General features: G+C 37.2%; 2 protein-coding genes across 3 annotated transcripts; both read right to left on the reverse strand.

Moving 5' to 3' along the window:
- Positions 1 to 42,569: 42,569 nt before the first annotated feature.
- Positions 42,570 to 49,515, reverse strand: LOC306867954 (insulin-like growth factor 2). The gene is made up of 4 exons (XM_079413911.1): positions 49,347 to 49,515; positions 46,835 to 46,985; positions 44,772 to 44,953; positions 42,570 to 43,871 (listed from the first exon to the last, which is right to left on the reverse strand). The coding sequence occupies exons 1-4, from the start codon at positions 49,413 to 49,415 to the stop codon at positions 43,635 to 43,637; spliced, it is 639 nt and encodes a 212-aa protein (XP_079270037.1). The 5' UTR covers positions 49,416 to 49,515; the 3' UTR covers positions 42,570 to 43,634.
- Positions 49,516 to 52,210: 2,695 nt separating this feature from the next.
- On the reverse strand, positions 52,211 to 60,415 carry LOC306867961 (tyrosine 3-monooxygenase; the record flags this gene model as incomplete). 2 transcript variants are annotated; one of them, XM_079413920.1, is made up of 13 exons in its annotated part: positions 52,211 to 53,140; positions 53,665 to 53,798; positions 53,889 to 53,984; positions 54,068 to 54,124; positions 54,203 to 54,272; positions 54,439 to 54,574; positions 56,187 to 56,332; positions 56,440 to 56,490; positions 56,579 to 56,646; positions 57,928 to 58,016; positions 58,112 to 58,286; positions 59,218 to 59,421; positions 60,276 to 60,415. In XM_079413920.1, 13 exons carry the CDS (start codon positions 60,357 to 60,359, stop codon positions 52,981 to 52,983), a joined length of 1,470 nt encoding a protein of 489 aa, XP_079270046.1. In that variant the 3' UTR covers positions 52,211 to 52,980. The 2 variants fall into 2 exon arrangements, with proteins under 2 accessions (XP_079270046.1, XP_079270045.1); XM_079413919.1 differs by having other exon boundaries at positions 52,365 to 53,140; positions 54,068 to 54,272; positions 60,276 to 60,359.
- Between the last annotated feature and the right edge of the window lie 533 nt (positions 60,416 to 60,948).

Raw genomic sequence — 60,948 nt, forward strand, 5'->3', positions numbered from 1 at the left:
ACCAATGGAGGAACTCCTGGAGCACCTCATCCATGAAGTCCCGGAATATGGAGGGTATGCTTACAAGGCCATATGGTATGACTAAATATTCATAATGGCCAGAAGGTGTCTTCCACCCCCACCCCCCACACCATGTGTCCGGATGAGGGACCAGGCCCTGCAGAGGTCCAACTTGTTAAACACAGTGTCTTCTCAGAGATGTTCAAGGTATACTGGGTCGAGGAGAAGAGGGTATCAAAACTTCACAGTGATTTTGTTGGGGGCCTCTATCCTTTTTTTGCCACACAGATTAAGCTTGAAGCAGCAGGGGAAGTTAAAGGGTGGATGTAACCTTGTTCTAATGCTTCCTAATTGTACTCCTCATCATCCAGTTCAACTTTCTTACTTTTTCTTTTTTACTTTGTCATTTAGCAGACGCTTTTATCCAAAGCGACTTACAAATAAGAAAAAGTAACTAAAACTAAAAGTTAAAACTCTGTAAATACTATCTACACACACATTTAAGAAAATACAGAAATTAAATAAAATTGAATAAATAAAATAAATAAATAGAATCTCCCAATAGAGTCTGAGCAATCAGTCAAGCGTCCCCATATAATCAAGCAAAAGGTGACAGTTGCAAGGATCCAAGACTCCTTTGGTGACAGAAATGGAGAAACTTTGGGAGAAACCAGGCTCAGTCAGGGGGCAAGTTCTCTTCTGGCCAGATGAAACCAATATGGCGTGGTTTAATTCTAGGCTGCAACACAGGTCAGATTGTGCAGAGGACTTGCCTGGTTCCCATTGTCTTGTCCCAGTGGCTGTCTAGTTGAGTCTTTGCAGTATGCAGTCCTCGCAGGGACTGATCTGTCTCTGGAGCGCATCTAGTTGACATGGTCTCCGCTGACATTCAGGGCTGTCGAGGGTGTCTGATCAACCATCTGGACTGGAAAACGGACTGGATCTGGGTGGCTATGGTGACCTCAGAATAAGAATGAAAGAGAGTAATATGAATGTAGATGCCATTCTTCTTCTGATGTAGCGAGTACATCGGGTGTTATGGGAAGTGCTCCCAGTTCTGGTTGACCTAATTAATGGTGCCTAACAATCCCGTAACGGATTAGAAATGTGATAGTGTGTTATGTGTATGCCAGGTTAAAGAGATGGGTCTTTAACCCTCTGAGCCCGACAAACGCGAATACGCGTTTTGGGGCAGATTTTCCTGATAAGGCAGAAATGAGCTTGAATTACTCTGCCATTTTTGATCGTTCAGATAAGAGCAATACACCATTCGAATCTGTAAGGGGTCTACTTTTATTTGGATACACTCAAAATAACAACTAAACTTTGTGCTTTTGAAGAATAAAGAAAACAAACAGGGTGCGCTCTCTGTCTTCTCCGTCTCCGCGATCTGTTTTCAGAAATGCGTCACTAAAATGAAGTGTAACTCAGCGAATACTCAACATAGAGACATGTATTCTGTGATGAAGTAATCCGTATGAAACCAACACCATGTTCAGTCTGTCCAGTCTAACTCATTATTTTTAATGAGATCCCGCCCCCTCGTGTTCACATGTAAATAACCACGTGACCCGCGCGCGCGTGGAGACACACAACAAACAAAGTGTCAGTGAAGAGATCAGCGCTGCTATACTGTTAGTGTCTGGAAGAAGACACGCTGAGTAAAGGCTGGATTTCGATCTGATGAGTAAGTAATGTTTATGTTTTGCATTAGTTAACGTGTTATTGTGACATAAACTTGAACACATTACTAGTTGTTTTTTTCTCAAACTACAATACCATGAATGCTACGCATCTAAGAATGTTTAGACCATGTTTATTATTAATAATCTGTTCACAAATATATTTTAATAGCGTGCTAAACGATAACAATTAGTTCTCAGATATAAAATATATTTTTTATAGTGCAAAGTTCATCCTTTTATAGTACAAAGCATGCGTGAGTCTATGACTGCAGAATCATATCTTCTATACTATAAAATCATACATGATGTTCAGGGTGGCTATATGACTACAAAATCATAGTTGGGTTTTAACTATAATTCCTGACTAAAATGTTTGAAATCCAGTAAAACATTTTGAATATGATGGGCAATTCATTGTATTTAAATTTCTTATGGCGCGAGTATGTTTTCATGCTCTTTATAAAACAATAAAAGTAATATGAGAGTACATTGTAACATGATGAATGCTACGAGTCTAAGTATGTTTAGAACATGTTTATGATTAATAGTCTACTCTGTTCAAAAATAGAGTATAATTGCATGCTAAACAATAATAATTAGTTTCTCAAAAATAAAATGTATTTTTTTACGATAATACAAAGCATGCATGAGTCTATGACTACAAAACCTATATAAATAAATATATATAGATGCTCCTGATATAAACATGCTCACAAATGTTTTTTCTCTTTTTTTGGTTGTTTGTATTTTATTGAATCAGACACCTGCACCACTGATGATGAATCCTGCTGACTTTCAGTCTCTTCCAACTGTTTTCCTCTGAGAGTGCTGCACCAACATCAGAAGTTCAACCGTTTCTTCTTGAATCCATGGAAAGTAGACACTTAAATAACACGTAAATATCAGGTATGATTTATTTGTTTCACTTGTTGAACAGAATCTGTTGCAGGAATGAGTCAAAGTCTCTTCACATCTCTGTGGTTAGATCAGTGTGCACAATAATGTGTCTTTGACCTTCATTATGTATGTTTTGATTATACTGTGTTGTAAATAAAATATAAATAATTTAAAAACCCCATTTTTTCAGTCTCCTCACACTATTTACCTGCCTCAGTCACAGTCACACTGATGGCCCATTAGCAGCTTTAGGGGAGGGTCCTTTGTCTCTCAGGTGAGAATCACTTAATATTAATGGCTATTACCACTCCCTCGCATATTGGCTTTCAATCACAAAACATGTCTTTAAAAATTTAAATCAATATATTGTTTTCTGTGAATGAGTAAGCTGAATGATTTTCACATAATTGTGAAGTAAATATTCTAGCCTACAACATCTGGTTCTCAAAAGTCTTGTAAACAATTGTTCTGTATGTGTTTTATGGTTTTATTTCAGTGACTTCAACATTTTTGTTTTTCACTAACCACGCATAAACGTTGTTTTCTCAAAAACACAATCATGTACATAAATGCTGCTAACATAACATTGTAGCCCTGTTTGTGCTGTTTACAGTGTTATTAGACTTTAGCCATTTATATTTTTATAAGCAACTGAAAAAAGCACAAATGTCAGGGCATGTCGAAAGTTCTCCAGGCCCCCAAAACACCCTCAGGGCCCAGAGGGTTAATCTGAATTTAAATTGAAAGTGTGTCTGCCTCCAGAGCAATGCTAGGTAGATTTTTCCAGAGCACTAAATGTGGGCGCTAAATAGGAAAAGGATCTGCCACCCGCAGTTGATTTCGGATCGATCAGATCGATGGCACAGTCCCATAGCCAGCATGGAGGAAACTCTGAAGTCTTCCTGGGGAAGAACATGTCACTGAAGGGGGCATAGCAAGCTGGAATATGAATATGAATATGGATTATGGATTATGACTGATGAGAATATCAATGAGCACGGACAATGAGGAGAGATATGGTGTTTGCTATGACTAGGAGAAAGCATTTATATCAATATCCTCACTAACTCAATCTCTTTTAAGAATACATTGGTACAAAATCTTGGATGATCTACATACTCAAAATGAGTGGTTTATTGATTATTCCTTAATATTGTAGTGAAAAATGCCTGGCTTATCTTCACTTAAGGAGAACTTTATGTGTCTTCCCTAAAGAATGACTCCTGAAAAACTGTCTTAAAATCAGCATATTTCTGGCTTTTTATTTTTTAATTTCAACAACTTTTATTATATCGATTTAATAAAAAATCATGTCTTATAAAATGGCAACACTGTATTGAAGTGAGTTCGACAGCTATCATTTTTATACAGTTGTGTGTGTGTGTGTTTGTGTGTTTGTGTGTGTGTGTGTGTGTGTGCCCTCGTTATAATTGATTCCACATTAACAGCCTGTCTATAAAATTGAGAATGTCAATCTTCAGATGTCAAAATACTCCATAAACAAAGGACTTTTATTTAAATTAACGTTTGGTCAAGGGGAAATTGTTATTTCAGCTGCTGAAAATTTGACCACAGGTCTGGACTAAAAACTAACAAAGAATAAAGATGGAAATTTATGATCCTACAAAAGTTTATGTGTCCCACATTTACCAAGCTGGACATGATGACTGCTCTGAAAACAAGACACTGTCAAACATGCTTTTGCATGGATCACATTTTAATAAAAGACAAAGCAATTAGGTATGGTCAACTAAATGCAAAGCGTAAACAAGTCACAGACATGTGGCATGTGATCCATTTGTACTGGATACAAATAAACAATTATTTTACTGGCATTCTTGAGGATTTGAACATGGTTCAACAGCCTGGAGTAGCCCAGATTTACTGTGAACTGATCCATAAACTGGGAAACCACAGCATTTGTCTATTGTCCTCCATATTATATTTTAGAGATGCCTTTTTATCTCTAGACGATCATTAGGTAAAGAGGACATTAAATTTGGTTCAGTTCTTTATTGTATACATTTTTAATAAATCCTTGAATGTGTGTCACAAGGCTCGATGTTAGGCCCCTTTTGTTTCTCATTTGTTTTTATTCACAGTTTATCAGTTTCCTGAGTTGCATGTCTATGTTTCTTTTTGAAAGCACATTCTCCTAAAAATGTTGTCCTCACCACAGGATGACAACTGATGAAATGCTTCAATTTCAGTAACTGCAGGTGGCAGCACATTGCTCAATTTAGACAGCAGTGGGTTAAAGCTCAACTAACAAGGATTCCAACTAGCACACATTCAGAAAAGATAAGTTTTGATTTATTTTTACTTACCTTATAGCACTTTAATCTGTTTAATCAACTTTATTTTGAACAAAATGTGCATTTCATATTTATTTATTTATTTATTGTGTGTTTAGTTTAATAAATCTATCAATTCCTATTTTATGGTTTGTTTATTTTTGATTCATACATAGAGTATTGTGAATATTTTTTTTCTTTTATTAGCATAACAATTCCAATATATATTGGCCTTTCCATACAGTCTCTAAAAGCTATTTACCCTGCAGAGTTCAACATTAAACATTGTGTTCAACATTAAAAATAATTTCAGTGCAATTAAGGTTAAATTGTAATGCCCTTTATAGCTGCTACTCATGAGTATATTGCACATCATCGTTAGGGCAGAAGAAGCATAAATCTGAAAATGTCTTGTAAAACTTCGATTGAGATTTCAAAGATCAATTTTCTCTAATTCAGTTTGAACTTATTGACTTTGCCAGATGAAATATACTCATGTTCCTCATTCAGTTTGGTTCAATGAGTTTATGAATGGCTGTGTGATGTTGGACCAATCACAGTCAAGGACGGTTTTGGTTACTTGTTAATAATCAGTAGAAATCTGAGGTTTGTGTTTCTGAATAAATATATTTCACTGTTTAATCAAACATCTTATAAATAATCACTTCTTTTGAATAGATGATTCAGAAAAAATATTATTATTAGCAAACAATATACACTGTTTTATAGCAGCATATCTTTATTAAAAATTTAAAGTATCCATTGATAAAAACGGTAAGGCAACATGAATGACTGTCAGTTCAGCTTTAGTTTAATCTGTCTGCCAAAAACTGCCATAATTGGCCTACTTTATTACTTGAAAGATCAATGAAATCCAGGCTGGATAGATACATTGTTATGACTGCGTTTGGACTTCAACTAAAAAAAAAAAAAACAACAACCTTGTATTGCAGCAAGAACTATCTATACTTGCTAAACATCGGGGATAAATCCATAACATTTTATTTAAATGCTGCAAAGTCACAAACATAACTGCTACAAAACACAATGTATATATTTTATATTGATATTTTTGAATATAATTTATTTTGTAAATAATTTTTTTTTGACCATACCTTTTATGTGCAGAATACTGCATTGTTATTTAGTATGAAGAATGAATAATATTAAATAAACTCATTTACATTTTATTTTAAAATGTTATTCAAAAATATTTGATCTAAGTAGAATTATTTAATTAGAATTAGGAATTCAAATACATGTTTAATATTAAATACCTTTTATATTAAATGTGTTCATATATATTATCTATTTATTCTGGATAAATTTCCTATTGATATGATTTTTATACATTTATCTTAAACTGATTTAGATTTTTATTTAGATTTGTTCAATTAAATACACAAATATATTGCATATTGATATATTCTTTACATTTATATTAAATATGTTTGTTAAACAATTTATTTATTACTTTAAATTATTATTTATTTTTATTAATGTATTATACAATTATGAATAAATATTTCATAATTATATAAACATTATTATAAATAATTCAAATTAAATTAATTAAAAATAACTAATTAAAATCTATTCACTTATTTTAAAATGAATTTAAAATGAATACATTTATTCTAAAATTAATACATTTTATATTTTTTAATTAGTAATGTATGAATTTTTTATTATTATTTGTTATTTTTTTCTGTTATTAATTTTAAGCTGGTTACAATTACAATGGAGGATATACTTTTATATTCATAGAGTGTGATGTATGTGATATGTATAGTATCATATCAGTTGTTAATATGCATGCACCAAGCATAGATCAGGGAAAAGTGTACTCAAACATGAAGAAGATGGGATGTGAATGACGGCACGCTGCTGCCTGCTGCTTCTAACTAGAAAGACTATTTCATAATGTCACGCTGGTGTCAATGCTCTGCTCTGGTGTTTGAGTTGAGGCCTTATCTGTGTTCTTTCTCTTAAAGTTATCTCCACCAAGTTAAAATGTTACAGATCCATTCGGCTGAAACATTGACTGACCAAATGTCAGCCTCCATTAAGTCCTTTTTCATCGCCAGTAATGAACAGAATCAACAGCAGTTTGAAGAGTCAATGTCAAAGTTTACAAATCCTTGTCAGTTTCAGTGAAACAGGAGGAGCGTATGCTGTGAGGAAACGTTTGGCATCGAAACGCTGAATGATGAAGAGAACATCACGCTTCACAATCACTCAGAATATTATGAAATCAATTCAACAATCAGGAAATGACTTACATGATATATACATATATATATATATATGCGTTGAATCACAAGTTCTAGTATAGAAAGGAGTCAGTGAGAAGCTGACATTTTAAACTATATACAAGAAAAAAACAAACAATCACATTTGAACCCTTAATCAAAGAAAATAAAATTATGAAAATAAATGTTTTAAAATGTAAAGTGTTTTTTTTATTTCTTCCTTTTTTTTAGAAATGTACTTTCATTTGTTTGTTGTTGAAAAATAATTTGCTTTTCCAAATTTTTAAACCATATTCGACCTTTTTTAATGTCTCTAATATATCAAGTGATATAAAAAATACACAAAAAAATGTACTTGCACACAAATGTTGTTATTATTATTATTATTATTGTATGTCAAATATAATTTCCAAGTTTAAAATAAACAAGCAAACACATTATAACTATAATTTCATATAATTTCAGGTAATGTCATGATAATGTTTAGTGTTATTTCATTTCACATCTAAAAACTTGCAGTAAGCTTCCCATCTCAGTTAAACAAACAAATAAATAAATACATTCATACATACATACATGTGTTTTATTTTGTTTTGTTTTGTTTTTCTTTTTGTAATATGACAATGTGTTTTCCTGAATGTTGGTTACACCACACTGACTTTTATTTGGCAATTCTTAAAAACTTTAAAACTATTTTAAAACAAAACTTGTTCAATGTTTATTTCAAGAAGTGATCATACATTTTTTCCCTGAAGTGATGATTTTTCAGCATGTTTGATCAATATGGACTACAAATTTTTAACAATTAACTAGAAAAAGATCTGGCATTAAAACATTTTGAACTATGAACCTGTGTATTAAGATGTAGTTTGATTTCAGTTTACAGCAGGAAGAAAAATGGTACAAAGGGATGAACAAGTCAAATGACAATTATAACTTGACGTAAACTAGACAGTAACACCCAGTTTTCAATGAGCAGATTCAATGAGTTTTTGCACACGATGCTCTTTATGATAAAATATCAAGGGCATGTGATTTGATTTTCAAAGGGTCATCAGAGGTGGCGTTGACTTCCTGTGCCGTAATCTACTCAGGACATCTCTTTATGTACAACATTATGCAAAGTATTTGATCTCTGTGCCTTTCTGCCCAACCTACTATACGTCAACAGGATGTGGGTCTCCCTGGGGCAAAGCAGGAGAGAACCAGAGTGGTTTTGCCCACCGTTGCTTTTCCTATGAATTATCTGGAGTGTAAACTGGAAATTCAGAGGTTAGACTGCATTTTGGATGCCAAAAAAGTGTGAAAGCGATGGTAGGATTTGCAAAGAGCGCTGGACGTGAATGAAAGCACTGGCATGCTGGTGTTTAAGGACACAGTGTGTAAACGCGGGAGCCCGGCTGGCCAGGCGGGAATTTTGTGGAGATGTGTTCAGAACCACGGACAGCTCACAGCTGAAGGATACACTAGAGCTGTCCGTCAGGAGCACCACTGCTGCCATGGGAATAATGTAATGGGAAAATCCCAAAATCCCTCACAGTCTGCAGATCAGGTCTGTTAGAGCCCTGGAAAAGCCTGACGCTGGGAGTGTTGATGGAGTTTAAAACTTCTTTTTTTGTATGTCTCTCTTCAGCTCTCTCCTGATGATATGAGAACCACTGCTTTAATTCAGTAACATCGAACTGGCAAATATGGGAAAATGTAACATTTAACATTATATTGAGTTTATTTATATACATTAAAACAACTATTGAAAACAGTTATATTCATAATCTGCATTTCATTTTAACATGTTAACATATCAGACTTATCAGAAATCAAATTTTTATAGAACAGAATTTTGATATCTCCTTGTTTTAATAAAAATATCAAAATGTGTATGTTTTTAATATAAAATAGCATACATCAGTTCTGTACACACTTTATTGAATTTTTATAACTATTATTATCTCTGTAGAGGTCTGTGTGTCTATTTATATATGTCAGTCAGTCATATTTATTCATAAAGCACATTTAAAAACAAAGTGCTGTACAAAGTTTAAGAAAATAGCCTAATAAGTAAACATACTGTACAGTTTACGGTTTATTATATTATATTATATTAACTATTATATTAACATGAGCTAACAAATGAGGTTCCTTGAGTGAACTTGACTGTTTGAAAGCAAGTGAAAGGAGAGAACAGGAACAAACAGGATAGTGTGAGGGACACAGAGCAGAGCCGTGCTGACATTTGACATACATCTTCCTCTGCTCTGCCGTCACACCATTCCTTTAATATTCACCCTCCACCAACACTGACAGACAGGTCAAGGTGAGAGAGGACGGCTGTTTGATAAGACTGAAGTCTAACACAACGTTTGCCCAAAGCGATAAGGCATTTGGATTTCCAGCCAGAATTCTCCTATATTCATCTGGCTTTTAACTATGATTTATGGCGTAGATTTCTAAGCTCGAAACATAAATATTACAGTTTTTATGAAAAAAAGAAGTGCACTTAAGTACATTAAATATGCACTTGTAGTGTACTTCAAATCGTAAGAGTATATTATTTAAAAACTGTACTTGCAGGTAATATTTTAATGAAATATATGGAGACTTAAGTGCAATTGAAGAGAGTTCACTTTAAATGAAGTGTTTAACATGTGAGTATGTTTGCAATAATGTCAAATTAAAAAAGTTTAGTACATTTTAAATCATGTTTTCAAAATCTTTTTTAATCTTTATTTTCATTTAATGATGCGCTTAAATCTTACTTAAGGGTCAAACACACTTAATATACATTTATTTTTAAATGCAAGTACTGTCCACACTTAAGTATGTCCTTTTAAATATTTGATTTCTTTATTAAAGTAAGCTAAAGTCTACTTCTTTTACCAAAGTTGCATGTCGCGTTCTTGTCAGATCAAGATCACATCACAAACAACTTCTGTCATTCTACACAACTTTTCAAAAAGCGCCTAAGCTGAACTTCAGCACACTTTGATTTAGACTAAATTAAGCCTCTGAAGGGGAAATGAAAGTGTAGGCTCATGTTTAAAGAAGGGTGGATTTCTATTGCCCAACTTGGCAAAAGAATAATTTATGTTACTTGGAGTTCACCCAAATCCTTGACGAATGAAGAAATAAATTCATCTACATATTGGGTGGGCTGAGGATCAGTACATTTTCATAAAGTTTTCCTTTTAGTCCTTTAATTGAATTTTTATTTTGCACTTTTAGTCAATAAACTAAAACATCTAATTTATTTATCCAAAAGCATGAATACAGACAAACTAGTGATTATTTCCCACTCTTTTTATATAAAAAACAGCTATGTATTTAAATTTAATCAGCGAGGCCAGGAAAGAACTGATAAATTATATTTTTATAATTCATTTGTTTCCCCTTATTTATCATGTACATTTATTTCATTAAAAGTTTAAGCTAAAAGCTAAAATAAAAATAAAAAATTCAGCCAAAATGCTAATTACATTATTATTTATTAATCACCATTTCACTCCAAACCCATATGGCTTTCTTTGTTCCAGCTTAATTTTTGATGAATTTCCTGGAATAATGAATGCAAATGAGGGCTGGGGCTGTCATGCTCCAAAACAACAACAACAACAAAACATTAAAAAAGCATAAAATACTCAAAGATCCAGTTGTAATAATAATTATTTCCTTTTCTTTTTTTCTGGGTGGCATGTTGGCTGTTGTCTTTACAGCAAGAAGATTCTTAATTTGAGGTGAGGAGTCTGTATGTTCTCCATATGACTTCAAAAGTTAAAATTACTTGAAATATATGTCTTGTGCACAATTTTATGGTGATTTTCGGACCTTTTTGAAGGTTCAAATGCCTGATCACCAGCACATTCAAAAAAACTCTCATTTCATGTTTCACAAAAGAAAGAAAGTCAATCAGCTTTGGACCGAGGGTGAGTAAATGATAAAAGATCGGTCGTTTTCATATGAACCATCCTTTAATTAAAGAAAAAAAACATAATATCTGGCACTTTTTCCAATCTCGCCCCCTCTTTATTTCAAGGTTTCCCAACGTGTCCTTGTGCGAACCTTAAATATACACAGTTCATCTATTTTATAGATGGCACAGGCAGCTACTGTAACCTCACAGGTGGCGCTTCTCCAGCAAAACCGCACCTGCATTATTTTCTCAAACATTTTACTGGTTCACAGAGCACAATTTACTCATTTTATCCAACTGCGGAAGGCACATTGTAGCTCTTTGTGAGCAGAAACTGGCGCTGGATTCATTACGGCCGAACATCTGCACTCAATAACACGCTGGCTGCTGCATGAATTATGACAGTGTTGTTGAACCGAACGGCACGTCAGCGTCCGTCTTTATTAGTTCAGAAGATGTAGATGATACGTCGCATGTCAACACCAAATCTATAACATCAGAGCCACGCTATGGATCAAAACACAAGAGCCTCTGTCACGGGAATCCACAATCCCTCTGTCTGATCACTACAAAGTCAACGAGGTAACAAATCACAAACAATCCAGGAGATGTTTTCAAGAAGTGCTCTGTTGACGTTTGAAAAGGATACCGCAAATTCTCGCATCTCGCACACCTGGGAGTGTTTACCTACACTGCGTGCTAACATGTTCTCTTGTTGTCTTAACTAACAGGGCCAAATAACCACTACTCGACTAACAAAGCAGGGTTTTAAACCGTATTTGAATTCTCCCGTACAGCCAAGCACGTCTGTTTACCTTCCCTGGAAAAATCTTCAATACCGTCTGTCACGTTTACAACAGAAATATGCACGAACAATGGAGAACGGCCAAAGAGATGCTGGGAAGTGACCCGCATTCCATCGGGACAGTCAGAAAGAGAGAACTTTCCCGTTTCGCTCCTGATAAGCTTGGGTCAGGCCCCTGTGATCTGGTGTTTACACTGTGGCAAACACTTGAACCATTTCCCTCTCATTTCCCCTTTCGCTGCCCTCTGGAGAGGGAGAGAAAACATTCCTTCATGTTTCCAACTCCAGCTGAGGTGGGTTCAAACTCGGGAAAAGTGATGTAATTTGTAGAAAAATAATGAGGTTACTTATGCGGACAAACGTTTAACTATGCCACCTGATGGAAAAGACGTGTCTCGGTCGGTAGGGTTTGATAACCTTCAAAGGGTGAATAAAAAATGTATGAGATCAACACTCACCTCGTAAATCACCCGAAAACAATACTTAATACGAAAAGTATTTATAATGGCACAAAGGGCACGCAACTCAAAAACAATATTTTGTGATGGTTTTTAAAGGAAACCCTACATGGTTACATGAAACTTCAGTTCCTCTGCATAACCACAGAGAGAACAGAGAGATTTATTACCATTCATTAACTACGGGTTGTATTCATCGACTAAAACATGAAAGGCACAGCATGTACTACAACAATATTTTTGTTTTCCGTTCCTAAAGTGGAATTTAGGCCACAAAGGCCAGTTCTCTAAACTTTTGGATGGCTTCCTGAGTGTATTTGAAACAGGATTTGCAACTAGAGATGCACAGATTATATAAAACAAAAAAAAAAACACTTGACACTCACTTAGGGATTTAACGAGAGGCAAATAATCTGTATCCCAAGCAAAGTTTGGGATAGATTGTTAAATCTTATCTCATGCACCGCCACCTGTTGCATGCTTGCAGTAATTGATACCATACTCTTTTTATATTTGAGGACATAAAAAACTTTAATCTTACCATAAATAGTCTATGTCACGTATCTATGAAAGCTTTTTGATGGATGGATATATAGTCATGATTGTGTGATATAAAGTCAAAATTAGGAGAAATAAAGTTGCAATGCTGAAATATAATCAAAATTATAAGAGCTAAATGTTCAATTGTGAAAAAGTCATAAATGTGTGATATGAAGTCACAATTGTAAGATATAATTATGAGAAATAAAGTTGCAATTAAGATATAATAAACTCAAAATTATGAGAAAAGTGCAATTGTGAAAAATAAAATGTGTGATATTAAGTCACAATTGTAAGATATAAAATCAAAATTAAGAGAAATAAAGTTCTAATTACGAGATATAAAGTTAAAATTACAAGAAAATTACAGTTGTGGAGAATTAGACAATTTTGTGATATAAGGTTGCAATTTTAAGATATAGAGTCAAAATTATGAGAAATAAAGTTGCAGTTATGAGACATAAAGTGAAAATCACAAGAAAATTACAATTGTAAAAAACTTTTTAATTCACTTTTTTTTTTATTATTAATTGTGCGATATGATGATTCAGTTGTAAGATAGAAAGTCAAAATGACAAATAAATGAATTAGCAACTGTCACATTTATGAGCAGTCATAATTATGTGACATGAAGTTGCAATTTTAAGATGTAAAGTCTACATTACAAGAAATAAATTCACAAATATGTCAATTAAACCTTTACATTTTTTTCTCAGAGGTAGCAATGTGCTTCCATATTGTAGGTTTCACCACAATATGAACAGAAAAAAAGACAATTGCAGACTTTTTTAATATTACAGATAATATTTTATCTTTATTGACTTTAGGATGAAATGTGTATGAGTTCTTAACAGGTGTTGTGAGATACACCCAAAAAAAGATTGCCGTTAATAATGAAAATGTCATGTGAACAGTCCCCTCAGAAAAGGGTGGGCTTCTAAGCCCGGTCTAAAAGAAACCAGGACCAAAGACAGGATTATTTATTCTCTGCTCTGCTCTGTTCTCACGTTTTCTGTTTTTCTGCATTTTTCTCTTTCCTCCAGCTTTTGTCTCCTTTTCAGCCGCTTGGATTGTGTGTCAGACAATGAAACGAGGAAGAAAAAAAGGGTCAAAGGTCACTCATTTAGGAAACTCAAGTCTTCAAAGCATGCCTTCCCATTTAAAGGGCCGAATGGAGATTTAGAGAGCTCAAAGCAGACTTTGCCCCTCTCTGAAGCAGACTGACTGACTGATGTCATAGGTCACATTCCAGCGTAGATCTAGGCCAGTGGCTTGTATGATAGCAGGTTGCTGATTCATCATTGAGGATTGGATGGGGGAGGGGAATTTGAAAAGAGCTACTTTATATCATTACCTCATTATTTTCCACAGTGCAGTTTGCATTTCTTTCACTGGGCCAGGGCACTTTCAGTCTATCCCTTCTTTAATCTCCTCTCTTGATTTGGCGTGGCACAGAGCTGTCTTTGTTGGCTGAAATATCCAAGCCCTGGCATGCTTGCCAAGAGGCAAGACTGGCAAGGTTGTGCAATAACAGCGTGAGTGAATTATGACCTCTTACCGGGGTAATGGACCTTCAGTTGTCAGCACAAGGGGGCAAGAAAGTTCTCTGTCAAGACCAGCAACAGGAAAATGAGTGGTTTTGTCACTGGAATAATGGAACGGAAAGGCAGAATGACATAATCCCTTTAGGGAACTTTTTCGAAAAATATGTTAAAGGGGTCATATGATGCGATTTCAAGTTTTCCTTTCTCTGTTACATGTTTACGTCACGGTGTGGGGAGATTTTCATAACACTGCCCAAATGTTTACGCATAGAAAGGGGGCATGATTTTTATTCTTGTAGTGCTGTTGCTGCCGCCGGCACCATGTCGTGGAGACGCTGTGTTTCATTGTGAAAGCTACTTTGTTTAGGTTTCCAAAAGAGGACACAACTAGAAATCAGTGATTAAGTTGTGTTTACAACACTATTCCAGAAGAGTTCAACTCAAATATTAGAGTGTGTGCAGCGCAATTTACGGAGGACTATTTCCTGAACCTGGCAGGAGAGTAGCCTTGCTTGCAGGCTGGCACAAAGGCTGTTTCTATAGAGTGGGGCAATTACAACTGAAAGGACAGTCTGACGCTTCTGACTCACAGCCTCACGTTTCTGCTAGAGCAGTGCTTGTTGTTTGTCGTTTCTCCTATCACAAATGCAGGCATGGTAAGTCATTATAATCAGTAATTATGTCCCCACTGGATGCAGCAAATGCCTCGTTTATAATGGGTTTTATTGTTTTAGTCCCGTCTCGCCGGGAAATGTAATCACAATACGGTGAGGGGCGTAACATTTCCATCTCACGCTTGAGGTATTCAGCCAATCACAACGCACCGGATAGCTGGCAAATCAGAGCACGCCTCGCTTCTCAGAACGATGAGCTTTGTAAAAATGTACGCGTTTCAGAACGGCGGTGCATAGAGGAGCAACACTAATGTACAGTATGTGGAAACTCATTTTTTTTTTAACCACGAACCACGTAAACACATTGCATTACACAAAATAATGTTATTTTTAGCAACGTCATATGACCCCTTTAAAAACGTTTTTGACATCAATTGCACAGCCTCACATCATTTCAAATCTATTTCTTCCATACTGTCCTATTAAAAAAGGTAACAAAATCTCCCAACTCCAATAATGAAAGAAATTAGGATAATGTCCTGGCTGCTAAATTCCATTTAATGAAACCAAATTGAGACAGACACTATTCAGCTATAACCATGTCAATAGTTAAATTAATTTTATTAAATTTAAATTGAATTATCTAATTGTAACATGTCCAATAATTTAATTTGTCCCCTATGTACTATGTGCTGAAACTGCTTGGAAGCACATTTCTACTTTAATAAAAAAAAAAAAAATTAAGGTATTTAACATATAACTGTGACTTATTAAACTGACTTATTAAAATTAAGGTATTTAACATATAACTGGAAAAGGAAGGAAGATGGCGGCGCGATCGATCGCTGCGGCTGCTCCGAGTCCCAAAGATGGTGCTTTTATGTCGTCTGTTCGTCTCCAAATAGTGTAAGTTTACCGCTAACTCTTAAGGAAATCACCCCAGAATTCATCTATGATCGCCAAAGTCTTCTGAATATCAGCAACGCATACGAGCATCAACTCTCGCCGGCGGCTACTGAGAAGCTACGAGGCCTTTGTTTACTGCTGGAGCCGGACCTCGAGACCGCGGCCTCGCCTACTGACGCTACCCGCACAAGGCAGCGTCGCAAGCGGTGTGAGAGAGGACGGAAGCGCGGTAAGCGCGGAGGTATACGAGCTAGGCTAAGAGCTAACCCCTCAAGACCGGCTCTTCCAACACACATGCTCTCAAACGCTCGGTCTCTGGAAAACAAACTGGACTTAATTCAACTCAGTCGATCTACACAGCATGAGGCAAGGGACTGTTACGTGTTTGTTTTCACCGAAACATGGCTAAACGACAACATCCCGGACTCCGCCATTCAACTGCATGGGCTATCCAACTTCCGAGCGGACAGAGATTCATCACTGTCTGGTAAGACACGCGGAGGTGGCTTGTGTGTGTATATCAACAAAGACTGGTGTAACAATGCTGCGGTATTATCAAAACACTGTTCATCGCTGGTGGAGTTTATGGTTGTGAAGTGTCGACCGTTCTATCTGCCGCGGGAGTTCACGGCCATTGTTATCGTTGCGGTTTACATCCCCCCGTGTGCAAACGCTAAGGACGCGCTTCGTGAACTGTATAGCGCCATCAGTGAACAACAAACAAAAAACCCAGACGGCTTTTTCATCATAGCCGGTGACTTCAACCACGCAAACTTAAAGACAGTTTTGCCAAAGTTCTACCAACATGTGAACTTTGCAACAAGGGGAAACAACACACTGGACTTTGTTTACACAACAGTTAAGAACTCTTACAAGGCTGAACCCCGCCCCCACCTCGGGTACTCCGACCACATCACTGTTATGCTAATCCCAGCATATAGACCACTTCTCAAACTCACCAAACCGGTTGAAAAGCAGATCACAGTATGGCCAGACAATGCCACCTCAGCACTGCAGGACTGCTTCCAGGACACAGACTGGAACATGTTTAAAGAGGCAGCCACCTACAACAACCACACAGACCTGAATGAGTACATTGAAACTGTGACTGCCTACATCAAAAAGTGCACTGATGATGTGACAGTCACCAAGACCATCACCACACGTGCAAACCAGAAGCCATGGATGACAGCAGAGGTTCGTGGGCTGCTAAAGACCAGAGATGAAGCATTCAGATCAGGAGATAAAGCAGCCCTCAAAACAGCAAGAGCCAATCTGTCCTGTGGCATCAAAAAAGCAAAACGGTCATATGCCCAAAAAAATCAACAACCACTTCACAGACAGCAGAGACACACGGAGCCTGTGGCAAGCCATTCAGACCATCACTGACTACAAGCCCCCGCCACAGCCCTGTGATGAGGACACATCCCTCCCCGATGCACTCAACCACTTTTATTCACGGTTTGAAATGCAGAATGACACACCTGCACAAAAACTGCCCACACCTCCCAACGACCGGGCGCTCTGTCTGTCTCCAGCCGACGTAAGGAAGACCCTATCTAGGATTAACCCACGCAAGGCTGCGCAGGCAGTCGTCCCCACGTGTTTCAAATCCACAACAATCATACCGGTACCAAAGAAATCACCTGTGTCCTGCCTCAATGACTACCGTCCCATAGCACTGACTCCAATCATGATGAAGTGCTTTGAGAGGCTAGTCATGCATAACATCAAAACCAGCCTCCCCAACACACTCGACCCACTCCAGTTTGCATACCGTCCAAACCGCTCTACGGACGATGCAATTTCCTCCACCCTCCACCTGGCTCTTACCCACCTAGAAAATAAAGACTCCTATGTTAGAATGCTGTTCATTGACTTCAGCTCGGCATTCAACACAATAATCCCACAACAGCTCATAAATAAGCTAAACCTGCTGGGCCTTAACAATTCCCTTTGTAACTGGATCCTGGACTTTCTAACTGGAAGACCTCAGTCAGTCCGTGTCGGCAACAACACCTCGAGCACTACAACACTAAGCACAGGTGCCCCACAAGGCTGTGTGCTTAGCCCGCTGCTCTTCACACTGCTGACCCACGACTGCACTGCCAAGTTCAGCTCCAACCACATCATCAAGTTTGCTGATGACACAACAGTGGTAGGTCTCATCAGCAACAACGATGAAACTACAGAGAGGAAGTGGCACAGCTGGCTGAATGGTGTGGCACAAACAATCTGTCCCTCAATGTGGAGAAGACAAAGGAGGTTGTGATGGACTTCAGGAGAAACTCCGTTGACCACCCCCCACTGACCATCGACAGCTCGACTGTGGAGAGAGTCAGCAGCACTAAATTCCTGGGGGTGCACATCACAGAGGATCTCACCTGGACCACCAACACCATGTCACTCTCCAAAAAGGCACAACAGCGCCTACACTTTCTCCGCCGGCTGAAAAGAGCAAGTCTCCCTCCACCCATCCTCACCACATTCTACAGAGGCACCATTGAGAGTGTGCTGACCAGCTGCATCACTGTTTGGTACGGGAACTGCAGTGCTGCTGACCGCAAGACCCTCCAGCGGACAGTGAACACAGCTGCAAAGATCATCGGTGCCCCTCTCCCCTCCATCCTGGACATCTTTCTTACACGATGCTCCAGCAAAACCAACAGCATTGTGAAGGACTCCACCCATCCCTCCCACAGTCTCTTCCAGCTCCTACCATCAGGAAGACGGTACCGGAGCATCAGAGCCCGCTCCGCCAGACTGCTCAACAGCTTTTTCCCCCAGGCTGTGAGAGCCCTGAACTCAAACCACCCCACCCCCCTCTGAAACCCCATGCAAACCCCTACCTCCTGAACATGGACCACCCCCCACCCCAAACCTTACCACACCAAAGAAAAAAACTGTATGGAACTTAATTTTTTTTTTTTTTTTTTTTTTTTTTTTTTTTTTGTGCAATTCAAGTGTGCTACACACAGGTGAGTGGGCCTGTACAAACCACCTGTAGTAACACACTCTCCTCTATGTGCACTATGGACACTTTACACTATGGACACTCTCCTCTATGTGCATTATGGACACTTTACACTATGGACACTTACACGTTACACTATGTGCACTATGGACACTTACACACACTGCTGCGTGTGCACAATCTCACAAAAGACTCAGCAATATATGTATGTTTACATGCTCATGCACTACAAATCATCCTGCACTGTTCCCCAACCAGCTGCTGACTCAAATGTCTCTCTTTGCACATGTACAGTATTTGTGAAGCATTCGTATAGTTGTATTTTTTATCTTCTATTTTTTAGTTTGTATAGGGTAATATTTATGTGAAGCATTCGTATAGTTGTATTTTTTATCCTTTATTCTTTTAGTTTGTATAGGGTAAATACTTATAGTATACTTATAGTTAAATCTGTCAGTAGGTTAGTAGTGTATAGGTTTATAGTGTTTTTTACTTCATTGTTGTATGTCTGTATTTATGTAGCACCGTGGTCCTGCGAGACACGACATTTCGTTCCACTGTATGTCCCCATGAACTTGAACTTATTTCACAATTATGACTTTATTCTTCACAACTGTAATTTTCTTATAAGTGTGACTTTATATCTCACAATTGCAACTTTTTTTATTTTGCAAAAACATCATATCACATAATTATGACTTTTAATTTTTCACAGTTGTAATTTTCTCATAATTGTAATAAAGGGGGAAAATGCACATTATGGATGGATGGATGGATGGATGGATGGATGGATGGATGGATGGATTGAGAAATAACCAAATTTTATTATGTTAGGGAGTTTCAGCAAGCATTTAGTACAGAGGTGCTCTGACTTGTCAGGGTGCTCACTTCTAATATCTGAACATGAATACATTTCTTTGCTTGTATCAAGTGGTGTTAAAAGGTCCTACACTTCAGATAATAACTTTTTTATATATGTTTCAGAGTACAAAGTGCCACAAGGCTCTTTGTTAAGTCCTTTGTTGTTTGATTGTACAAACTCACCTTAGGTGTTGAAATATTGTAAATATAGTAATATTGTATAGTAAAATATTACTATAAATATTGTAATATTTGTTGTTATGCTGATGACTATTAATGAGACTCAGAAGCCTTTTGAAGCAAGCGCTGTTTGCCCACTATTCACATGAATTCACAAAGTTAGTTTAAGATACCTATCCTGAGTTCAACACAACTCTACATGCATCTCTAGTTTGAGATCAGCAGGTCATCCCTGGTAAAACTGATCGTATTTGTAAAACAAAAAACAGGAAAAACTAACAAAAACAGTACAAACACTGAAGAGCAACGCACAATAGCTGCCATCATCGGCGCCATCTTGGTCTTTCTAATCCACACATACTACTGTATATTTGTCATGTTGACATTGTCATGCAACCCACCAGTGTCAGCTGCATTACTTCACTGCTGTTCACAAATCCTGTCCTGTAGCCTCATGGGACAGTAAAGTGTCCATTAGATGCACACTTCAAAATCTCACCTGAAGTAGTAGGTCATCTGGGTACTTATTACCTACTGTTTAACATAGGACCTATAGAATGAATTTGCACATTTATGCACACTCATTTCATATACTGTTATTTGCCTACTATATAGTAGGGGAGTATGCATCTTTGGATACAACCAAAGAAGAGTTTATTCTAATGCCCACATTAGTGCCCCTTATGACAACACTGAAAATGAATACTTGGGTATTTATTTATCTTTAATTATTCTGTTCTAATTTGACAATATGATAAAATCATTGCACAAATGATAACCTCCTAAACAAACAAATCAATCAATTCAACTTAAAAACAACAAAATGCTAAATTGCAATGCAGAGAAAGAACGAATTTGACCTGTAGATGCCATAGTCCTTCAGACCATCTGAAATCGTTTCCTCATTTGAACTGTACATACGTACAACTTACAACTAAGCTCAACATGTTTCTGAGAACACTGTGGAAACCTCAAATATTTACTTAAAGCATCTGATAACAGCCAAACACTGCGAATATGAATAATGAATAGTACTAAATCCTAGAGTTGACTTTAATGCTGTGTTTGTGCCAGTTAGAGATATGCTAGAACGGTTTGTAGCACATCTGCTCCACCCACGACCTTAACGTGTTTCTCTTAGCACTTGTCAGAAATGACATTTACGAAACACACACTATTAATAAAACGAGAATTCTCCTCATGTTTCTCTGATCCACCATGCTATCCCCAGTTGTTTTCCCTCATTTCCTTCACATTCTTTAAGTGTTGAAATCTGCAGGGATCATGGATGATGCTCCGAATTCCAGATTTCTAAACGGTGCCTGACGCTAGCATTACTGGAACTCTTGGCCGCTCAGGAATGTGGAGCCGAGCATTTTGAGAAAGTGATGTGCAAAAGCAAGTCACCCTTATCCGTGCGCTTTTGGAAAGAAAAACACGGAAAACTGATAGGACTCCTGAGAATGTGAGGATATTCGCTGAGTAATATGTTTTTGTTCTTGGCTACCACTGATTGTTTTCACAGAAGGGCCAACATTTTTTCAACATGCCTGATGTTATTTATTTATTTTTTTGGCTAAAGTTAAAATGTAATGTTTTTATAGAAATAGTTGCATATTATGGATGGCTTTTGCTTGTTTTGAACATCACAATTTGTGGGGGACAAACGTTCTAAATGCACAAAATCATTCTTTTTTTCTGGCTCTGTTACTGGAATCCAAGTCAAAACTAAACAACATTTTCAAAACAAATTAAAATAAGAATAAAACACACAAAAATATATTTGTAATAATGTTAATTCTTTATGAAGCTAACCTGAAAGTTGTCCTTTGCAGCGGTTCCATTTTAATAACCTTGCTCTAATGGGTTTTAAAGATACAATCTCTAATGGCTATAACAGCAAAACTTGCACACTGTTATAGATCAGCCAGGCGCTGTCACCAGCCACTCACAGCGCACTCCCTCACCCGAGTTCTAATCACACGCACCTGCACATCGTTTGGACACTAATCATCTCAGTCATAAAAGCACACACCTCACAGCAACTCACTGTCCGGTCTTGTTTCTACAAAGTGGACTGTTCTTGATATCACAACGAGTTATCTGCTACTTACCTCCTGTGTTCCACAGTCTGTCTGCTTCAATGATCTGTTCCGATATTCTGCTACTCAGCCTGTGTGTGTTCTGATCCTAGTTCCAAGTCATCCTGTCTAGACAAAGATCTAATATCTTATTTATACCAACTGGTCAACTGGATATCATACTCACCTTTTTCAGTCACCAATGCTCTGCTGTTCCTAAAATATGTTGTTAATCTGATTCTCTGTCTGAGTCTACTACTGTAACACACCAGGACTTGGATTCAAGTTGTGAATTTTGACAGGCCCACATATAAGATTAATGCTATTTTTGAGGTTATACATCATTGTAATACTAGTAGTGACCTGTCACGTTACGCATTTATGGATCGGTCTTTTAAAAATATGGCCTCATTTAGTGTTTAAATGTTACCAATATGCACAGTTAGAGTTTTAAAACCAAGATGTTTAACACCAGATGTAAAAGTGTGTAATATAAACAGATGTCCTCAGATAAGCATGATAAGATTCTGATCTGGAACCTAAAATATTTCCAAAGTGCTTTTTAACATGTGCTACCACCCATGGCTCTGACCACCATTTTCTAAATCGCTCCATTCTTCTGTTTTTGTGGAAACCATTATTGTGATACCATCACATTTACATCATAAATCTAGAGATTTACAATGTAAAAATGTGTAATACACCTTAAATGTCATCAGATAGGCCATACAGGCTTTGATTTGAAATGCAATCTAGTCACCGTACTTGCTGCCTTGTTATTGTTGCATTAATGTGATCATAATAAAACACAGATAATGTAATTATGAATGGCAAGGAAGCGCTGAAAAGTAACAAACGGGGATAAACTGTGCAAGGCGATGCAAAAACAAATTGATGTCACATGACCTCATTGCATTTCGTGTCAGTGTGTTCTGCTATCATGTGTTGAGATCAGACAATGGCTTGATCAAGATATATTGTAGATGAGTTTTACAGCTGATAAAAACATCACAATAATCCACAAGTAATACACCACTCCAGTCCATCAATTAACGTCTTGTGAAGCGAAAAGCTGCGTGTTTGTAACAAAAACGCCATTCCAATCCAATTCATTATTAAATATGTTTTTAACTTAAAACTGTTGCTTCCAGCTAAAATATGAATCATCTATCCATAATACTAATTTCTCTTGTAAAAGGTCATTTTGTCTGAATCAGCAGCGAAATATGCACAGATCAAGCACCGTTTACAAGCAAAAACAGTCCAAAACAGTTCTGAACAAATATGTGGGTGATATATTGATTAGGGTGATATTTATGTGGGTGATATATGTTGATTATATTGATGTGAGAGAACAACAGGAGATGGACTTTTTCGCTGGAGCAAATGCTACTATGGATTATGGAATGGTATTTTCACCAGAAGCAGCATTTTAAAGTTAAAACAGCTTAATCATGGATTTGTTTCAGGCACAGAAATTTTTACTTTAATTGATGGACTGTTGTGGATGGTTATGTTTTTATCAGCTGTTTGGAATCTCATTCTGATGGCACCCATTCACTGCAGAGGATCCACCGGTGAGCAAGTGATGTAATGCAATTTTTTTCATATCTCTTTTAGTGACGAAACAAAGTCATTTACATGTTGGATATCCTGAGGGTGCATACATTTTCAGCACATTTTCATTTTTGGGTGAACCAAGAACCTTTCATCGACTGGTTCTTTGAGGATCAAAAAATGCCTTATGTCAGTGTACAGCCTACTAGGCTATACAGCCGACAGCATGATTTTATTTTTTCAAACAGGGATTATAAAAAGCTTATATAATGAACAGTCCAGCAAAGTATTTATAATGGGATAAATACTTAAGCAAACTTGATTTTAACATGTTATGTTTTACAATTAAGCAATGCTATGGTTCAAAACAACATACTTTGCAAAAAAGAAGGAAATGACCACTGTGGTTTGGCTGTCCTTTGTCCCTCAGAGTTAAACTGCCTGACTGTAGCATGCTGAGACTGATGTGTAAGAATCAGCAGCTTTTGACTGTCTGGTTTTCATTCACATTTATTACCATCTACGACAGCACTGGCTGACCTACTCTAACATAAATAACACAGCGTAGGTTTGGTGGAGACGAGTAAATGTTCACTTAAGGCCAAAAATTATATGCCACATGAACTGTACACACGCACAGTCTGTCTGCTATGCAGGAAATAATACATGTTTACCTGTCCTGAAAATCCAGTCACATTTTGGATTGATTGGCCTAATAACATAACTGCTTATGGGTATTTTTACAATTATTGGGTGAATGTGGTTTGCGAGAAAGTAAAATAGCATTGTTTATTAGTTGCAGAAAAGTTGAATGGTTTTAATGCTTCTTTATAATAGGTTTGCTAGTAGCACGGCAAATAAAAGAGGTATTGCCTATAATTTTAAACCCTTACTTACTTTAATAATGATAATTCATCATTTAAAGTGCCAGTTTCTGATACAGAAAGAAATTTAAAAAGAAACCAAATTGTGATGCTGGTAAAATGGCTAACTACCCTGTTGAAAAGAACAAGTTATGTCAATATGAATTTTCATGCTTATTCAGGCTGGACTGGTGCTGTTCTAGCTGGTGAACCATAGTAATTCTGGTAAAGGTGGTCAGCTTACCCAGAAGGACCATGCTGTCTGACCACCTTTACCAGCATTACTATGCTGGTCTACCTGGAACTGGAACACTTTCTGGTTAAGCTAGTTAAGAAGCCCCTGTTGAGGACACCAGCATCCTTGAAGGCTGGGGAGTTTCAGCCAGGGTTTACTACAGCACTTGTCAGGGTGCTCACTTTTCATATCTGACAATGGATACATTTCTTTGTTTGTATCAAGAGTTGTTAGAAAGTCCTATACTTCAGATAATAACCTTTTTGTTTCGTTTCAGAGTTTGTAGTACCACAAGGCTTTGTCTTAGGTCCTTTTTTGTTATTTGTACAATCTCCCTATGTAACACTTCAAGAAACATGACATTTCTTTTGTTATGCAGATGACTTTACGTCTTTATGCTGTGTGCTTTTATCTGTTCTGACCCTGGCATCTTAAAGTGGCCATCCGTTGCAAAGTTCACTTTTACATGTTGTTTGAACATAAGTGTGTCTTGGCACATCCACCCTATAATGATAAAAACCCCCCAGTGGTTTTTTTTTTTTTTTAAAACTTGCCAATAATAATGCTCACTTTCTCAGCTTAGGCTGATCTGAGTTTCTTGGAAAAGTGAAGTAGTTCTGCACAGGCCCCTCCCATGACTATTGACTGACACGGCCGTTTTAACGTAGACCCGCCTTGAGTGAGCTGCAAACAGTCCGCCATTGTTTCGACGCCAGAGCAGGGGTAGACAAGAATGGCTCCTAAGTGATTGAGGTGTTTTTTTGTTAGATATGATAATTGGATTGGATTCAATTTATTGTCATTGCACATGTAGGTACAAGGCAACGAAATGCAATAAAGAAGAGAATACAGCACAACATGAGGAAAGAGGGGAGAAAAAAAATAGTCCTCACACTACGCTCCTGAACGAGAGTGCAGTGTGAGAACAGACAAAAACCTCAGCATAGAGCACAGTCAACACAGGAACATAACTTGCATAGAAAATCCAATTCAGACGAAACAGCCATCCGGCCTGCAGCCATTACAGCGCGAACACAGACCCGTTATCAACTGACGGGATGAAGCGACGAAGGCGTGGGATGGGGGTAGGGAGGTGGATGACAATCTGTATATATGAGCGTATGAGTGTGTGTATGTGTAAGTTCGTGTGAGTTCGTATGCCTTGAAATCCGTTGCGCCAGTACTCCAAACCAGATGTCTCAGTTCGCAGGTTGTGGTGCGACATAGCAATTGCCATGGAAACGACCTTGGCCAGAGCCCAAGCACCCGACAATAACAAGGTGTTTGATGGGGGAGGGAAGAAAGAGCGTCTCCCTGCAATATTCACAGGAGAGTTGATACCAGAGCGGCCTTGCCAAGCCGTTCTGTTTTGGGAAGCCGGAAAGAGATAAGATTGTTTTGACTTTGGGCGAACAGCTGTCTTCTGGTTTCACAGCTATTCTCATTGTCCATTCTGATCTCCTTGTCCATCAATTTTCCTTTCCAAAGCCGAGAGCTTAGCCGTGATCGAATCCATAATGCGGTTAATCGTCTCTGTTTCAGAGGCGACCGCTCTGCCAACAGCCTCAATCATGACGGGCAGCCTTGAGAGGTTTTGGATAGCCAGTCCCGTCTCCTTAATTTTCCGATAGTTTAGGGCAACACCTAATCCAAACAGCAGAAACCCAGTTATCATGGTTCCGAATAAGAAGATGTCTTCAATGTCCTCCACGGAGAGAGCCGCCAGACACACGACCCGCCATCTCTCCCATGCGTCCATCGTGTAGCCAGCAGCGAACGTCCCAGCAGGACATTCCGGTTCTCCAGATCCCGATCTTCTAGTCGAGAAGATGGTGTCAGTTGCGTTAAGAGACCAGTTGATCAGATCCATAATTTCGGTTTTGTAAATAGTGCAGCGAGAGTCTCTTAAGAAGGACAAGACAATACGAGAGAGCAAGCAGGGAAGTTCAGGATAGGGAGGGTAGAAAAATGCGACCGCCTTCGAACAGAGCCAAACGAGAATGAGCATAGCAGTCGTCATTTACTCCCATCGTCTGAGCTGCTGAAGACGCAGTGGTTTGTTTTTGAAGGGAATGCGCTCCCCAATCTACCTAAATGTATCTATAGCCCTATTCAGATGATAATTGTTTCTCATGAGGACGTAAGGGATTTTCACCATTTACAGGGGGTAGTTAGTGATTTTAATGCCGTCCAAATCCAGGATGTCTGTGTTTTACTTTCACCATCCACGTAAAAATCCCCGGCCGAATTACCTACTGTTTTTTGACAAACACCAAGTTCATGTAGTAATTTAATTTCCTTAAGAGTCCACACCTCTGAGTTACAAGAAGAAATCGATTCATTGTTTAAACCCTTTTTGAGCACTCCCGAACACCGTACGGTAACTGTTGTACTTTGCTGTAATTTGCATATTTATTTATGAAATGCTGGAAAGTATTTACAAGAACAATTACAACAGTGAGTGGGAGCAAAAAGAGAAGAAAAGCACGTAAACATTCGAAATTGGTCTTTATTATGGCAGCAGCTGGTATGCAGTACAATTTAAAAATGTATATTATATACAGTTATATACATAACTATATCACATATAATTTAAATAATCAAATAATAAATAGGATTATATATTACAACGTATGCTTGGAATAATAAAAATACATTTTACATAATACGTATTTTTTAAATGCATTTTACACAATAATACGAATAAATTTGTAAATAAAATTCATTTTATTTATAGCAGGCAATCATGTGACTGGCCACATGAGCAGCACGTTCCTGGGTTCGCAGGATCACAGAACTCACTTTTCCACTGTGAATAATGCATACTTTGTCAATAATGTCGATAATGTTGTTTTTTTTTTTTTTTTTTTCAATGAAAAAGCTTTTCAAATACTTTTCTAGGGTTGATTATTTACTTTTGGAGGCTTTAAGCATTGTTTTCATGTCTATGTTTTATATAAACAGTGCATGTAATTCTTTTCAGCAAATTAGAAAAGTGTACAGTGATGTCATAGACCCATTTGGTTTCCAGCAAATATGACATCATCCAATGAAACTGTAAATAGCTTTTTCAGCTGCAGAAACTTTCTGCAGATTTGTTTTATGTCTCATTTTATGACTTAAGTTTCATTTTCCATTTTCTTTTCTATGTACTATATGTGTTCTGTATTAAATCCAGTACAATGTACAAATATAACAAATCTGAGATGATTATTATGAGGATGTTTTTTTTTTCAAACGTGATTTCAGTTCAAATGTAAAAAATCAATGACACACTTTAATGTGGGCTTAAGTCAGATCATTATGTCAACTGTATATAGTTGGCTCATCTCTTTTTGTTAATAGCCTCTCTTGCGGTTGGTTGCTGATTTCCCCATGCTAATAATGCCAATTGCTCTGGAACAAACAGATACCATGCTCATCATTAGTCACAAAGTCTTATGTACAGCTCACAAACAGAAAAGACATTGTAATTTGTGGTGTGAAAGTGTACTGGCCGGCCCTGTACAGGAGCAGTTCTGGATGCTGTCCCATCTGCATTAATGGAGCATTAAAGTGAAACTGACAGTTTTCAGAGAAAGGGGTGGTGCAGAAAAAAAACTCTAATCCAGAAATGTCACGTCAGCCAGCACCGTGAACTGAACCAATAAACAAGCTGTTTTGGTTTAGGGCCACAATGATATTATTGCAATGTTTTCTATAAATCTTCTAAAAAATTTACCACCATGTGTAACCCCTTCGGCTCTACTCGCTTTGCTTGCTCCTAGCGGGATTCTGATGGGCAATTCCGTCATAGAAGTCGGGAATGCTAACAAGGATGCTAAAGACCAATGTCAGTAGCATCAGTTGCTAGTGCACCTCTTGAGATAAGAAGAGTGAGGTCTACCTGCACATCTCTTACTAGCTGCCCTCTATTACACTCACCCCCATTAATCCTTACTCCCATCCGTGTCACGGAAACAATGTAACCCCTCCAGTTCTACTCTTTTCATTCACTCTGAGCAGGATTCAAACTGGCATTTCCAGCATGGGAGGTGAGTGCACTAATGAGGATGTTAAAGACCACAGTCTCTAGTGTCCCTCCTTGAAATAAGGGGAGTGAGGTTTACCTGCACAGCTCATACTAGCTGGCCACCGTTACACTCATCCCAAATAAATCTCACTCCCATCTGGGTCACGGCACCAGTGTAACCTCTGGTTCTACTCCCCTTACTCACTCCAAGCGGGATTCAAAGTCCCTGTGTCAATTGATTTAAAGTGACAAAATTTCTGCAGATATCTAAACATATATTGACTGTTATTTCTATTCAACTATTAACTTCATTATTAAGCAGTTATGGGGGATGACCTGGTGAATTCATGAATCATATTATTCTACTATTATTAGGCCTAGACCTTCATTATAAAATAAGCAGCCATAATTGTTTAAACTGATTATTTTCATCTTTTTATTGAAAAAAAAAGTCAGTCACAAAGATTTAAATGCCAAGAGCCGAATATCTAAATGATTATTAATATATCAATAAGACATCTCATAATATCAGATTTTCATTCCATGACTATTGCGTCCAAAAGAATTAATGATAACAATATTACAGCAATATTTATAGTAATTTAGTTTATTTTGTATTTTCTCTCTCTTGTTTTTTTAACTAATGAATTACAATTATGAAATATGAAAGCAGGGAGGCAAAGAAATATGTTATAACCATAACTGTACAAATGTACAAAAAGTACTTACCTTTCACCTTTAAAAGTTGTAGTGTGTCAACCAGATTATTTATTACAAATTAACATGATTTTAATATTTTATTCAGCTGGATAGATAATTTATGTATTTATTTATTTGAAGTACTAGACAAACTGTCTGTAAGCAACATGCCTATATCCGCTGGACGTCAATCATCTTGAACTGAACAGCACTACTTTTAAAAATCCATTGCCCATATGGATTTTTCATTTCATACCATAGATCCTTAATTCTTAAAATGGTTATTAAAGTAGTTTGAATGTCAAGAGACCCTGAAAAAAATGGGAACTGAAGAAAACCACAGACATGGTACAATAAAAGAGATGTGTGAGGTCTTGCACAAGTTTTTGGTTGCACTGAATATTATTAATGACTCATCCAGTGACCACATGAGTTTTGGTCTGACAATTTAAACTGAGCTGAAACATTTTCAAATACCATTATACTACTCATTGCTATGGTGGGAAAGTAGAGGAAACATCCATAATATCTCTTACAGTTTTGTTTTAAACATTAGCTGACCTTATACAGAATACGTAACTTTTGGCATTTCTTTTCTATTTATCTAAATGCTGTAACACTGGCAAGAGAAAAAAAAATGCATTTAGAAAGTTATTAGATACTCCAAGGTTCTGTACAGTGATAAAAGATTGACTACCTTATCAACTTTATTATGTCCACTCAATGAGTCAGTATGCTGCCAACTGGCTGAGGTTAAGCACACATTCAGAACAGATATCCATCACTATGGTACCCTTCACTGCTCAAGAGGCATGTGATATTCAATCCAGTTTAATCTAGATTCATTTTAAACTAAGTGCATACAGTAATACTAGACCTTCAAACTGATGAACTCACATCAGCATCTTCCATAAGAAATGACTTTAATATCTCAGAATACGAAGAAACCAAATGGTGCTTTGCTTTCGATTTTTCTCCAGAAAAAGAAATACCCCAAAAAATACCACATTATCTCATGGATTCTGTCTGCGACTATTATTAATGTTTTGAGACAAGGAGCTATTTTGATGATATTAAGAAACATTTTGTGATTTTTGTTTTATATTATTATTAACAAACAAGCAAAATAAATAAATAAGGCATACATTCTGTTGTTGTAATGTTTTCTCTGGTCTTTATTTATCATTTCACAAGTATAGCTGAAATCACAACTCGGCCATTGTCTTTAACTTATGTGTATGATGATTTTGTCAGATGATGACTTGTTCATTCATCCAGATTTTAGCAGTGCAGAGCAGCAGAATGGAAGTGACTGCATTTAGTCTTAATGGGTCCCATTGTGTGACAGAAACAGAAATATGTAAATGAGAATAGTTTCATTGGGAATTTGGCTGTATTAAAATAGGAATAGGCTGCATAAAAAGGAAATGAACATAAAGGGCTGATACAACGTGATAACGTACATGATGTAATCTAGTGACATTTAGGGACTTTTCAATCAGGCTTTAGCTATACTTTCCATTGAAGGCATTCTGCAATACTGCTCATTGAGCAACATAAGAGATCTCAACTTCTCAAATTATATCCAAATTTGCCAAAAGTCTGCAAACAAAAGCCAACGAATTCAAAACAAACTCCAAAATGTATCATCATCTTCTCACAAGAAAAATAAGCTTTATGTTCTTACTGTATGTCAACAAATGTCCTCCTGTTTTAGGAGAAACATCTGGACCAAAGTTCATACCTAAACATAACAGAGTTCCATTAAGTCTCTGGAACTATAAAAGAGCAAACTCTAAACAATACAATGTCCTTCTTGGGTCAGTTTGTGGGCACCAAAATGCAATTCATCAAACAGTCCAAGCCAACTATGTGTCCAACCAAATTAAAATGAATGCCTTTTTAATCAGGCGGTATCTAGTTCTCGCTAAAAGTTGCAAAACAATTCTTGAATTACAGTCGATCAATTTCAGTTGCACATTCTGTAGCTTTACACAATAACTCCATCAAGAAATCTACCCTTTTATCTCACCTGTTTATCAGCGCAATGGTTAGACTATAAACCAGTCGGTGATGTCCCTGGAATTGCACGTGTTGCTCTGTGACCGTGGAGCCCTTCTGGCATCAAGCCACGGAGCAACTGTACAGTATAACTTTCAGTAGTTGCAGTTGAGTGAACTCGTAAACATCGCGAGCTCATACAGCTAGATGTCACGCACACTGTAGGCAACTGTACAGTATAACTTTCAGTAGTTGCAGTTGAGTGAACTCGTAAACATCGCGAGCTCATACAGCTAGATGTCACGCACACTGTAGGCAACTGCAAGAAATGTTGCAATAAAATGTTTTCGCGTCTGATATTTTCATGCCAAGACGCCCGTCTTTGTACTTTACTCCAGAACCCATATAGATCCTTCATTCACGGCTGGTATTTTGATTGTGGTTAGTTTCGTATTTCCACAGCATTATTTTTAATCATAGTGCTTTTGTGTTGATGGCCAGAACTATGGTTACTGTAAATATTTTGACCATGTTTGGCATGTTCACCTACATTTCGTTTCTCGTATCAAAACAATTCCCGGCTATTTAACCACAGCATGGCAGGTAGACCGATAACTAATCTTGTGGTTAAATTTTAGGTTAGCGCTAGCTAACATCAGTGGCATGTAGTGGCATTAAGAAATGAGGAGGCAAAGTCCAGTACCTGTCCATTTTGGTTTTATTTTTAAGATTAATCTAAATTCATGGAACACAATTTAATCTTCACTTTTTGACAAATCAATGTTATCACTATTATAATTGTTGCAATATTTTTAATTAGTTTTTTATATTTATAGTTTACGTTTTAATTTTTGATGTTTTGTCATTTTTACTATTTTTTTTTTTTTTTCAAAAATACAGTCTATATAGTTTTTTTTAATCATTATTTAATATTTCTGTACATTTAAGCTAAACAAAATAAAAATGAAAAATGCTGCCTTGGCAACTACCTGAAATAAAATGAATACGATTTTTTATATTTTATATTTGATTCGGTTTTAGTTTCAGTAAACTAACCCTGCAACAAACAAGCAATATTACCATATTTCGTATATAATACAGAAATATGTACAAATGATTGTTTACCTTTCTATTTATTAAATCCAAACAACATAATTTGTTACTAATAGGTGTTATTTACTTAATATTAAAATGTTTAATAATACAAATATGTTCAGACCATTAGTCAACAAATCCTAATATAACAAATCAACTTTTTTTTGCATACTTTTATTAAAAATAAATGCATTAAAGTGATGTTTAAAAGTAAATACATATCAATTTCTAAACATAAAAGAAAAGTTTTTTGGTTTCAACATTGATAATATGAGAAATGTTTCTTGAGCAGCAAAAAGGTATATTAGAATTAATTCTAAAGGATCATATGGCACTGAAAACATTCATCTTTGCTTCACAGGAATACATTACATTTTACCATATATTCAAATAGATATATTCAAATAGATAACATTTAAATTGTAATAATATTTCACAAAATTACAGTTTTTACTGTATTTTTGATCAAACACAGGCAGTCTTGGTAAGCATATGAAACTTAACATTAAAGGGGTCATGTGATGATACTAAAAGTAACATTATTTTGTGTATTTGGTGTAATGCAATGTGTTTACGCGGTTCAAGGTTCAAAAACACATTATTTTCCACATATCATACATTATTGTTGCTCCACTCTGCCCCGTCTTTCTGAAACACGTCGATTCCTGGAAAGCTCATCGTTCTGAGAAGCGCAGTGTGCTCTGATTGGCCAGCTATCCAGTGCATTGTGATTGGCCGAATACCTCAAGCGTGTTCTTTGCATAATCATTTGGGCTTTGTTATACAAATCTTCCAACACAGTGACGTAGATATGTGGGACGTGTCTAAATGAGGCATTTTAGGAAGGCGTGAACGAGTCTCAACTTTTATAAAGAATATCTCTTTGGGTTTGAGAGTCTAGTCTTTGAAGCATTACTGATCTTATCTGTGCATGAACAGCTTGTTATACTCCAAAGGAAAACTTGAAATAGCATCATATGACCCCTTTAAAAAAAAAAAATCACACCAACTATTAAAAGGTAGTGTGCACACACCAAAACGAAAAATGTTTGAGAGTTTTTTACGTTATCATTAGTTCGTCCACCAGTTTGACCAACTCAGAATGGCTGCAAGCACCACTGGCCAACAATATCGCATTAGCAGCGAGATCAGCCAATCACAGCTCACAGATGGAGGAACCGCTTTACATTCTATTTGACCATATGAGATTTTCTCATCCAAATTTTCTTTTGACAAGCCACAACCTCTCTTGCCTCTGGAGAAAAACGCCTCTGCTCAGCATGTTCGTTCTGGATGCACCTTGCAGCACATTTAGACTCAAAACTGCTGATTTCTAGGTTACTAGAAATGTTGCACACCTGTTTATTACAGGTGCATATTACGCTCACAGTACCTGTGAAAGTGACATGTCCCCCCTAGTGCCGATTTTTTTGCATTGAAAACAAACAGAGGCCGTCACTAATGAACACTTGTGGGCAGTATGAACCATTGCAGTTTCTTTCAGCATGAGGCTCTGGCCACTGATAAGACTTGGCCAAAGTGCACACTCTGAGAAGCGTTACTCGTGGTTGGTCAGACACACGGGATGCATTGGCGTCCCAGACAACTATTGAAAGCAGATTGGCAACGTCTGACAAGTTTTGGCCAGGCCAGAAAGGCCACTGTGGGTTTTCTTGGGTAGAGCGTGGCCAGGCATTCCTGTACAAGCAACAGCTCCTCTAATTACTCCCGTCTGAAAGGAAGCAAAAGGGGGTCAATTCCTTGAACCGAGCAAACTCTTCAAACCTCCATGTTTTTTTTATGCTCTTCCGCTTTGTTTAAAGATTAACGCATCTAAATTTCATGTTTTTTTCTGCTTCACTTTTTTCTAAAGGGCCTGATTTCATAATGAAATCAATTTCACTCCACATCCCAGGCAATGCTGTGTTTGTTATAGCAGGAGCAGCACATAAAGACGAGATTGTATTTCTTCTGTGCTCAACAAAGCGATCTAATTGTCTGTTCCTAATCAACCAGTATTGTGAGGAAGGCTTTCTAATTATGTAACCATAGTTTCTGACTTGTAAACAATAGATGGACAGTCTGTATTTATGAATTATCTTTAAGCCATGGGGCATGGCATATGCTGGCAGAGGTTGATATGGTGCTTTCTTTATTGTATGTCATGCCCTTGTAAATGATACAGTAGGTTAAATACAACAGGCTATCTGTAGGTTCAGTACAGCAGGCTTACTATAAGGCCAGTTCAACTATCACTATTACCTGAACCTTTATTACCTTATTATCATGCAAATGCAGTTTCTAAAACATTTTTCATGAATTGTTTTTTAAACTTTTAAAAATGTTCTTTATTTTAATTAGACTTCAATACCGAATTGGTACATTAACTATATTTCTCAGTAACAAGGGTGGTAAAATCACTGTTTTTGAAGTAACTAAACACAACTTCATTGTTTGTAGAGAGAGACGCAGATCTCTCTCTCAAAATGGCCATATTTGAGAAAAAGGTCAAGTAGTTTGCATCACTGGATATAGCTGTCGGTCATTTAACATTTCTATCGTAAAACAGTTGACTAGTATTTAATGATTTGCAGCTTCCATCTTACCTCACTCTATTTCAACGTTAAAAAGACACTTTGCACTGGAATTCACGCTATGCTTCAGTGAACAGTAAACCCCATCTACTTTCATTTGATTGGCCATCTCAATTATTTTGACGGTGATCCGCTGATCTTCCGGTGAATGAATTGCCGGAGCCATGCACATCTGTAGACTAGCGCAAGTTATTTCTCCCATTTTAATAGTATTTATAGCGCTTAACAGGTTGTGTAACTATGAGGAATGATTACCTCAAAATGTATGTCCGTATGCAGTTTTCCCTATATTGCTCACATACCAGTGATTATCCCTCTGCATGCCACGGTCACATAGGTTGCCAACCCCTGAACTAAACCTATACATAAGGTTATTGATTTAAATGGCATATTCATTTATATGCCATTTAGTATTAAATAAGTGTGAAGCCTACACATTCGCATTGGGTTGTGGGTATGAATACAATCTCAAATAATGTTACTTGTTGAGAATAGGCAGTGTTTCCCACCAGATTTTGTAAGACTGCGGTGGGTGGACCTCAGGCCCTCTATGTTCTAGTTCTTTATAGGTTCATGGCTATAAAGTACTAGAACTATGCATTCATGCCATGTTGCAATTACCGTAATTCTGAGATGACAACACATAATGTTCTACTCTGAGCTGTTCCACGTCTTTGGACTTGGAGGTAAAGCCTAAGTGGCGCCTAAATTAATCTGGCAGTTACGTGGCCCAAGTCGTAGCTCTCAGAACATTCCCGGCTTACAAGTTGTAACTACGAATTTTGCGAGCATGTGAATGCTTCGTTGTTGATAGTTTTGCCATAGAAATGCATAATATTGAGTCAGAGGCTGCTTTTACACTAGTGCATTTTCGTTTTAAAACGCATAACCTTTGCTACGGTTACACCTGTCGTTTACACCACTCCGGCATTTTCGACCCTAAAATGCAGTTTTAAAATGAAAACGCATTAGTGTAAACAGGGCCAGAGTAACATCAAACGTTGTCATCTTGGAATTATGGTAATTACGACATGCCATGAATGCAGCTTTACGTTACAGTCCTTCATAGTGTCCACTCTCACGTGAGTGGTCCGCCTCGTGCACCATCATGCAGTCAGATCATTTTTTTCTCTTAACTGTTATCATTAGAATATTGTCAACATGTTGTGTTTTAACATTTGCTATTTTTAGTTAAAACTGTGGTTCCTCTTTATATATATATATATATATATATATATATAAAGATCATGGCATGACATACAAATTAATCAATAAAATCTGAACAATTGCCCATCCCTACCTGACAACCACATACAATCTAATCTAGATACACCCTAGAATCTGCATAGCAACACCCTGGCAACTGCATGCTAACATCACAACAAATACCTAGGAATTCCTACAAAAAAACTACAACCACATAACAACATACTCAAAAGTAACTGTGTAGAAATGAGCTGGCAACCACCTAGAAACATCCTGAAAATCAACTAGATACACCTCAGCAGCTGCATAGCAACACCTTGGCAATCACCTTGCAAAACCCAAACAAATAAGCTACCTAGAAACACAAATAGGCTACCTAGAAACACACTGACAACTAGAGCTGTGCAAATAATCAAATGCGATGGTCATGCACATCGCATCTGTAAACCCGGTTCTGAGATTAGTAGTAAATCTCCATCATCTGTTTTCAGATGGAGTGGCATTTAATACACAGAGCCGTAGTTCACTGACAAGCTACGCAATATTGCGTTCATAATCGCAGGCGATACTTCGCCGATAATGAATGTGATATGAACGTGATAACTGGCAACCGAGTTTATATCAAACAATTGCAAGCAAAAAGAGTTTGTATCACACGATTCAGAGGAAAAAATCTCAATCGTGTTAAAAAAGGTGTGATAAATTATGAGATAAACATTGCTATTAGTGTTGTCAAACGATTAATCTCATACAAAAAGGTTTTTGTTTGCATGTGTTCTGTGTATATATAACATATTTTTCTGAAATATATACATGCATGTGTGTGTATTTATATATACATAATAAATAGACACAGCACACATACATATATAATGTAAACAAAAACTTTTATTTTGGATGCGATTAATCACAATTAATTGTTTGACAGCACTAACCTATATAACTGAATTGGTGTTTTATGTCAACATGATGGAAAATTATGAGAAATATATTACCAGCCACTCACAAAAGTTCACAGAGTACACGTGATCATAATAAACTATTGAATTATTCATTCATGCTGTAAAGACACAGTTCTCCGATTGCAATCTATTGCAGGGAAATGGAAGCGGCTGTTAATATTTAAACCGCCACACTGCACTAAATTAAACAAGCAGGTTAACGTCTTGCAACATTTAACGTTTTCTCTCATCCCCTAACGACATTCACGTGGTGTCTTGAGGGGATTTATCGAGTGCTGCCATCATTATAGCATGTTACAGACGAAAGAACTGACTAAAACACGCCAGGTTGCCTGCCGCCATGGTTCACTAGTTGATCTGTCATACTCTAGTGCTCTGTGTGTTAATGTACAGCCTCTGACATCTAAAAGGGATCTAAAAGGCTTCAAGAAAGGGCTTGTACTCCTTAGTCAGCTGTTCTGGACAGTAAACGGCCAACCGCAGAGAAATGCCGTGCAAAGAGACAGCGGGATTACACAAACGAAAGCTGTTTGTCACTTCTGCTTCTCTCACCAATTAATAAGTTAACAAGCAAGACATTTAAAGTTCATTTAAGTGTAAATAAGTAAATAATAATAAAGTGAAATAAAGAGTAGGTGACATTGACTTTTGGAATATTACATATTCCTGCACTGTAAACAAATTAATAAATAATACAAAAAAAGTTGACATAAACCGATCACAATCAACTTTTTAAGTTAACTCAACTAGCAACCGACAACTTAAAAAATGTAGTTAATCTAATGAATAAAAGTCAGTCTATTGAGTGTTAAAAGATCTGTCAGATCAACCAAAGATGTTTTAACAATTAGCAATACTAACCTTTTTTTTTAACAATCCTCTTTCTTTTAGTTTTATGTTTATTTTCAAAGTTTTCTATATAACATGGGTAGTATTTACCTCTTAAAACCAAAGACAAACATTCTTGCTAATGAACAAATGTATTAGACGAGTAGCAATGAGATGCAAATATACAGTACCTCAGCACACGATTCTCAAACATGGTGAGGATCAACACATTTACTGTAAAACCCGACAAGTCACGGTAACTCAAACCGTTTGAGGAAACTGATTGCCTTAAACCATTTAAGTTTTGAAAACTAACAATTATGAGTTATCTGAACTTATTTCAGTTGAGTTCACTAAAATAAGATATACATTGCAGTTAAGTACTTAAGTGATTAATTAAGTGCTGATTGAGCATTAGTGATGAGCACCTGCTGTTAACAAACTATCACTGACAGTGATTTTTTCTAAAGAGAAACACAAGAACAACAACTAACTTTAGTCACAGCCTGAAATAACTGAAATAAAATACATTAAATCCCAAGATCTGATTAAACAAGCTCACAAACAGCATCACCAGCTCCACTTATTAATAACCAGACTGACTTTATTTCTGTCAGACATCTACAGAAGATTTTATTGAGAATTAACTAAGGTTTAGATGTTGATTTAGTTTCATTTAAAGTAACCATGTTAGAGATCAGTGTCTGCTATGTCTGAAGTCAGTTGTAGTAGTTCTTGTGTTTTTCTTTTCTTCAGTGATTCTGTTTGTTAACAGCAGGTGTTCATCACTGATACTCAATCAGCACTTAATCAATTACTTAACTGCAAGTTTTAAAACTTACATGGTTTAAGCTAAGGGGAATTATTGGTTTACTCAAACGGTTTGAGTTACCCTAACTTGTTGGGTTTTACAGTGCAGTAAAAATATATAATGTTTTCAAGCTGCAATGCATGCTGGGAACTTGTGCAATGTTGTTCAATGTAAATTGTTTGTTCAGATGACTCAACTTGAAAAGTTGGAAGAACATTTGGATATTTTGTGAACAAATGCTTGAGTATCTAAGTAAGGTAAACAAAACAACTTTTGCTAATGACATGTTTAGAATATTTTTGTTCAGTTCACACCAAAAATGTAACTGACTTCTTCTAAAAATACTTTGTTCAGGCTACTTATTTACATTGGTTAGTAGAACTTTTCAAATTGAGTCATCTTAACAAACAATTTTACATTGAACAACATTGCACAATGTTAGTGCTAAAGTGCTAAAACGTGAACTCATTTTACGATTTTGACTACAAAAGTACCTCCAGCACAATATTATTTACTTTTCATTGGTGATCACTTGGTGATGTTTTTTCCCTCTTTTTTCCATATAGGAGGAAACATCACTACCAAGTTGATGCCTCAAAACCCACCCTAAACAATTACTTGACTGAATCATTTGGAATTGCAACATCTAGTCCTATTACACAAGTTAAGTACTCCCCTTCATGTCATTCTATTTTATTACATTATTTTTTTCTGTGGCCCACAAAAGCGAAAAACATTTCAAGAGGAATTCATGTTATCTAGATTTTACCAAACAACTTCCCCACATGGATTTCACATACAGATCAGTTGGTTTTAACAGTGAGTGAGTTGGCTTCGTACAGCTCTATATACTATTAACAATAGATAATGCCTGTGAAATTTCACCGCAGTTTCTCTAATCTGACCACTCCTTTAGATAGCTTTTGCCAGCAGTTTATAGCGATCAAGCTAATGATCAGTTTATATTGTGCTGTATTATGCTGTAATGACAAAATGGAATTGGTTTGGTGTCATAACCAACGTGGACACTAAGAAATGTATTTCCATGTTTGCCTTGCATGGAAAAAATAAAAGCATACAGGTTTGGAACGACACATGAGGGTGAGTAAATAATGACAGAACTGTCTGTCTCGGGTGAAATAGTCCTTTAAAAGCTTACACTATAAAGATCTATTAAAGCTGCTTTCTACAATTGCTTATCTTTGATTATTGCACCGTTGCAGGATGAGGTCATGATCGGTCATGTCTAGATGTAACAGATCATTCTGTTACATTAGATACTGTTTACTTGGAGGCCTACAGCAACACTAGCCTACCTTTGCAAATCTACAGAATGAGGCTTGTCGTATAAACACCATGATCATCTTGAGTTCTGAGATCTAATTTAAATATGAAGAATTTACAATGCAATATTATAATGTAAGATTAAAATGATATATTGAAGGTTAGGTCACTATTAGGTGTGTAGCAAATAAGTACAAGCTGCTCTTTTGAACATGATAACATTAATCATCAGAATCTACACAACTGCCAAAAAAGAAGGGAAAAGCTCTGCCCTCTCAACACAGAAAACATTAAATTTTTCAAATGCGACATCAGAGATGTCGACAAATCATTATTTCATGTGAACATGGAGATTGAACGCTCCTAGTTGCAAAGTTCACAAGAGCTTGAGTTAAACCCTACACTTTCAAAAGCCGTCACGGTGGTGGTACCATTACAAAGGGTAATAACACGTACCATTTAGGTACTAATAAGTACAATTTTTGTATTAATATATACATTTGCAGTGCAAATACGCTTCTTTTAGGGTACAAAAGGCACGGCCCTAGTGACAGCTTTTGTAGCTTTGTTCTCAAAGTGTAGTGTGTGAAGCTGTTGTGCATCTACTCTCAAGTCAGCTGCTCACCGTTTGCTCACATTTTAGTGCATTTTATTTTCCGTTGACACACTTTCACCTTCTGCAGATCAGCCAGCGCAGAAAAGATGCTAAAAGCATCAAGGATATTCTGTACATCTACTAAATGATTTACAATGCAATGAAAACACATACACTTGCACACTGAAACATGTTTGATAAAATGTTTTTTATTGATATTAAAAATGAAAGTACATGAATTGTGCATTTCGGACGTTCTAGCGTGCAGAGGTTAAATCAATTAAAATACACACAGGCTGCATGGACTACTGATATTAAACCGTTGCCAATGAAAGACAAAAGATCCCTTCATTTTTAGCGCAAAAAGATGTGTTTTCCTTACACGCATTTTTCGCATGGAAAGTTAAGTAACCAGTTTGGAAAGAACAACAGTGGATGCAGTCCTTGCAGGAATAACAACTGAAAAATGGCTTCGGAAATATGGGATGTTTGAATAATAAAAATAATGATAGTAATTATAATAATTGCACTGCTTCATCACAACTGATATGAATCAGATAAATATTTGATTATCAAGGCAGAGGGATACACTGCAGGCACTTACACCTTTAAATTCCAAGGTACTAAGCGATACTATAGTATCATTTAATGACCATAAAGATGGGGCACGTACAACAATCGATACTGACTTCTTGCTTGGCTGAGAAACTGCAAAAAAATGGCCTTGCATTGGGTTTTTCACATAAATCCACTGATATTTCCTGAGTATTAGGGTAACTAAGTACGGTAGCCCTTCAACAACTGAGATGAAGATATATGGAGGACTTGAAAACACACCCCAACCAAAAGGAAATAAGAGGATTTAGGGCATATTGTTGTAAAATGGCAAGATTGAGAGGATGTATAAACAGTCCACTCTTTGTGACATTATATTGGTTTAGTTTTTACGTTACTTTACGGCTGCAGTTCAATTGCTCAGCAACAACAGAAAAATCTTCCTGGAGGCTCTTCTTGACCCCAAAAACATGGCTTTCTTTTGCAGATTACTACCTTAGAGAAGCCAAAAAATGACGATACAACGACGAAAACGGCACAAAAGTGTCTTAAACTGTAGTGGGTTGTGTACAATCACGGCATATAGAGACCGGGTTATCCAGATTAAACACAAGTTTTTTGTAGTTGTTTTTGTTTTTTTATAAACAGAAATCCATTTGGCAGATTAAAAAGCCATGCGGGAGGGAGAGAAAGAGAGAGAGAGTCTTCTGAGTATGTGCCTATTTTTGTATTACAACATGCCTAAGCGATCCAGGCTACAGCTGCTGTTAAAATATTGATTTTAAAATAGCTCTGTGGCGAACCAAAAGGAAAAAAAAGGAAATATTTTTTTTGGTACAAAGCATCTACAAAAAGCATTTACATGTAAAATGGGAAAATAAGAGAGCATATAAAATAAAATCCATCAGTTGAGCATCAGTGCTATGTATATTACTGTATTTGGACCAATTTTAATATATAATTTTATAACAAAATAAATAATGCCTTTATACAGTGCCCATATTTGTACTTAAACAAACAAACAAAAAGAAGCTTGGCGGCTCATTACGCAAGATACAGCTCAGACTAAAAGAATATTACATGATGTCCCTGGAAACTAATTATAATATATATTTTCATATTTATTTCATATATATTTATATATATATATATATATATTCAAGTATTTGTTTTCAGGCAAAAGCATGTGAATACTACGGATAAACGTTAAAAATATATGTTAGTTGACATTATTGCGTTTTTTCCCTTTGAATTGATATTTGTGCCTTTTTTTTCAGAACTGTAAAATAACGTTACAAAAACACAAAGCCTATTTTGCAACAACAAGAATGTCACGGTACCAGAAACCAAACTGGGCTTTTTTTTTTTTCCTTTTTTCCTTGAAGCATTTTCACGAAAAAGAACGTAGAAAATACAAACATCCCACTTTTTCAAGGTCACAATGTCTTCCTGCAGTGCAAAGCAGAGGTTTTGTGCAGCCACGCTCGAAAGGAGACGAGTTCTCCACGTCCAGGCATCCAAACATGATCCCTTCGGCGTCCCCACACTGCTCCTTTCTTTATCGCGACAGCAGCGCTGGGGCCCAATGCATACGTCGCGTCTTACGTACACGTCTGCATGCAGCGATATCCCTCTTGCTCTTGTTTTCTCTTTCAAAAGTCACACTTTCCTTAAAACGGAAAGTTTAATAAAGTTTCAAAGGAAAAAAAAAAACGTGCTTTTCAACCCCTTCTCCTTTGAGTCCGTTCCCAAAGCTAGCACCATGACATTTTTTGAGCTACACGTTCACACGTTCATAGTCCATAAAAAAATAGTGCCTTTTTTATTTACTTAACAAGAACTTTGACGTAATCCGTGGCGATGTGCAATTCGCAGACTCTTCTCTGCTTTTCATTTGTGATTACAAGGTGCTGGAACAGGAATCTAATTTTACAACAATTCCTTATAGTGTGGATGTCCCTTTATAGTTACAGGTGCAAACTAATATGTAAAAGGACTAAAAGAGAGATACTTTTGTCTCGGGAGAATGCAGTGGAATGGGTTCTTTCATGCTAGCTCTAGCTGTTCCTCATGCTCCGATGTCCTCCGAACCGGCAAAACGTTCGGCGGCTTCTTCGTTCTTTCCTTTGCTTCTTCACCTAAATTGCGTTCCTCTCATTTGTGATGTGCCTTATTTTTGGTGAACGAAACCGCAAAAATAGAAACTGGAAGAGCGTGTGAGCATGTCTGGTGGGGAAGGAAGAAGGGTTGTTGAGGACTGCCACAGAAATGACGTCAGAGACAAAAAGCTTTGATCCCCTAGTCTTTTTTTCATCGACTCTGTGCAAATGATCCTGGTTTCACTTGTGGCTGACGAAGTCTTCTGTGGGAAGAAGGATGGGCGGCAGCTTGCTGGGAAGCGTGATGAGAGGCCTGTGGTGGTGCAGTTGTTCTTGGGCCCTGATTCTCTCCGCCTGCCGTCTAAACTTTTTGGCCCGCAGGATGGCGGGGATGCCCCTCCGTAGCCTCTGGGCAGCCTTTCGTTGCCACATGTCGCATTTGGAATATTTCACGGTCACGTGTTTTCTTGGGACCTCCTGTTGCAAGAATAACAATAACGTTAGGAACTGACTCTAGAGAAAGTTCAGAATTCTCACAAATAGTTTCTACTGGATGATATCTAGCAATGAGTTTCAAAACCCTCTTCAACTAAAAATGTAAACAACTTTGCAGATATTTTGTCAAAAATAGACAAAAATGCTTCAACCACCAAGACAACAACTAGAGCATCCACTTGAATTTCTCTTGCCCAATTCTCTTATTCCTTAAAGGGTCAGTTCACCCAAAAAATTTAAATAATTTGATCAGTTACTCACCCTCATGTTCTTCCAAATTGTTTCCTTGTTTTTTAGTCCATACAGTGAAACTCAGTGGGGTTCACTGTCGTTTTGGACCCCATTGACTTTCTTTGTATGGACAAAATAGTTGAAAAATTCATTAAAATACCTTATTTTGTGCTCCACAGAAGAATGTCGCAAATGTTTGGAAGAATATGATGATAAGGAAATGATTAATTTTGGGCAAACTATCTCTTAAACATATATTAATCATACTAACATAGAACAAAACTCAATGAAAACTCAAAATGGAGAATGATAAGTAGGGGGATAAAGGCAGTTCCATTTGTCCCCAGTGTATAACCATCTAGTCAACATTCAGGCCATTTTGAGAGACACTGGTTTTGTAACCCAATCCAAGTATGTGATGTCAAATCAACAGGAACATTTCAACCTATGTATGACCTCTTCTATCATATCATTTTCCACTTGGTCAGCAGTTTTGGGGCAATACTTGCTTACTAGTTCCTTACTCCAGCTCACTGTTTTCTTTAACCCACATGCCAGGATGCACAAGTTCAGCAGAAAGAACAGGACGATCAAGATGGTGAGCGTGATAAAGTGCTGGAGAGTTTTTGTTGTTCCCCACGGCCAACGTACCTGTTTTAATGCGGGCATCACCGGGATGACCTGTAGGGACGTGGCTGAAACGTCCCTCTCTGACTTGACAGGTTTAGCACAGTACTGTTCTAGAAGAGCTAGGTTACAACTGTTAAAACAACACTCTTCTACAATCCCACGATTTTGAGAACGTCGACTGTTTGACCTGCTAGTTGGTCGACCTGCAGAGATACAAATGAAGATCATGAGTTCAAGACACTTTAGGATTGTTCTGGTTACATTTCAGACAAAATCACTCAGTTCTGTCATTATTTACTCACTCTCAATTCCAAACCTGTGCTCCAAACCATTATTTTGTCCATGCAATGAAAGTCATTGGGGACTAATATTGTTTTGGACTCCATTGACTTTTGTTGCTTGGACAGTTCCTGAGTTCTTCAAAACATCTCGTTCCTCAGAAAAATGATATGCAGTTTTGGAAGGACATGAGGGTGAGTAAATTATTTTTCATCTTTTTGGGTGAGCTATCCTTGTAAACTTGCCTAAACTGATTTGCTGGTCTCTGGCTGATAGTTTAGACAGATGGGCCAGATGATGGTTTAAATGGGTTTGAGGCTTTTGTCAACTAGTCGGGAGTTGGGAGAATGGCTGTCTGACTATCTAACTCTAATGGAAATGGCAGATTAAACCAACCTAGGCAGGTTTGCTAGTTTTAAGCGAGTCTCCAAGCCCAGCCAAGCTAGTGGTAACCTGGGTGTCCGACTAGTCATCCAGTCTGACTAGCAGAAAAGTAAAAAAAACAAAAAACTAATACCAGCCAACATACAAGCTAAGAAAAGCTAGTATGTTAAACTAGTATAGACTGGTTTAATTAAGATGTGTGTTTTTTTTTTTAGCAAACCACCAAAATAGCTATGCTGTAAAATCATCTAGCCCTCTTAAACCAGACTATCAAACCAGCTAGTTTGAATTGTCATTGCAAGAAGGAGATTTGGCTCAAACTTTCTAAACAGTCACCATTAAACATGCAAACACATTGAACAAACCCTACCAATAATGTAAATCAAGCTACAGTGGCCTGATTCTATTGTCATGGCAGATTCCATTATCGATTCATTGTGTTTTGACTGGGACGCATCTGCGGTGTATAATAAAGCCAAAATCTGTGGCATAAAATGGAGTCTGTTTATTTGTTTTCTCGTCCGGATTGATCTTGTTATGCCGTCTAATTGAGCTGTTCGAAATCGGTTTCGAAGAATTCGCCGGCAGCGCGTTCCCAGCAATGGAAAATCGAGAGCCTACAAATAAGACAGCAAAAGAGCTGAAGGGCAAAAGTCTTTGCTTCTGTTTGGATGAGTAAATGGTGGATATCCTTTGACCTTGTCCTTTGCCAGCTCAGCAGAGATAAAGAGAGCATGAAAGAGAGGAAGGGGGAGGGGTAGAAGAACAGACTTGGCATGAAAGAGTGAAGATACAGAACACAGTAATGGAGGAGAGGAAGCCGGACTGGGAAAAGGAAGGAACAATTGATTTTCAGTCAAATATTATGCGGACGATTTGTGCTTCTCACAGTTGCCATGATTTGAAAGGGAGTTCTTGATTGTAGGATGGGAAACATTGAACAAGAGTGGATCTGGTGGATAGAGGGGGGAAAATCTGCGCTGGCCCAAATTGGATAATGATCTTTCAGGGGTAGTTAGGCTTCTGCGGCCAAAAGAACACAAAGACCTTGTCTGTTTGTCAGTGCTGGCGTGAGGAAGACGACAAATATTTAAAAAGTTGTGCTCTTGACCCCCTCCGTGCATGCGAGTGGTGTACAACCAGCAGATGTATCTGATGTATCGCATTAAACGTATTGATTAATATCTGTTATGCTAAACTAGTAATGAAGCTGTCTCAATGCATCCAACCATGTAAGAGGAAAAACAACTTTTCTTTTCAACTGAGTGTAGCCTGGGAACATTTCTGGAGAGGTGAATGGAATGCCACTTGGGTACTATTACTCTCACTAGCGGAATGTGCAAGTAAACAACCAGGCCATTGTGGCTCATTTAGCATCCTTTTCATATGCAATCACAGATATCGCGAGAGAATGTACGTACTGAAATAGAAACCTCTTTCTCCACACACAAACTGTAGCGCATCCACCAGCTCTCCCCCGCATAATGTTTCAGCTGAAGCCACTTCGAAGGCTGACAGGGTTAAAAACAGTATGCATATGGGCATCCGTATGGACCAGTACATCTTTATGACCTGCGGAGATAATGTGTTTTAGTTAGTTTAGACCGTTTTAACTTGTGCATTTCATTTTTAATGTAGAAAACTGCTCTTTTTATGAAGATCCCATATATACCTGAACTTAATACTGAACGTTTTTCTTAAGAAACTATTATTAGCTTCCTCAAGGCATTGAATTCAGTAATGCAGTACTTCAGTGTGTGGTCATCAACTTTTCAATTATCTCGATTATCTCCCTGATCACATGGTCAAAATCAGTGTGTCAATGTACAGTATGGAAAAGCATGTCTTCATGACCTGGAAAGCATGCATTGTAGTCCACAACAGGCATTTAGTCAAAGTATTTAATGCATTATTTGTACATGCATGCTTTTTTCTAGTCAGCTTTAACAAGGTCTATATATCTGCTGATTAATAATACTGAACCTTTTCAACTTAAATTGCAGTGTTGTTGGTCAGCTCTTGAGGAACTGTAATTAGTTTCTTCAATAGTCCTCCTATGCAGTTCTTAATACATTCTGGGAATTTGTATGCATGCATGACCTCCAACTTTGCACTTTTTCAATTATGCATGTAATTTTTCACCATAAAAATTATTCTATAAAGTCTAAAGCAGGGACGGATTATGACGCAGAGGTGCCCTGGGCACGGACTGATTATAGGCCCCCCTCAGTTGAAATAAATTCAAATAGCAATGGATTTTATCTACACTAAGTGAAAATAGCAGTATTTTTAGCGATATGTTAGTTACACTAAGAGCAAATAGCTATAGATTATATTTACACTATGTTAAAATAGCAGGATTGTCTGCTATTTATACTATTTGTTGCAAAATAGTGGCAATTATCTGCACTTCAGTATTGTATTACATTATAAAACAGAATGCAATAATAACGTAAATTATAATTTTAATCCAGATTATTAAATGGATGCCGCCTTATTGATACAACAAAGCCCTCCCTACACCTACCCTAACCCTACCTGATACTTTATTTTCAACTTTTTGGTTATTTCTTTAATTTTTATTAAAAATAAATACCTTTACGATGTGATATGAGATTTGAAAAAGGAGAAAAAAAAAATCGGCAAAAATCGGATTCGAACTCTAGTCGATCGCGTCAAAAATACCGCAGTACAGGCTTTACCATCTGCACCTCCTGGAGTGATTGGTTCATCGCAGCTTTTATTATCTTGACAGTCCCAATCACGTTGGTGGGCGGAATTAGTGTAAATGACCTCTGCCAAAAGGTGGGCTATTCAGCGAAGACTCATCTGGACGCCTCTTATTGGCCGTTGTACTCATAAACTCAACAGAATCATGTGTGATTGGTTATAATGCGCAGTGCTGTAGAAAAACGCGGCTGTCTCTGGCTCCGTGCCAGCCAGCGAAATCGAGAGAAGGCAGATTTTAATTTAGAAGCTGATGATGTGCCGCACTGAATGATTTAATCACACCGGTGTGATCGTTTATTAAATATAAAAAATATTATTCGGCTATTTTTATTTTTTTGTCTTTTGGAAGCTGCATTCAAAATCCACTTGCCTCAAAAATCTGAGGGGGGCACGGTTGAAATCGCGTTCTGGGAGTAGCGGTATTTCGGCTGGGCCCCCCTCTGGTCCAGCTGCCCTGGGCACGTGCCCAGTAGTCCCGTGCGTTAATCCGTCCCTGGTCTAAAGACCTGCTGATCAATTATCCTCAACATCGTCCGTGGGGATCTGTCAGTAGTTCATCCAATGCATTAAATTCGCCAATGCAATTCTTCAAATACACTGGAATTCTACATGCATGCATCGACTTTTTGATTATCTTCTTAACGCTAGAAGATGAATTGTTATCCAAGAGCTTTTATCTCCTCACTCTTACAAAACGTTCAACGAGTTGCAAGACTGCTCAATATACCCAGCTATCTCATTCCTCACAACTCAGCATATAATTTCCTTAAATCCAGCTCATTTAAACTGCTGTCGCCCCCTTGCGCAACGTCTTTCTCCTGCGCGCGTATCCTGAATAAAGTGTCAAGTCAGTTTTTATTTGGAAAGCGCTTTTCAAAATGCAGTTTCAAAGCAGCTTTGCAGAAATTCATAGGGTTAATGTTTACAATGCCTTATAGTCCTTATTTAGCAGTTCAGCGCTGTCAAGCTGTTTAGAGCTGTTAGCAGTTTAGAGTGACAAAAACATCTCCAATGCATTACGCGAACCGCTCGTGCGAGAGAAAATGTGTCTAAAAATCCGATCGTATACATTTCTGATTTTTAAAATACGATTCTGTTTTTGCAAGTCTATAAAAAATATTTTTTTCCTACTTATGAGGACTTAACTACTCATCTTCAGATATGTCCAAGATTCCGTAAAGATTGTAAAAAGACTTTCTTTACCTTATTTGTGACACTGTCTGTTCTCAAGCAGGTTTGGCAAACAGAATGATGTTTTAGTTGGTCCTCCATGTCAACATAAAAAAATCAACGCTGTGCTGTTGTATTTGGTTAAGAAGGTCGGGTTAGTTTCCCCAGTTGGTGTGTGGATCTGTCCCAAAAATCAGGCGACAGACAAAAGTTGTCTGAGAGAAGTATTATATACCCAAACCCGCCCCTTAACACCCCCTCCACCCCCCGCCCCTCAGGCGCGCATGTCCGTGAGAGGTACAACTCGAAGCGGTCAGTCAGTCTCCAGCAGTCCGGCCGAGTTCCCTGCTGCTGTTTTCCAAGAATTCCAGATCACACAAAGGTCAATGAACATTAGAGAATATGTCATAACACCTTATTAAAATATCCAACATTTTCTGTGAAATGTAATGACATCAAGCAAGTCATTCTCCCAATGATTTGAACAGCATATCTAACCCAAATCATAAATACATGTGCAATTAAAACAGGAAAATAAGTAAAATATTACTTTATAATATCACTTTTCTTTCAGAAATGCACATGTCATCAGTTTGTGTAGGCTAACGAGCAGAGTTCCTGACAGGACAGTCGATGTGTAAAAGTTTACAATGGAAAGTGCCCCGGATGATAAGGAGAGAAGATGCCGTCATTTCCTCTGATATCCACCTGCCTTATCGATCCTCACGCGAATAGTGGCTGTAATGATGGTAATTCACTTTACAGGCTGACCCGTTCAGAGCACTGAGAGGATAATGAAGAATTAGCTGGACTTGAATTGAACTTAAATTGCTTTGATTGAATTACTTGGAAATGTCATCCATCACCTGGCAAAGCAATAAGGGTCATTATTTGATGCAGATGTTATTCTTCATGGACAATAGTCTCCATCTGATATGAAACGCAGGGCCAAAATGTCTACTACTGCCTTACTAGAACACCTCTTAAAATGGTTTTAAATCAGCATTATAATGAGATCAATAAATGCATAAAAATTCAATTGTTCATCGTTTTGAATGGCATTGCATTAAGATTACATTGGCCAACTTGATTAAAATATGCGTTTTATCAAAATATGTGCTTGGATAGGTCTTAAATCTTAAAATGACATTTTTAAGTTCCAACTGTTGGGTAGTTATAAAGTATCGCAAGTGGCTGACAAAACGTGGAGGTCTGCGTTCAGAAACGTTGCATTGTGAAATTACCAGCTCCTTTTCCAAACCAAAGCTGGTTTTGCCAATGAAACGTGTTTGCTGCTAAACAGCGTGAATTCAGTGAGAAATTACAGAATTTGCAAAAGCATGCCTCCTTTTTGTGTGAAAATAGTTCCTCTGCTGGTAAAAGGGCGAATAGTGCAACATGAAAAAAAAGGGTCCTGCTGCTGGCATGAATTATCAATGCACTCTGTTACTGGAAGCACCATTATAAAGACATTAAACCTCTCTTCCTCTGTCTCCTATTATCCATCAGCTGAGGGAAGCAGGAAACCCAAAAGATCTGTAGGGCCTTGCAATAAATCATTCACGCCATTCAGTAAGCAGCATTTTCATCTCAGTCACAATAATGGATAGGACTGCCCGTGATACAAGACCAACCAGTCCAGCACAAATCATTACAAGCCATCGATAAAAAGCTCAGGAGACTTTATGAAGGCTACAGTAAGCAAGATCTAATATTTAGCATGAATAGCTTTTTGTTTTAAACTCCGTGACCTCAATTTAAACTACAGTCTTCAGGAATATCTCAGTCTTAATTAGAGGAATATCCTACACCTACTGATTTACTCCATGATGTATTCCACTGTGGGATTCTTCCCGTCGTCTTAAAATGTATTCAGTGGTCGGTTGCGTATTTGAATGGCAGATCTTTCCCGCTAACAGATCCAAAATCTGAATCTTTATCCCATTCCTAACCTCATGACATGACCCTTACAAAAGCCCTAGTCATTATGCTGTCCTGTCCGCTCACCCAAAAAGTGCTTGTGTTGAATGCCTGACCGACATATATGCTTAGACTACCATCTGGTGGTAGTTGTTTTATTTAAAATAAACCTTTTGTAGTTTCGGTCAGATGAGTTCATTCAGAAGAGCTCTCTAGTTTTCTGAAGCCAACATTCTCGGACTTGTTTTTCCTGTAAAAGGAATTAATGGAAGGGGCGACTGAACATAACATCAGAAAGTCAAGCACAAGTATAGTTTGGGATATTTTCAAGCATAGTTATTTATATTAGCACATTTTAGCCACTTTGCACACAGTTTTCTTGCAACTTTATTTACGTATTTTTGGCAGAGATGGACTATTGCAACATTCGTGTTTCATTTTCTGGAGACCGATAAATATGAACAGGCAACAGTCGGTAGGCCTGTACTATTTCATGAATAGTTTTTTTAGAATATATTTGGAATACTAATACATTCAGATGTTTTATTGATAATACATTTTTGATTATATACTGTACATATTTGTAATTTATTTTATTGTAGCAATTAATCTAGTGATATTTCATAAATAACTTTTGGCTTCAATAGCTTTAATAACTTGATTTACACTGGGTGAGGTCTACCTCAAAGAAATTAATATGTCAAATTGACACAGTTTCTGTTTATTCACAGAGAGATCCATTAATCCAGCCAAGCGATAGTTCATCTAAAATTAAAATGTTTTCGTTATATTTTACATCCTCATGTCGTTCCAAACCTGTATGACTTTCTCTGTTATGTGGAACATGAAAGAAGTTATTTTGAAGAATGTTGGTAACCAAAAAGTTTTGGTTTCCATTGACCTCCATTAAATAATATATATACTGTATATATATATATATATATTATATAATTTTTTTTTTTTTTTTTTTTTTTTTTCCAAATAATTGAAGTCGATGGGAACCAAAAGCATTTGGCTACCAATATTTAAAATATCTACCAAGAAGATATTTTGGAGAATGTTGGCAACCAGCTTAACAGTTTTGGCTCCCATTGACTTTCTATGTTTTTTTTTGTTTGTTTGTTTTTTTTTGGACTATACAGTACAAGTCAATGCATGTGAACCAGAGTTATTTGGTTGCCATCATTTAAAATGTCTACCATGAATGTTGGTAACTAAGTAGTTTTAGCTTCCATTGTTTTTCATAAAATATGTTGTCTATACAATGTAAGTCAATGGGAACCAGAACTGTTTGGTTACCAATATATAAGATCTTTAAAGCCTTTCTTTCTTCTGTGGAACTTGAAAGAACATATTCTGAAGAATGTTTTTAAACTAGCAGTCTTGGTTTTCATTGACTTCCATTATATGGACAAAAAATACAATGGAAATCAACAGGAATCAAAACTCTTTAGTTACCAGCATTCTTCAAAATATATTCTATCAAGTTCCAAGGAAATTCATACAGCTTTGGGAACAACATGTGGGTGTGAATAAATGATGATAGAATTTTAATTTTTGGGTGAACTTTCCCTTTAAGGTTTATGGAATCAACTGCCAACGTGAGGTTTTGAGGTTGGCACTCAGCGTCTTAAAAGCAACAGCGTCTGTAGCAGCAGATGTAGACATAAACGCACAGCATAACGATGAGACCATCACATATGAAGCAAAGAGGAACGGGACAGCTGATTAACTCCTCACGCTAGAATCAAGCCAACACATTCAGGGCGTCCGTGAGAATTTTCAGTTCATCTTTAATGGTCTCCAGCCCCTTCTGGATCTTCAGAGGGTTGTCCAGCACTTCTATGCTGTCTGTGTACGGGTCAAACCGCACAGAAAATGGTCTCTTGATGCGGGTCACATATGCTCTGTTTTATAAACAAATTAGTATAATTATTGTCATGCAACTGTAATTATATCACTTCAAACAATTAAGACAATAAATAAAAATTTATAAAATGCATAAATCCTTCTTTTTTAATCTTTGTGAAATACATTTAGAAAAATTTTAATAAAATAATAAGTAAAATAAGTTTATGTAGTTAAGAAGAAGCCGCATTGAATAATAAACCATTTTAATAATAATAAACAAATGTAAACGCTGTTACATAATTTGTAATTTTGTGCTGTATGTTTTATCACCATACATTATATAAAAATCACAGTACTTTTATTTTAGTTTTTTAGCACCTTTTATATATAAATTAATCAATAACAGTTGTAATGATTCAATTGCAAGTCATTATTATTAGTGAGCTTTTGTTTTATGAAGTATGCTAATCCTATAACCAATGTTTCAAAACAATTTTTAACATTTATTTTCACTGATAGCTATCTATATAATGGGCAAACCCACAGTACTGACAGCAGCAGATTATTTGACGCAGCTCACCTCAGCTTCTCTGTCGTATCTGAAAAGCTTTCAGACACAAAATAGACGGGTTGGTAAGTCTGATCCTGGTACGGCTGAACAGCTACAATGTCCGGGTCAAATTCCCGTCGCTCTGGCTCATCTGACAGAGAATGCTGAGAAAATGGGTGACACTAATTGTCAAATGCTTTTACCATAAAAAGCAGCAAAATAATTGATTTTAAAAATGACCGACTGCCACCCACCACCAGCTCGCCATAAGACGAGAGCAGTCCTGCTCCATATGCTTTGATCGCCCCTGCCTGCTTACACAGTCCAAACTCCACCGTGAACCAGTACAGCTGTAAACACACAGCAGGACAAACACATTCAGTGCTGTTACTAGAGCAGCGTTTCAGAAAGATGTGAGATGTTTTGTACTTACTGTTGACAGTTTCTCAATATCTTCATCAGAAGCTCCAAGAGAGGCCAAACCAATACTCTGAAAGAACGGAATTCGCAATAGAGATTGAATATGTAAGGAAATATGAGATATGTAAATACAGTTAATGTTCTTAACCTGAGAAAACTGTGCAAATGTTCTGTCAGCCAATATCGGTACATGTCCGAGAAGTTCATGGACACAGTCCCTGGAGAGGAAAACATTCAATTATTGTGATTATTTGTGACCGCTGTGTCATAGTTTTCATCAAGTGAACATTACTTTACTAAGCAGATAGCCGATGTCTGGATGTAAATCAAATGCATAATAAACAGGAAGTGTCTTCATAAACAGTGTGACAGGAAGTGACTTACGGTTCAGGCGAGTGCATCGGGGAGGAAGCGTGTCGTATGTATTGTGTGCACTGGAACACACGGAACGCCAGGCTGGCCAGAAAATCCCGAGCAGAGAGTAGACCTGCCACCGGACGCACCTGAAATCCTGTGCGCTCTTCATACAGGACAGACAGAGAGAGAGACTCACCACCAGCATTCTGAATGGTTGCCAGGGTGTTGCTCTGAAGTTGCCAGAGTGATTACTATGGCGTTGCTATGCAGGTGTTCTGTGTGGTTACTATGGCTGTGCTATACAGTTCCTACAGTGTTCTAAGTGGTTGCTAAGGTGTTCTGGGTGGTTGCCAGGGTGTACTGGGTGGTTGCTAGGGTAATCAGGGTGGTTTCCAGAGTGTTAGTATTTGGTTGCTAGGGTGTTCTAGATAATTCATATGACATTGCCATGCAGGTGTTCTGAGTGATTATTATGGCAGTGCTATACCGCTTCTACAGTGTTCTAGGTGGTTGCTAGGGTGTTCTGGGTGATTGCCAGTGTGTTGCTATGTGGTTGCTCAGGTGTTCTATGTGATTTCTATAACACTGCTATGCAGGTGTTCTGAGTGCCATACCGTTTATATGGTGCTCTGAGTTGTTGCTATGGTATTCAGGGTGGTTTCCAGAGTGTTAGTATGTGGTTGCTAGGGTGTTCTAGATGATTCGTATGACATGCAGGTGTTCTGAGTGCTATACCATTTATATGGTGCTCTGAGTGGTTGCTGGGGTATTCAGGGTGGTTTCCAGAGTGTTAGTATGTGGTTGCTAGGGTGTTCTAGATGATTCGTATGACATGCAGGTTTTTTGAGTGGTTACTATCACATTCCTATTACTACAGAATTTCAGGGTGGGTTGCTTCTGGGTGGTTGTCAAGGTGTTGCTATGTGGTTGCTCAGGTGTTCTAAGGGAGCTGTTCTGAGTAGTTACTATGGAAGTGATATACCATTCCTACAGTGTTCCTAGGGTGTTCTTAGTGGTTGCCAGGATGTTGTATGTGATTGCTACGGTTATGCAGGTGTTCTAAATGCTCACAACAAGGGTGCCCTAGGTGGTTGCTATGCCATTACTTGGTTGCTGTAGGTGTTGGTATGTGGTTGCTAGGGTGTTCTCGATTATTTATTTGACATTGTTTGCACGTTTTGTGAGTGGTTAACTATTGCATTGCTATGCAGTTTGTAAGCTGTTTTAAACAGTTCTTAAAAATGTCATGGTGGGTTGCTAGAGCGTTGCTATCTGAATGTTCTGGGTGGCTGTAAGTGCTATTGGTAGCAAGGGTGTTGGTATGTAGTTGCTAGGTGGTTACTAAAGTGTTCTGGGTGGTTGCCAAGGTGTTCTGTGAGGTTGCTAGGGTGTTCTATGTTATTGCTAAGGTCTTCTGGGTAGTTGCCAGGGCGGTACTGTAGGATAAAGTTGCTGAGTGGTTGCTGTGGCATGGTTGCCAGGTTGCTAAAGTGTTCTAGGTGATTGTTAGCATATTCTGGGTTGTTGCTAAGGTGTTGGTACATAGTTGATGGGTGGTTGCTGCGGCAATTCTATGAGGTTGCTAAGGTGTTCTAGGCAGTTTCTGAGATGTTCTGAGGGGTTTTAACATACTGCTACAGTTTTCTAGTACTTTTCTCTTACTGGCAGTGCTTAAGAACATTTCTAGTAACAAATATGATTTGTTATAATAAATAGAATGCTGAATGACTTACGGGTTATTCTGTTTTCTTGCTGCGTTATAATCAGATTGGTACCTTTTAAGAAGCGGGACACATCCTCCAGCTGAGGGATGTTATCGGGACTGTAGCCGCAGTGTTTCTCCAGTAAGTGGAAAGCCTCTAGATGTTCACTGCAGGCGTGAGTGGTGTACAGATCCCTGAGGGTGGAGTAGACTTCACGCCTGAACACACAATAGGATGCATGTGAGAAGTCTGAATGAAAAACACAATGTGAGGATCTCTGGCTGCATTTCATCTGGGGTTGTTTGTTTATTTCAGTTGAACGCACCATGTTTGTATCTCCTCTTCCGTATACTCAACTCTGGGAATCTGTTCTCCTCTGGAAAGTGAGACAGCTGTCAATCAAATATCTGTGCCAACATGTCCAGACGAGCAAATACTGCATGGTAAACATGGTTGCAACATACTGTTTGTATTTGAAGGCAATGTCTCCAATCATCTTCCGTCGTTTTCTGTAAACGGGGTCAGTGAATCCCTGCAAAACAAACCACAAACCAGTGCTTGTTATTAAACATTTTGAGGTTCATTTCCCACCATTGATCATTGCTATCTCATGGCCAATTCGTGCACATTTTACAAATTGGCTTATTCGTATGAATTCATACAACCTCACTCGTACGATTTCTGTGATGGTTAAGATTAGGGGCGGGGTTCGGTGTGAACCTTTGTACGAATTCCTACAAATTTTGCCACCTCGTAAAATGCATATGATTTTCACAAAAGGTATGAATTCATGAGAGAGGCTGTACGAATTCGTACGAATTAGCCACTTTGTCAAATATGAAAGTATGAATTGCTTTGAGATTGTGTTGCATTGAAAGAATTTTTCGGCTTTCTGTGACTTTTCACTGGTGTATGGTAGGAGGCGCTATTACACATTTTCTGAAAGAGTACTGAATCTCTAGATCAATACACGGTGAAGAAGCAGAAACAAACAATCACATATGTAAGCAGAAGCATGTAAAATAATGCGATCAACAAACAATAAACGGCATATAAATCAAACTGCCTAACTTTACTGAATGATATGTCGACACAGAAAGGTTTAGGACTTGCAGTTTTGAAGGTAGTGATGGACTTGATCTACTCCATCTATGTTGATTCTCATTCTGAATCCGATCCAGACGTAGTCTTTTACAAAAATGCGATGTTTCAGTTTTTTGTTCAAAATGTTTTAGTTTTTTTATGAAACTTACCTGGTGTTGATCAAATTAGAATGCATGAAGCTTGGGGAAAGTCGTGGCCTAATCGTTAGAGAGTCGGACACGTAATCCAAAGGTCGTGGGTTCGAGTCTCGGGCCGGCAGGGATTGTTGGTGGGGGGAGTGAATGTCCAGCACTCTCTCTACCCTCAATACCACGACTGAGGTGCCCTTGAGCAAGGCACCGAACCCCCAACTGCTCCCCGGATGCCCACTGCTCCGGGTGTGTGTTCACGGTGTGTGTGTGTTCACTGCTGTGTGTGTGCACGTCGGATGGGTTAAATGCAGAGCACGAATTCCGACTATGGGCCACCATACTTGGCAGTATGTCCCTTCACTTCACTTGAATTAAACTATTTGTTCAGGCTCTGACATATTCATATTTTCTCAGATATTCATACAGTACAAAAAAATATTCTGGGAGCCATGAAAATGGATCAAAATAGCTTGCAGTCTTTTTAAAAGCACTGACAGGAAAAGAGTTAAATATGTACATTTTAGGTAAATGAGTGTATATTTATTTTAGAAGGAGAGAAGAACTAATCCAACACTTACTGGATGATCCTGATCCAGATCCGGATCAAATTTGGTGATGAGATGATGGCATTTATCCAGTTCAGTGATTTTTCTTGGAAACCAATGAACTGGAAAAAGACAAAAGTACAAAAGCTAAGTGTAACTTACATTCAGATAAGCACAAAAGATAAAACAGCGCAGCGTTCTGCTTTAATAGACTCACATTTGACCTCTTTAGTAGTTTTGACGTCCTCCGCGCTCCTCTTGAGAGAGCTGACCAGTGTGCTGACGTCTGACAGGTGCACCTCACACTGAACATAATACTCCAGATCCTCCAGACCGTCCTTTGGTTTTCGACTCGGCCTGGTCTCAAGATGATGGATCTTAGCTTCAAATGTCTGTGGTGTTCAGTAGTTGAACAAAAGAATAAGATTTAAAAGAAAATACAAGAAATGAATGTATATATTGTAGTAGTGCCACCAGACAGAGAAAACTGTAATGATAGGATTTTCTTTATTTATGGTGAACTGTCAAATGTGTAATTTATAAAAAAAAAAAGTCTTGATTTTCAAAACATTTAAAAAAAAAAAAAAACATTTGATTTTCAAATAAACAATTTAAATACATAAAAAATATATAATAATACACATATATTGGTATATTATCATATTAATTATTAATAATAATGAATATAAATTAACAAGTTATTTTACTCAAGAACATATATCAAGAAAAAAATTATATTCTTCCTTATATATAGATAAGTACATAAATGAATAAATGCATTTTAGATTTAGATTTTTTTTTTTTGCATTTTGCTATGTTGCTCAAGATCATACAAAGAAAAAAAAAACTATTCTTCTACATATTCAGACTTTATCTTCATTATTTATATAAAAAATATACCTTTGATTTTATTCTCTTTGACAAAAACAATTTTCTAATTATGTAACTCATATGCAATGTATACTTTTTGAAATACATTTGGTCGTATATTAAACAGAACAATTTACTTACAGTACTAATATTTTCAAAACAAAGACAAAGTAGTTAGTCTTAATGAAAAAAAAACTTAATTAAATTTAATTGAATTTAATAATAACATATTAAAATACTTAATAATATTGAAATAGTTCTGAAAGGATCATAAATAAGAATCAAATAGCTATTTTCAGGGTTTGTTTTCCTTGAGTTTTTTTTATTTTATTATTAAGTGATTCGCTTTTTAGCTCAATAGGATGCTTACTAATATCGAATTTCCAAGATCAGTTTTTTACTACAACTTTCTTCAGGATATCTGAACTAAAAGTATATTATATATTGGTTTACCTCAAAAACCTTGAGAGTACGGGACAGCGCTGGGCTCTTTGAACTCCTCAGAGAGAAGAAGAGACTGAGCAAGGCTTTTCCATCGCTCTCCTCAAACACGATCTGCTCGCTGAGTCCCGCAGCCTCCGCCGCCGCGGCCGCCGCCTCGCGCTCCTTCCGCGCATCCTCGATCAAACTCTGCCGCCTTCCCACAAACTTTTGAGACTGTCAAAGAGAAGAGCGCGATTCATCTAAGACCACATATTTCTATCCATTTTAAAAGATCCATCTAGACCAGAAATAATAATAATAGGCTACAGCCCTGCTTACCTTCTGGACATCTGATGGAGGTGATTTACATCTCCAAAATCGCATAAGAACTTCAATGCAGTCTATGTAAACCTGTCATATAGCTCAGACTTAATCATTTGCTTATGAGCCGATAATACAGCCACGTACAGACTGCTTTCCATAGCTTTTTTTGATCACCGCGTAATGCTGTGCGTAAATCTCAATGGAGAGTCCATTTACGCACAGCAAAACAGTGATCTAGGGATAGACGTGCAACAAAAATGCTACACTATTTTTAATAACATCCGAAAAGTTATTTCACAGAATCTTACTCAAATGTATGAATTGAATTGCATTATATAACATCAAACTAAGTGGCACCTGCACACAACTTCATGAATTCTATAGTTTTTGATCTAATTTTGAATTTATTGATTGATTGATAATATATAAATATTTACGATGTCTATATATCATATACATTTTTTTAAATGTTAATTTATAACAAGAAAAATACATTTATTTATTATAATTTATTATACAATTCATACATTTTAGATTAAGCAACATAGGCTACTTAAATAATTTTGGGATTACTGTATTTGCATACCTGTTTGAATTAAGTCATACACTCCAGTGAAGTTTAATGCTTAAACGCATCTCCATTTTATTTTTATCATAAAATATTTCGAAACTGACAGAGAGGGGATGTCAGATTATTCTTTCTGTATTTTTATTCTTAATTCTAAAGTTAACACGAGTGAAGAATTGTAGTGGAAGACTCTTACCGTAATGGAATCGGAGCGCTCGAGTTCAGACGCAGCTCTCCGGATGCTCTTTGTGGAAGATGTGGAGCTGCTTGAATTCGGCATATCGGAGCAGATGAAGGTATCTCGTGCTCTCTTGGGACTGCAGCTCACTTACTTCCATCTGTAGCTTTCTTTCCCCCTTATTTATAGAGATGCTTTCTCCTGACTGACGTCAAACTGTCCTCCGTCATTGTTGAACATCTTGAAGCTCCTGATTTGTTTTGTTGGTATAAATGAATGTATTTTGGTTAATTCGGTAATGAAACCAGCATAAAACCAGTTCGTTTAGCCTTTCCTTTTTTTTTTTTAGTGTGGTGGTTGCATATGAATAGTTATAAAGTTTTACATATGAATAAATAGCCTATAAAGTCTTAAGTAAATAATTTGAAAATTCAATTTTTTATGTTCGACTTCTAAAAATGAATCAAATAATTCCAAATTCGAAAATTTTGTATTACTTCCTATAAAATTAATTAAACAACTATATATATCATTCATAATCAACACGTGAAGGTCAGAGGTTTCGTAAATTTCGTAAATTGTTTAATGTTGCATAGTGTGCGTGTGCGTGTGTGTGTGTGTGTGTGTGTGTGTGTGTGTGTGTGTGTGTGTGTGTTTAACTGTTCAAATTGTGCTGAAAAACTTAAAATAT

Source organism: Barbus barbus (genome assembly GCF_936440315.1).
Source record: "Barbus barbus genome assembly, chromosome: 50".
Taxonomy (NCBI): Eukaryota; Metazoa; Chordata; class Actinopteri; order Cypriniformes; family Cyprinidae; genus Barbus; species Barbus barbus.

Excerpts from the sequence above, each read along its gene's own strand:
- LOC306867954 (XM_079413911.1), bottom strand. The coding sequence starts at position 49,415 with ATGGAGGACCAACTAAAACATCATTCTGTTTGCCAAACCTGCTTGAGA. Across the intron at positions 46,986-49,346 it reads CAGACAGTGTCACAAATAAG|GTCATAAAGATGTACTGGTC; the intron begins GTAAAGAAAGTC and ends TTATCTCCGCAG. Across the intron at positions 44,954-46,834 it reads AGAAAGAGGTTTCTATTTCA|GTCGACCAACTAGCAGGTCA; the intron begins GTACGTACATTC and ends GTATCTCTGCAG.